Source organism: Cygnus atratus, chromosome 9 (assembly GCF_013377495.2).
Source record: "Cygnus atratus isolate AKBS03 ecotype Queensland, Australia chromosome 9, CAtr_DNAZoo_HiC_assembly, whole genome shotgun sequence".
In the NCBI taxonomy this organism is placed as follows: Eukaryota; Metazoa; Chordata; class Aves; order Anseriformes; family Anatidae; genus Cygnus; species Cygnus atratus.
In genome coordinates this window covers 18,687,424-18,759,512 of record NC_066370.1, presented here as the reverse complement: position 1 = coordinate 18,759,512, position 72,089 = coordinate 18,687,424, and the positions used below count along the sequence as shown (strand labels likewise).

The 72,089-nt window shown below is 38.1% G+C and overlaps 2 protein-coding genes across 2 annotated transcripts; one reads left to right on the top strand and one right to left on the bottom strand.

Moving 5' to 3' along the window:
• Window positions 1-16,609: 16,609 nt before the first annotated feature.
• On the top strand, window positions 16,610-25,950 carry TTC14 (tetratricopeptide repeat domain 14). Its single transcript, XM_035557351.2, is given in 13 exon segments — window positions 16,610-16,666; window positions 16,668-16,777; window positions 16,876-16,997; window positions 17,177-17,376; window positions 17,961-18,045; window positions 18,131-18,260; window positions 18,848-19,000; window positions 19,701-19,772; window positions 20,728-20,847; window positions 20,941-21,063; window positions 21,730-21,847; window positions 23,804-23,913; window positions 24,483-25,950. Coding segments are annotated over 13 exon segments (2,358 nt in total). The 3' UTR covers window positions 25,441-25,950.
• Window positions 25,951-26,133: 183 nt separating this feature from the next.
• On the bottom strand, window positions 26,134-47,037 carry CCDC39 (coiled-coil domain containing 39). Its single transcript, XM_050712604.1, is given in 21 exon segments — window positions 26,134-27,020; window positions 27,733-27,821; window positions 28,056-28,235; window positions 28,377-28,517; window positions 29,780-29,886; window positions 30,807-30,966; window positions 32,763-32,886; window positions 34,127-34,335; window positions 34,965-35,102; window positions 35,554-35,718; window positions 36,424-36,618; window positions 39,308-39,440; window positions 39,805-39,908; window positions 40,701-40,892; window positions 42,476-42,604; window positions 42,690-42,782; window positions 43,745-43,903; window positions 44,963-44,977; window positions 44,979-45,110; window positions 46,242-46,361; window positions 46,927-47,037. Coding segments are annotated over 21 exon segments (2,838 nt in total). The 3' UTR covers window positions 26,134-26,878.
• Window positions 47,038-72,089: the final 25,052 nt, after the last annotated feature.

Here is a 72,089-nt window from a genome sequence, read left to right as displayed (position 1 = left end):
CTATAGTTAGGGCTGCAAACTCCTATTTTGGGATACGTTGGTGACTACTGTGAGAGTTAAGTAAGACTGGGAAGGCAAATTCACATCTTCCCAAATTAGCAACCTCTATGCACCCATTTTTCTGCTCTTTGTCCCATTTTGTGCAAGACCAGCTGCCCTCGCAAGGTTATGAAGGAAGGTGCTATCCATATGTATGCAGTGTTATGGATTGTAGAATTTCAGCAAACACCAGAGTGTCAAATAGTATTAGGTTTACAGTTAGGCCTAGAATATATACATACATATACATATATACATACATACTTGCTTTTGCTAGTTTACTGTTTTTCTAATGTTTCTTTAAAACTAGCATAAATTCTCTAAAACCAGTCTATATGGCTAGAAAGCTTTTTGGGAGAACTTCATAATTCAAGAGGCAGTAAGAAAATGGCCAAAAATCTATCTTCATATATTCAAACACCAAGTATAGATTTTTAAACCACAGCGATTCAATTTCATTTTAATAAGATTCAGGGAAATTTTAAAAATTAGTAAGGATGTAGAGTTGGTTTCTTACTGAGATACCACATGTATAAATCTGACATGATCCAATACAAGATTTCCTAATTCAGAATACGCCAAATGCAAGTTAAGCTCAATTATACATGAAAATGACTCCAGGAATGTACAGTTTGAAAAATGTCAATAAATTATGTATGAAATCGAGTCATTTCACCGCTTTGTTGTCACAAATGCAACGTGTCAAGGATATTACTTTAAAAAAATTGTGGGTGAATAAAGAAAACACAAAATATAATTAACTCAGACGGTTTTTAGACTCTAATTTTTCTGCATGATTAAAATTTAACCCAAATACATTAAAAAAAATAATGTGAAAAAATCTGCCAGCAACCTGAACCTCTTTCTAAGCCTCACATACCCACTAAAGTTTTTTTCCTGTAGCTGTGTTGACTGCAAACAGTTCTGGCTGTATTTGCTCACTGTGCTGCTCCTGGGTACACGTGAGAGGAGAAGAAAAGAGGTTTGTGGCTGAAACAAAACCACCCACAGCTAGGACAAGCTGTAGCCTAATTAAACTTAACTGTCTCCAAGTGCTTTCTTGAGAATAGTTGCTTAAAACTACCCAAAGCAATCCACTTTCTTTACCCCTCCCCACCAAGGCTTTGCTTTCTTCCTGTTATTAGGATTTACCTTTTTCATCCCCCTGACTGTGATAATGTCACTTTTGATTTATGCGGGGGAATCCGCAAGCAGAATCTGGCCACTGGGCCTTAAGACAGACGTGCTCATCCTCATGGAGCTGAAGGGTTCTTCTCAGCCTGAAACTGGAGAACTGGCTTCATCCCTTCCACTAACATCCATCTGAGTGCTCTCTGTCTGCCAGCAAGTGAGTTGCAAGCTAAACTGTTTATTAAAAGTTTGGGGGGAAACACTAAAGATAGGCACTGAAAACAAAAGTTCACCCAGACAGGAAGAGTGGAATCAAGGCCTTGGAGAGAAAATTAAGAAACTTTCTCATTAATGAGAAAATATAATCTTCTATTTATATATATAAGTCCTTTTAGTTCTTGAGAACCTCATCTGCTTGGGTTTGACCTTATCTTTCCCCCATTTGTTCACCAGTTATGTATATTCTGTGCAGCATCTCACAATTAGGGGGAATGTAAAAGCAGAGCGAGGCCCTTTATAAGCGAGTAGCTATCTAACTATAAATGAATAATAATCTACCACTTAACAAAAGCACTTGAGAGGGCAAAAGAGCACTGCAGTGTTGTGTAACGACTGGCACAGCAGAGTTCAGGACAGGAAGAGGGTTCCCAAATGGAAAAGGGAGAATTTAGGCGCACAGATAAAATGAAGTTAGAAACATGCCATTTGGCCACACACGCATCTCAATCTGGGCACTTAATAGGAGCTTAGTGGAAATTTTCTGGAGGAATGTGCTTCTTTGGAAAATGCTGATAATGGCAAATTGTAAATGTTTGGATGGACTGCGTCCTACGGCAGCGCTCTCCCCAGAAATCAGGCAAGCCTGGGAGGGCAGCCTGCCTGGTCATGGGCACCCTGCCCGGGTGCAGCTGTTGGATCCCATGTCCAGAATTTTCCCAGCTGTTTTTTCCCTGATTTCTGTGGACAGGACAAATAACCATTCCACATGCCAGCTGACAGATTTATCCACGTCTCTCCTTTTCAAGCCACTGCCAAAAGAACAACAGAGATGCTCACAGCAGGACCCCAGCCCCACATCACCACTGCACCCCAGCGCATCGAGTGCGCCTCTGTTGTGTAACCCTAAGCAGAGGGACCATGTCCTGTGCCACATGCCGTGATGCTGGGCGTGTCCCACATGATTCCCCACCATGCCTCATCTTCTCAATGGACTTCTGTGCTTTTGGGAACAAACTGAGTTGGCCTGATACTGAGCAGCTCCTGAAGAGCTGCTGGCCTGGAGGAGTTCCTAGCCAAGGGCCAGACAGCTGCTTCTCAGGTAATAAAAAGTTGAAGAGAATTTCTGCCCATTTTTCTAAAATAAAGAAATTAGTTGCTCTTCACAGGAAATGTTGAAATTTATATTTATATTCTGAAGCTGGATTTTTTTTCAAAGACTAGGACTAGGACTAGGACTAGTACTTGGATTAATACCACAGAATTCTCTGTATTTTTCTAATAATGAAATCTTAAGATGTTCAGTCTTTACAAGCATGACAAGGACCTTCACCATGTGTGTCTTATCTTTAACTTTAGGAATAGATTAGTGCTATTATGAAGCCTTATAAATGCATATTCTGGCCCTTGACCAGGTTTTCCTTTTATTGTTATTCCATTCATTTTTCCATGTCTTTAATGAACATAGTTAAGTACAGCATTATCTCTACATCAGAATTGCAATGGTATAATTTAAAGTATGAGTTTAATCTAACATAGTTAAACTAGTGCAGAAAAATTTAGGCTTCTTTTAATTCAATTTGAGTGGTTTCTTTTTTTCATTTTATGTTGCACTGTTAGAAGCATCTTAATCTAGTTGGCAGCAAACTACTCCTCTCAATAAGATAATAAGATATGCAAAAACTTTTGTGTTGACGTAATTACGCTGGTCAGGAATCTGGTTTAAGTTATATGAATATTACTTTCTCATATAATTGACCTATGCGCACCAAATAATTTAAAGATATGTATAGATTTCCTTGCTTCTGTTGCTGGGTGTATTTGTGAACATTCAGCAGTAGAAATTTGCCTGGCAGCCAGTTTGCTGTTTAGGTGAATCTGGTTTTATCCATTTTAAACAATCTTCTGGGCCCGTTCCTAAACAAGACAAGACCCACCCGAAGCATTGCATTCTGCCTTCAAAGCTGTGGAGCCATGCATGGGGGCAATACTTCTGTTCAAACAAGCAAGGCCGGGGGCCACATGCATTAACAATTACTCTCCAATATTTGCTAAGGACCTTCGATGCAACTCGTTATTGTGCTGTTACAGCTGTGCTTTGTTGGCAGCAGAGTTTGGCAATCAAGAACACAATGGAAAAGGTAAAGTGAGAGCAGTTGTGTCTCTAATCGGTTTATGCACTAGACTCTTGTCTTGAACACCCTGAATCCATTCAGTTTGCACATATATAATGAACGCTTTGTAGGGAAAAATGAAGATGAGAGACAGAAAGAGGATAAACACAGACTTATGTATCCAATAAACCAGAAGAGATTATTTTTCTGTTTGTCAGCTGAATATACATGCATCCCACTAAAATCAGTCTCTGCTTAATGTGCTTCTCTGCATACTTTGATCAAAACCACAGGAATGTATTAAAGAGAATACAACCCCTTCCCTGCACCCCCTGTTAGTTTGATCAGCTTTGATCTCTGAGGCAGCTGTTTCTTGAAAACTTTGTGAAATAGATATGTAATTAATAGCAAGGGAGCCAAAATTTTGAAACCCTTAAGATGTAAGAAAGATTTTTTGGTAACCAAAAGGACTGTAATTTTAGCTCTTCAAGGCAGACACTAAATCTTACTAATTTTATATAACATACCTAGCACAGTAGGTTACTCTACCTAGTTAAGGAGGATAACATTCAGTGGGAACATCAGGTGCTCGTTTTGAGTATTTGGGTACTTCAAGAATCTGAATTTCACTTTTAGGTTATGAATGGACCTGAGTATACGGACTTTCCCTCTGGAATTCTTTGACACGTAAAGGTATTGCAAAGGCTTTGAAATCTGCTCTGTGCACTAAGACTTCAGAACCAGTGGAGGATTTTAGGCAAGTGATTTCACCTCTGTGTGCCTCGATTTCCCATCTAGAAATTAAGGATAATCATACTGTTCCCTTTTCTAAATTACTTTGAGACCTACTGATTGCAAGTTCTATAGGAGAATGATATTATTTTTATAGGAGTTTATTTTGTGCATTACACCCATCCTGACATTAAGAAAAAATTGGTTTTCATTCAAAGTGATATATGAGGAGATGTAAACAAAACATAGGACAGTTGGTGGATATACAAGATTCATTTTGTGTTGTATTTAGTTATTTTCCATGTGAACGTACACATTTCTTTGGGGATGTGTTGTACACAAGGTCTTCTTTAAAAGTTCGAAGTTCTCACCTCCCTTCATTGTAAATTATTGCGATGTACAAAAGGCCAGACTGTGTGCTACCCTAACTAATGATTTTCTTAGAAGCCTGTTGTTAGTCACTTCACAGCATTGATATTTTTAGTATTTTAAAAGATGTGGACTATCCAAAACAAAACAAGACAAAAACAAAACAAAACAAAAAAAAACAGAGGTTAAAGCATACTAGGAAAAAAATATATTTTGTGTCTTCAGCAGGCAGTAATTTCAGTCAAATTCTAACTCTGAGCCAGGTAAGATTTACTCCATCCCTCTTCACAGTCAGCAGAGGGAATTTTGGACTATAATTAGATCTGAGGAGCTGGGTTCCTGTTAAGCATTTGCTCATGAGCAAGAGAGAGGTGAGCTCTTGTTGTTCGCATCTTTGCCTGCTTTTCACAGCTGGGGAACCAGCATTAACAAGACTGTTCTGGAGATAAATAGTGCCCTGGTGACACTAGAGGGAATGAGAACAGCAGCAGTGGTGCTGCAGGTAACCCTTCTCAGCCTCAGGCTTCGCTGATCAATCAGCAGAACTGCGGAGGGCTGGCCCTTTATCCCTGTATGATGATTTCCCCTCCTCCTCCTCACCTTTGGCATGTTTTAGTTTGGGCCTCGTTAGATGTGCGCTTCAAAGCATTACGCGTTAGAGACCAGGCCGATAAGCACGTGCAATTAATAATACATTTCTAAAAGTCAATGGCCACTTTCTTCATTGCTGTGGCACACAAAAGGCTGTTCTGAACTTGACTCCTTAAGGTGCAAAATCAATGAGTAAAATTGTTTAAAAGATAAATGTCTGTAGGTTTTAGGTCCTCGTGCTTCTCTTTGCAGTGAAATGCATTAGTTCCCTGGGGAACTGCGGGAAATTACTACTGCTGTTCTAATTTGCTCAACAGAAAAAAATTTAAAAGCCCTCAACAAGCATGCAGGAAATGGCACTTTGTATTTGATGCTTAATCATGATAAAAATATTTAGTCAGTGGCAGAATAACTGCAAAAGAACATTTTAGGGGCTTTTATACAGGCTCTTCCCACCCAAACTTGTCAGATGTAGGCCTGTCAATCACCTGAAATGCACATTCCAAAACCTTTTCAAAAAGTACAATGAAACTATTCTTTGAGAAATAGGAAAGAGCTTGGAGTTGGATTTTTTTTTTCCTTTCTTTCGTTCTTTTTTTTTTTTTTTTAATGGTAGCTGTTTCCATTGTGGCATTACAAAGTTCACATATGACATTAATGGTTTGTGAAGATGAACTGGCCAGTGACTCACAAATGGCTCCCAAATCCGCTGTTCTGGGAAACAGCAGGCAGAGGAAAGCTGCAGAGTCTGTCAAGAGTTCAGCTGTTTGATCTGCTGTCTGGTAAAATCTCCAGGCACTGTGCCCTGCTCTAACCTGGTTCTTGTTATTTGTAGTTGTAGCTATCTTCGAGTCAGTCAGCAATTGTATATTGTGTTTTCTCTTTGCTACCAATCTAATTAAAATAACGCTGGTACAGGATCTATAGTTATGTATTTGTTTTTCTTGGAAAAATCAATGTTTGCCCTAACTGACACAGGGGTAAAACGGAGACCACAGTGTGATAGATTTCAGCCCTACTTTGCCATCTGAAACCTTACTTCTGAGATTACCTTACTCCAAATGTTTCTTTTGCTCTAAGCTACAGGTCTCAAATTCAGAGAAGAGATGAAATAACTGCTAGAAAAAAAAAATTAAATAAAAGCTACAGATGATAGAGATATCCACTGGAACTGGGTATTAGAGAGAACATTCATGGTCAGCAGAAAGAAGCACTGAATGATTTTCATTAGGCGTGGGAACATTTTCCTGTAAATGTTTTGAAAACTATAATTGTGGACTAATGCATTTGGGCTAAATTCAGTGTTGCTGTCAGTGTTGTGAACTGAGCAGTGTTTGCCATCATGGATCTCTGACCTTACATATCAATGGTACCAGAAAACCTGCGTAAAGGACCACAGGTTTCTGAATTCACTAAGCTTTCAGCATGTTTTGAGGAGGTCCCAGAACACTGCAAAATAAGTTCAGGGGATGGTCACAAGAGCCCTGTTCAAGATATCACTTAAATATACGTTTGTCCTAGAGGCTTGTGATTACATTGTCATGTATGCTGATCTCTCCTGATTCATTTTGTCTTGGACGTGGTGAAATCCGTGGGTTCTGTTGTTGCAGAGAGGCACAACAGCAGAAGAGGGCAGCCAGGAGAGAGCTTCCCATGCTCAGGCATCACGAAGGGCACATCTGCTCCGCACAAAGAAATTGAGAGCAGCCTCACTTCTTTAATGCAATGTTCCTGAACTAATGTGCCTCCCCGTGAAGCTGGTGTAATGACCTCAGCCTTGGCACCCCACCAAAGCGGCCACGTTGCTGTTGAGACTGCGGCGCTGTGTGCAGAGTCTGAATGCCCTAGAGCTGGCCAGCAGCACTGATGGGCTCTCCCCACGGGGTGCCTGCTGCCATGCCAAGCTGCCTGTGGGATTTATGTGTAAAAGGCATGTCAGAGTTGAGAGATGTATCATAGATCAGACTATGTATTGTTGCATAGATTCTGAATTATGTTGCAGCCCAGCGAGCTCACCAAACTTACGTTAAATCCCCCCTACCAAGCCAAAAGCAAAGGCAGGTGTTCCTGAGGGGACTGTGCAACGGGAACCTACTGCAGGGATCAGCCGGTGTGCTCACGTACCAGGAGCAGCTGCGCAGTCCCCCAGCATCGTTGCAGCTGCCTCCAGCCCTGGTTAAGCCATCAGGGCTCGCTGTGCCATGGGCTGGGATTTCTCTGCTGCATCACTCAGAGGCACAGCACAGGAGCTCCCCGTTCATTTTTCTCCCCTGTGGTTTGGCACAAATAAATAATAGCTGGAACTAAAATGGTTAGCATAGGTTTATTAACTTTGAGGGAAACAAGTCATAGAAGGATAAATTGAAATTAATTGGGTTGAACACTGGGTAAATCAAAAGGATTGTACAAGGGTCACAAAAAGAGGACTTTGTTCTATTCCATGACCTTTTGTGAGGACAAGCTTGAGGAAACACGAGACAGAAAAGAAAAGAATCTGAGCTCTGGTTAAATAGCAATAACCAGATGTTGTTAGCAGGTGCTGTAAGCCCCAAACAGTGGGATTTTGCTACATGATGTCTTATTTGTCAGAATCAAAGCAGCGACGCAGTCTGAGGCCAGGAAGATGCAGGTGGCTCTGCTTCCAAAAGCTCAGTGCTTTCTCATTTGCTCTGGCTGGCATGCAGAAGGAAAGAATTTCTTATCAACAGACAACTGATCTAAAAATAACTCCCTCAAACAGGCTTTCAAGCTTCTTCTGTAGATAGATATTAAGCAGAAGTAATTCTATGACTACTGAGACAAATTCTGTTATTAGGCATTTGCAGAAGGTTCTTGGCAATTGTGGATCACCATCCAGGGCGGTTTATATTATGGTTGCACAGTGTATTGTAATAATGTGCAAGGCTGAAAACTTGCATGAGCTATTGCTGCAGGCAGCGGTGGCTGCAGGATCTACTACATTACTCGAAACAGACTGAAATAATTTTGAGTATAAAATATAAAATTATAATCTGTGCACGAATTACAGTCATTTCTATATGTATATCTGTGCATATATAGGTGAAAATTACAGTCGTCTCCATTCCTGGAATATGATTCAATTGGTATGATACCTTTTAATGGAAGCCAAACGGTTATTTATTTCCTAAAGCTAGTGGAGAGTCAAGAAAAAAATCTAGGTCCAGCTTAACAAAAGGATGAATGCTGCGTTAGAATAATGTGACGAACTGAACAGCAGAGATCACTGGTAGCTCCTAAGAAAAGGCATTCACTAAGAGTCTAGGAAAAGAAGTAATTCGTTGTAATGAAACCTGATTATGCTATGGATGTGCTCTGGTTGAGTTGTGAAAAAAGGATGGAAAGCAACTGGGAAACAGCTCATCTGGTCTTAAAAAATTGATGAAATACAACAAAAAAATGGATCCAACTGGGATCTATCAGCTAATCTATCTAGAAAAAAAAAATCAAGATATACATATACATATTTACTGTGAGAGGCAAATCTGGAGAGCAGTAATATGAAAGACCAAGAAATTGTTGGATTGTGTTCATATGATGCCAAGACTAAGTTATGCCTTTATATTCACATTGTTATTAAATGTAAATAAAGTAAATAAAAACCTATGTAAGTATATCCCAAATTATATCCCAAATAATTTGAGGTGAGTACCAGGAGGTAGCACAAAACTATACCAATTTTCTGCTGGTTTTGTGTTCTAGGATAGGTGATGAGACCATTTTTATTGACAGGATCCTTTTAGTTTTCCATTGTGTTTTGCCCTGTAGAAGTGTCCTCTGTTTGTTGATTTATTTTATTTTTATTTTTTAATTTTTTGTGGTGTTTTTTTTTTTTGGTACGCCTGGGGGCGAAGAATGACTCTAAGATGATTAACATGTTATTATTAAACTATGGGATACTCACTATCCCATCAAGTGTCAGTGCATTTCATCAGCCCCCATCTGACTGCAGCTCCTGTGCTCAGCTCCCAGTAGCTTTCTGTGGTCTACGGAGAGCGTTTTTCACGGTCAGCTGCTGAATGTGACCCCTGTGACTTGCAAACAGTGTGAAGAAAACAAAGGTGGATAAACACTAGTAAGTCACCTCCCAAAATAATACTTTTTTTGTCCTGTTTGGAGTAAACCTAAGGTGAGTTTTCAAATGGCAACATATTGGTGGGACTGGTAATAGTGAACAAGCAAAGGCCTAAGTGGTAGCTGTCAAGGAATACAGCTGATTTACCTTTCAGACTGGCTGGTGAGTCTCATGGAAGGCACCCGTGCAGTGAAGGAGACCTGTATCATATGCTGTAATTGATTTTTCCAGCCATGGGCCCATGCCCTTCTGGAGTTTTGCTGGCTGAGGTGAGGGCTTAGAGGGATGAGCCTTTGCTGCCAAGAGCTGCTGTGAGGAAAGTTGGATGTGAGGCCTGCCCCTCCTTCCCTTCAGAGCTGCTTTAAGTTGGGCCTTTACCCCCTTTTCCTCGTGTTACCTCACAGCTGTGTCTGCGCCTAGCTCCGAACTCCAGACTCCTACCCAGACCCAGATCCTGGTTGTACTCCTTGGCTCAGAGCTGCCTTGCCACCGGGGGCTCACAGAGTGCTCCCTGGGCTGTGTCTGCCCCTGGTCGCAGTCCCCAGCCCTGCTCCCGACCCTGACTCGCTGCCCCTCGGTGGGACCCCCGCTCCCACTGGTCTCCTCGCCCAGCTCAACCCCCAGCTGCTGCTGGCGGCCCTCGCTGCCCCCCGACACCTTGTCACTGCAGACTTCATGCAGCTGGGCACTCAGCTAACTCAGCTTGCTTTGGGGCTTGCAAACAAACTACGTGGACTTCCATAATGATTGCTGTCCGAGGTCCAGCATCGCACACAGCCAACAACTGAAGTCAATTTCTTAGGTAATGGAGCACTTTTCCCAAATGGCTGAGTGAGACTGAAGGTAGATAGAGATAGACTGTGAAGTGGTTTGCTCAAACTACAGTTCACCTGCTGATAGAGTTTAATTCCTACCATCCTGCTGCTGTGTCTTTTCAGCTGTGAGAGCCAATGTACAAGATGAGAGAACAGTGGCTTTCTCCCCTGAAAATTTCATTTGTTTTGTGTTTTTTTTGGGGGGTTTTGCCATGGAGCTGGCATTTAATCACTTAGATGTGTCATGCTGCTAAGCTGCATGACAGCTTGATGTACCAAAGGATGCTCCCCTCTGAAAATGTAAACTATTTATGCTGTACATTTCTCTACCTAAGTATTTTCTCCAGTAATGTTTTTTTTTTTTTTTTTTTTCTCCCTCCAGCTCAATTACAAATAAGTGTCTGCATTGCACTTCTGGTATCAGTGAAGCTAAATAGCTCTTTTACTTTTATCTTACTCTATAATATAGTTTTCGTCTCTGTGATCATTATTTTAAAGCATGAAGGCAATAATATGCTTTCCCTGTGGGGAAAAAAAAAAGAAAAGATTTTTATATCACACTACCCAAGCTGTCACTTTCTCTTGCTCTTTGTGGCTTCTAACATAGCCCTTGAAGAGCCCAAACGGCTGCTTCATCTCCCAGCTGCGTGAGATGCAATTTCTGAAGTAGAATACAGAGGGTTATGGCCCAACAGGAACCTTCTGCTGCTCCGAGTCTGCAGTTACAATCTTAGACTTCTCATTATAGCCCTCCTATTATACTTTAATACCTTGTTATATTTTAATACCTCCATTTGGCCCTACTGTAGGCACTGTATATCTTAATCTCATTTTCCCTGTCCCATATCTTCCACTTACTTGTTTTTTTGCTCTTTTTTGTTGTTGTTGTTGTTTTGTTTTGTTTTGGACAGCACTTTATTACAAGAGATTTCTCAGACTCTAGGTAGTTTTTGACCACCTGACCCTGTAAATTGTTTCCCAGCTGCCCATCGCTTACAAGAGGGCATTGTTAGCCCTGGCTGGGGCAGGCTTTTCCTTTCTCTTGGCGCTCAATATCAAAAGGACATTTGGGGTATCAAGAGAAACCTGTCTCACATTTGGAAACTTCCAAACCTGCTCTGCATCGCAGGGCCCCCAAGGCTGTTTGGATGCAGTACTTTATTGGAATTCACTGCTTTTGAAGAAAAAATGTTCCTTGTATTTTTCAGAGCCGACAAGACAATTCAACCACGTTTGCTCGAAACGTTAGTTTTCAGGACCAACCTTCTCCTGGATTAGTGACCTTTTGTAAACTTGTGATTGTATATGTACTGTCTAGCATAAGCCAAGCCTCAGGACATTTTTGAAAGGACCACATTCTTTCCTTCTAAATATTCAAGTTAAGGAAACGTTGTGTTGGATCTCTGATAAACTCTCGCTGTCAGTGAAGATGCAAATTAGAACTTGACCAGACTGAATTGTGCTTATTGGGATTTTGTTGCTGGCTTTTTATAGAGAGTAGGTTGACATTTTGTACAGATGGAAAATTTGGTTTTCTTTCTCCCACTTACTGTTCTCCTACACATGTACACACAGTCCCTCCTGTATAGAGTTGTCAGTTTTAGGAGGATCATATCATCACAATTACAAGGGGAGAGTTTTAAACACCAGTGTTTTACATTTATATGTTTATTCTGCACTCACAATCAACCAGGCACAGAGCTACGTCTGTAATTCGTTGTGACAGCAAACAATCCGTTTGCGTATGTAGGAACTTCATTTGTGGTACTAATTATCATCCTTTCTTAGGGCAGAATTTTCAAAGGTATTTGCACACCTAACCTACTTATATGTTTTTGGAAGCCGTGTTTGGCACCATTGTGTGACTTTAGCTGCCAAATCCCTAAAAAATAAAGAATTTGATATCAAGATGAATGGCTCTGCATTAGATTTGGAATGCAATATTAGAAATTGTACTAGAAAAAAAAAAGAGAGACAGACAGAGAGAGAAATTCTGGCTCATGCTGTATTTCTGACGTGGGTCTGGGTCTCTTCATTTCTAGTCCAAGTCAGTGATTTTTACCTGCACATATACACACCTTTCTTTCACAGAAGTATTTTTTCACATTTCTTATTTCCTTGTTTCTGTGTTAGATTTTATTTGCTTCAGACCTTCTATTCCCTGTGATTATGTATTTCAGTTCAACTGCCTTATTAAGACAAGAAGCTGGAGAAAATCAACAGATGTTTTATTATTTACATTTCAACAGCTGCAGCCAAACAGTGTCTGGATGTTAACACTTGATTGCACTGATGTGTAGTGATTAATGCTGTCCTAATTGTAGACAGCAATGCAAGCACAGAGAACTTAATGACTGATTTCTGACTTTCATGCTTGACCTGAAACCTGAACCCTTAAAATCTTCATCCAAATTTCATCAGAGGCACAAAATTTCCCATTAAAATCAATGGCAGTTGTGGCTGTCTCAGCCGTTGTAACTTGTCCACAGAGCCAAAAGGCAACAGATTTTACTTTTGCCTGGTATTGAAGAAAAAAAAAAAAAAAAAAAAGGAAACATCTAATGATTAAAGTTATAAACCAAATAATTATAAATTTCAGTGCAGATATACTTTTTTTTATTTTTTTTTTTGTATGGCATGTTAATTTGTCTGCATATCAGTCCAGCTTTCTGGATTTAACACTGTGAGGAATTCACAGAAAATGAAAATGTTTAAAGAAATAGATATCATATTAATGCATCAGTTTGGTGTTTCACAATTCCATGCTGTGGTTTCAGTCTCTGCTTTTGCTTTTTGATTGGAAAGCCAAGCCTCTTCTGTCAGGAGACTAATGGGTGCCCTTATTACATGTGAAGGTCGCTATTCATGGCTGTTAGCTAGTAGAATTATACCATCCAGCTAATATGAGAATTAACTTCTTTTCTGTTTGCAAAAGTATTTGTTTAATCACTGTATTTCTAGACAGTTCTTACAGGAAAGGAAGACTAATTGGGCATTATATCAGACCATCTCAGCTTATCAACTTTAATAAAAGTTTCACCTATTTAGGACAAAACTCAATTTTTGATACATTTTATTTGTTTCAAATAAAGCTATGTTCTTATACCAAATAGGAGCAAACATGGAGATAGCAAACATGGAGATAATCTGTCATGAGAAGCTGCCAACTGTTTAACTCTTCATGGGTTAAGACAGCTTTTATTTTTTAAGAAAATAATTTCCAATATTTGTTAATTGCTCTTTAGTATTTATTGTGCATGCTGCACAAATGGAAGGTTAGAGAAACTGACTATGAGATACAGAAACAGATGAGGTTTTTTTTTTTAACCAGGAACAGGAGAACTCCAATGGATTTACATTTTCAAAACACTTTAGGGACTTCTTTAAACTCCTTAGGAAGTTTCATACATGTCATGTGACAGTTTTGAAAGATGAGAATTGTGGCGAAAGAACTTTACAATGAAAATGTGAACACTGCTCTACTGGTGATGAGAGAGTTAATAATTGAGAGCCATATGCTTGAAGTTAAAAATCTCGTAGCGCTTGCAGACTTGAGATCAAATATTGTTCTTGTATTTTGCTATGTGCTGGAACTCTAATTTGGGGTTGTAAGTAATGATCTATCTCCTGACTGAAAAGCTGCAGTGCTGACTGTAAGTTGTAATGGTTTACTCCAAAAACATGACGGCTCTCTCACTATAAAGCAGCAGATACCACCAGTCTGTGGAGTGAGAGGCTGGAAAGTTTGTAGAAAACACTGAAACCTGTCTGCACAGAGTACCTTCTGCCGAGTCCCTTGCATATCACAGGCATTTGCGCTGTAGGCAGTGTGTCTCGACATGTTGCATGCTGTACAGGTGGGTGTACGCATATTGTCTGTGTCATGATTATCACTCAATTGCCTGACTGGTGTTCCTGTCAAATAAGCAAACCTTCGCTCATGACAGCCTGTTTTTTCACATGCAAGTAAAAAAATGTCAATGTCAATGTTTCCTTCAGTAACAGTTTCAGTCCCACCTGAAACCTTCAAACCCTTGTCACTAATCTGCAGGCACAACATGCCACACCAAGCTCTCAAGCAGTAATCCCTGCAGCCACACAAAGGCTCAGCGGTGCCACTACCTGCAGAGTTTGACAGAAATTGCCGACAGTCACAGGGGGTTCTCAGCTGACATTTCTTAACTGTTATTTCTGTTGTATTCCAGCAGCGTCTAATTGTTCATTCAGAGCCTGGGCAGTTTCCACTGTCCGTCTTTGCATAATTGTTACACAGGACCAAGTATTCTTTGTATGCACATTGCAAGAAATGTGAGAAGTGGAAAGGTCCATGGCACCACAAACGGGTGCTCAGGTTATCTCCAAGCCTCCATGTCACTGAAACCTTATTCTCCCTCGCAGACCATGCCAAAGTTAGATTCGGGAGGAACATGTTAAAAAGGGAAATGCTTGAATGTGCACAGCCTGGGTAGTACAGCCACTCAGAGTTTGGTGTTGTGTTCACACCTCCTCCGTCATAATTCGGTGCTTGTGTCTGCAGACATAATGTGTTTCACAAAAGAGAGCTGCTAACTGGCTAGCAATTATTTTGCACCAAACTTCCCTTCACCACTCTTACACTAAAATAGTCTATCGGGTATTGCATCATATTTGAACAAACCCTTTGTTGCCTCATAGATTATCAGAAATGCTGGGCAGCAGGACTGCTTTTGGCAGAGTTGTCCAAAAGCCACTCTGACAAAACAACTGGAAGTACAGCTCCTCACATTAGTTCTCATTAGTACCGTTCATTTCATCTTTCTTAGCCCAAAGAACATATTTGGTTGCACATTTCACTCCTATTTGCAATAGGCTAAAATTTGCCTCAAATCTGTCCAACCTTTGCAGAAAAGAACATTTTGACAAGCGTGATCTTGGAGGATCTAATCTTTTTGTTAGCGATAAAATGTGGCTCTTGACATAAAATCCTTTCCTCCATGCAATTTTCTTGTAAGCTTTACCACTGATATTGTATACCTGGGAACGTTTGAAAAGCAGCTTGACCTTGTTGCATTCAAGCTGTGCTTACCAGAGTTTGATGAAAATCTGCTTAGTGTTTCACATATCCGCTTTAAAATTCTATCACACCGATCGGTTCTGGGGTTGTTCAGGGGCCCTGCCACTGTGAGCTGGAGCCTGGGTTCAGAGGTAGGTTCGTGTAAAGTCACAGCTTTGTATTGTGAAGCTACAGGGTGCGTGATGGATCTCGGGAGCTGCCTTTTATCATGCGCTGTGCTAAACTGTCAGAAAATTGACATCAAACTCATTTGGGCATTTCTGGTTTCAGAGTATCTGGAATGCTCCTCTTTGAGTAGGGCAATGTGTTGGCTTGTACCACTCGCTCCTGCAGGAGCAGGACACCTCCTGCACACCCTTTGTTTGTGTAGAAAAAAATTCACCACTGAGAACACGAAGAGAGATTTTTAAGAGCAGAGAGAATATCCACGCGGCAACCATGAGAGGAAAGGACAACAAAGGCTTTTGAGTGCCCTGGGTGAGGTGGGGCCATGCACAAAGGTTCTTATTTAGCAGCTGTCCTGCTCTGGCAAAGCTGTTTCTGAGGATGGAATGATCTGGCCTATGTTAGTGCATTTGATTAAAGTAACTGCAGAATTTGTTGGGCCCAGGTAAAATGTAGTATAGCTGACTATATATTTTTTGTTGTCGTTGTTGAAAAGAGCTTTCCAGAATCACTTTTTACAGCATTCTTTTGCTGACATGCTGTCTCCTTGTCAGATGTCCCTGTTGATAGCAGCGGTAGCAAACAGGGAGCAATGATCACTTTACGTATGAAATTAACCCTTATGTTCAGGGGTAACGAGCTACACTGTGCGTTAACTTGATTTAAACCACTGAACTTCCTCAAGTGCAACTGATTTCTACTTGCAGAAGAAAATGTCTGTAAGAAAAGTCTGTGATTATAGGCGGTTCAGCCTTAGCGGCCTGGCGGCATCCTGCCCCTTGTGCCCGGGGCAGAGGCGAAATTCCTGCACCGGGCTTCCCCTTACCCCTGTAACGCGGTGCCGAGGACGAGCCACCTGAACTGGGGACTAACTGCAGCCGGGAGAGGGCACCGCGTCCCCTCGGCCCCGGGGGGCGAGCACCCGAACACCTCCGGGCCCCGAGGGCTCTTCTCGGCCCCCGAGGTCTCCCCTGGCCCCGCCGCCTCCCCTCAGGCGGCTGCCGCGGGGCGCAGCGGCCCCTGGCGGCCCCGAGCAGCGCCGCGGCTGTGACCGCCCGGCCGGGCACGGTCCGGGACCGTCTCTGGCCTCCTCCGCCCGTTTTTTATTCCGTGTCGGGCCGGCGGCACGGCGGGGGGTCCCCGCGCAGGTCTCCCGACCGGGGGCACCTCCCCGGGGCCTCCAGCTCGTCAGGGGGCGCTGCGGCCTCCGCCCCCTCCCCCGGCGCCTCCCCGCTGCCCCCTGCGGCCGTTTCCGCTTCCGTGCGGGGCCGGGGCCGGGCCCGGGGCCGGGATGGAGCGGGATCTGCTCCGGCAGGCGCTGAGCTACCACGGCCCCGCGCTGCTGTCGCTTGCTCCGCGCCGAGCAGCACGACAACCCCGACTTCCGCGGCCTGCTGCCGCCGCCGGGGGCCTCCCCCGAGTCGCCCCGCGGGGGGGCGCCCCGCTCGCCGGCCGCATGGTGAGGGGGCCGGGGGGCTCCTGGGGGGGTCCCGGCGGGTCCCCAGGGGTTCCCCAGGGGGTCCCGAGTCGCCCTCAGCGCCTTCTCCTTCCCCGCAGGAGCGAGGTGACGGGCCTCGAGGCCGACATCCAGCGCTTCATCGCCCAGAAGGCCGACCTGCTCTTCGCGCAGTCCTGGCAGCCCAACGGCCCCATCGCCGAAAACATCGAGGAAGATGAAGGTGAGGGCCGGGGCTTAGGTGTTTGCTGGTGTGCTTTCTAGGCCAAGCTTAAACTTTTTGCTATAAACACACCGTATTTTAAAGTTGGTGTTTAGCTTTTTATTGTTATCATCAATTATTTGGTGTTCTCAGGTCGTGGCTCGGTCATTTTATGACTGTGAACGTCTCGTGTGTTGCAGAGTGTTACGCTGTCATGCCTCCCCTGGAGCAGTTCATGGAGGTTCCCGGGGAGCTCCGGAGAGAATTATTTTTTCGAGACATCGAACGTGGCGACGTTGTGATTGGGAGGATTACCTCCATTCGTGAATTTGGCTTTTTCATGGTGTTGATGTGTCTGGGAAGTGGTTTCATACGGCAGATCGCAGACTTAGAAATCACTGTAAGATATGGCTTCGATTACTCTTTTATGGGTATGGGGTTGTGTCTTGCATCTCATAACGGAGTGCTAGGAGTAAAGCAAGCTGAGCTTTAAGATAATGAATGCTAACAGAAGTTAAGGACAACTTGTGATGGTTTGCTCAGTCAGCAAGCGCTTTAATTATGTCCCATACTCAAAATGTATTTCATGTGAGTTGGAAAGTTCGTCATCTATGGATGCATAGATTTTGATTTGAACCAGGCCATACATTTAATTTAACATACGTTAAAGATTAAACTAATCTTCTTAATTTTGGGGAGGGAAAAAACTTTGATTTTGTTTAAATGCTTTTAACTAGTTATGTGTTAAGCATGAGGAAAACTGGGCTAGTCTGTTGGCTCCAATGTTGTTATTACATGCTTTACTTCAGAGGGGTAAGCGTTTCTGTATTTAAAAACATCTGTATGCGTGTATTACAAGATAACTTTACATGTTGAAAGGTTGTTCTGCAGGTGAGACTGTAGGTTGATGGCGAAAACATGGAAAGCTCAGTGATGCAGGCTGCTTGCTTCTATTCACACGATTCTTCCTTGGCTCTGTTGCAGGCTCTTTGTCCATTGCGAGATGTGCCTCCTCAAAGCAACCATGGAGATCCTTTATCTTATTATCAAGCTGGAGACATTATTCGAGGCAAGTAGCCACAAACAGTGTCAGGAATTTGTCTCATTTTTGAGACACTTCTGCCATTTTATGTTAACTTATATTGTTTCTGTAGCTGCAGTCAAGGATGTTGATCGATACCACGAGAAGATCACGGTATCACTCTACAGCTCAGCTCTTCCACCAAATCTCTCTAGTACAACACTAGGAGTAATCACCTCTGATGACTTGCCTCTACATTATAAGTAAGAACATGCTATTCAGTTGTACTAACTAGATATGTTCAGTGTGTCTGAAGTGTCTTTGATGGGCTGGCCTTTAAACTTGTCAGGGTTGTTTCTGATTTAATTAGATACCTATGTACGTTTTACTGTTATTTGCTATCACATACTTTTTTCTAGATGTGTTGGGTGTGGTTGGTTTTTCAAAATCTGTCCCAGAATTTAAGAAAAGTAAAAAGCACAATGAGTTTATGTTCTCTAAATGCAAAACTTCAGGTATCTGTCATTGTGGGACTGGGCTAACAACAATAAACAGTAAGTTTAAATAAATAAATAAATAAAAGGACTTGAGAGACTGACATATTAAACTCTTAAGATTTCCCTTAGTAAAAAGAAGGACACAACTGTCTCTGCAATTTTTGAAAGCTTTCGTATGTCCTAGAGATGCCTAGGTTGGTGCCAGAATAGGCTTTCAAAAGCTGTCTTAGGCTAAAGGAAATAAGCATTGCTTAAGTGGTGTGAAAATTTATGCTAATGAAAAGGACTAAATGTAAATATAGAATTGAGTGTAGTGTCCATGAGGTTTTATGTACACTGGTGCTTTTTTTAAGGCGAAGCATGGAAGTTGCTAATTCAGCAGAGACATTTGAAGAGGTTTTGCATCGATCCCGAGGATTTGATAATCCATCGTTAATTGAATATTTAACAGAAAAACTAGGAATAAGTGAATCAAATCCACCGTCATTGATGAGAAGTCTTCAAATGTAAGTCATTTTTACATTATTCCTTTCCTATGGCTTTGTGAAGGTTATTCTAATCCATTGAAATAGGCTTGTGAGTGAAAGTCCTGAACCACTTGATGCTTTTCTGAAATTTCAACTTGCATGATTGCAGCTATTGTGTCCCTAAATGTTTTTAAGAGCATACTCCTCTGGAGTAATAAATTTACATTCTGTTTGTTCAAATAAATAAGACACCTTATCAAACATCATGTCTAATGCCAAGGTTTTATGAAGTTATTATTTAGATCTTGTCAACAACTTTGGATTGAAATGCAGGATGCTTAAGCTTTAATATGGCAGAAAACATAAGTTTATTCACAATGTTTATTGGAGTAATAGATCTGTCCTTTAAGTTAAATGCTTATGCAATATATATATATATATTTAGTGCTCATATATATGCAATGATTATTGTGGTCCTCCATATATTGTGCCCCGAGGCAGGTGTGAATATGCTATATTTTTGTTAAATGTGCTGCAGCCATGCTGGTTCAATTCAGCTCTTTAGAACAGGCTGGGAAAATCAGGTGTCAGAAATATGAAAGAACATGCCCAGTTGTGGGAGAGTGGTAACGCATCCATAATAAATAATGTTTCAGCTTAATTCAAACGCATTACATATTGTAAGATTAATTTTGTACGTTTATAAGTCAACTTGAGGGGTTTTTTCTTTGTTTTAAAGGAAAAATATCGATGAAGAAGATTTTGCCCCAGCATTGAGGAAAAAGCAGTCTGCAGCTTGGGCCCTGAAATGGTATGTAGAACGCTATTTTCCTGTAAAGAGTTTATTGTAAGGTTAGATTAGGCTATGGCTTATATTTCTTGAAAGAAAATACACCTTGAACCATATGTTCCACAGCGCACACATGCTGCGATGTAACCAAGAAGGCCTGCTTGAAAGTAACCCTGACCGCCAAGTGGGTACACGATAAATGTATTTTGGGAGTGAATCTTCAAACTTTGTCACATTTAAGGGAGAATGTTTTTGAAAATAGTTGTGACATGCTCACCTATTGATGAGATCAGAGCAAGACTTGTGACCATACTGAGTACACAACTTGAATTTTTTTCAGTTAGCTGTTGAATGACTAAATACAGCTTGTCTTGCCATTTCATCTCAAGCTGTATGCTTTAGCAAACGCTCTTGCTGCCTTTGAAAAATCAAATGCATTTCTCTGGCTGCATTTGGAACAGCAGCTGGGAATGGGTGCTATTGCTTTTATGATATGCGTTGTATTTGTGATACAGAGTGGAGGATACAGAGGTAAGAGACTTTTTATCCTAAGAGAGACGTATTTTTCCCAAGAGTGTCATTTTTTTGTGGAAAAACGTCTCTTGAATCTACCAGTTATGAAAAAATGGGAATTTCTGGTTTCTATGTCAGCAAAGGCAGTGTTTCTTAAAAACAATAGGGTTTTGCAACTTTAATTAATTACAGAAAAGGCTAATCATAATGGTAAATCTAATCTTTAATGAGAAGAGTGTCTAATGGAAGTTCTGAAATTCAATTTATATAATTTACCTTCCAATAACTTAATCTTTTTGGCAAATGCAGAATGCCCGTATCACGTTAATTTGAAATGTTAGCCTTAAGTACGTTATAACAAGATAAAGTTTTGTTATTGCTTGTTTGGAACCCTAATTTGTGAGTTACTGAGAGTACACAATCTGTAGGCTAACCATACATAGTATTTTTCTATTTTTTCCAGTGTGAAGGCTGGGGTTGATTATTTTAAAGTTGGGCGCCATGTGGAAGCAATGAATGAGTACAACAAGGCTTTGGAAATAGATCCACAGAATGTTGAAGCTTTGGTAGCCCGTGGAGCTCTGTAAGTCTGCTTGTTTCATTGTAAGTCTGCGGGTTTCTCACTTTGTGAAAGACGAGCATCATTAAAATCCGTGCAACTTTTGTGTCATTCTAGGTATGCAACAAAAGGAAGTCTGAACAAAGCCATAAGTGATTTTGAAATTGCATTAGAAAACTGTCCTACCCACAGGAATGCAAGAAAATACCTTTGTCAGACACTTGTGGAAAGAGGCGGGCAGTAAGTGTTGGGGTTGTGTTTTTGTTTGGCTGTTAACGGTTTTTCTTACAACATTCTTTAATATGATCCGACTTAGGGCACAGATTGCCATCTGGCCTTCCTGGTGTGTGTGTGTTGGAAATGCTCCTGCTTGTGCAGATGGTTTACACTTTCTACTCTGTCCTAGTTAAAATCCTTGCAAGATAGTTAGGATTTGATATCCTTTCCCTTGGTGAGTTACCAGGTTTGTGTAAAGTTTTGTGAAATGTCTGAAGATATTCCTATAAGAATATATATATATCACTAGATAGATATATATACTGCAAGAAAGTGTTTGTAACAAAATCATGTTCTATCACTCGTGTTCTGTTAAATATTTGTTAGCCACTGTAACACAGAATTTAGCTTCTGAATTTTCAGGGAATAGATTTCTTAAGAAATGTGTTAAGAAGATACATAGTATATTTGAAACTGGAATTTAAATTCTACCGAATATTATTTCTAATGATGACTAGGAGACAAAAATGCATCAAATACTGTTTTATTTCTGTACTGAGATGGGTTAGGATGATAGGGTCTTGGAGGGATGCAGTGGCAGCGTTCTAGTGCAACTAAGAAAGACTGTCCTAAAAAGTGACAGAACTTGACAGTTTCTTAACTTTATATAAATTGTCATTTGAATGTTAGGTTGGAAGAGGAAGACAAACTACTGAATGCTGAGAGTTACTATAAAAAAGCCTTAAGCTTGGATGAGACTTTTCAGGAAGCAGAAGAGGCCTTAACGAAACTCCATGAGCATATGCAGGTGATTCTTTACTTTCTCTTCATAATTCTGTTACAATAAATAACAAAAATCACATTAAATCATTTGAACAGAGGGGCTTGAAGTCGATCGTTTGTCTTACTCTCTGCTTCCCTTCTCCACAATAATAAATCTTTTATAGTGAGCATTATGGCTGTACCTACCGGAAGAAAGGTACCTCTTGATGACTGCTGTTTTGAACAGGACAGTAAAGAAATGCCTAACAGTGGAGATGAGGAAAGAGGATAAAACCATTAGCCTTAGCTAAAGCATGGAGGAGAATATTCCATCACAAGAAGCATGATTATTAGTGTTAAATATTCTGTGAGTAGAAACATGCAAAGTACAAAACCCTTAGGCAAGTCAAAAAGCATTGCGTGCCCTCATACCAGCAGGATGCTTCGCGTTTGGAAAAAGATAGAGTAACACCTGCCAAAGCTAACTCACAGGAAGATCGCAAGAGGGGAAACTAGTAGGTGATTTAAAGGAATACAGCAGGGCTGGAGGGCAGACAGTTTTGAATATCTTAGCTTTCTTTTCTGGTGTCTTTTTTCTTTCTTCCCTTGCACACAGCATGTTTCCCAGGTGAGCCCTAGTGAGTCTCTGTGCTAATCTGTGTTGTCCTTTTTTTCCTTTTTCCTTTTATTTACCTCCTTTACTTGTATTGTCTTCCAGAGAGGATCAGCTTAAGATATAGCAATGAGGAACAGGCTTGTTGTGTTCTGTGCTTCTGCATATAAGGAAGTAAAGAGACTGAGGTAGATGCCTTACCTGATGCTTCTTCAGTTGGTGGAGCCATAATGCTGACAGATCATGTTGAAAGAAGGGAAAGAGGAGCTATGACAAGCTTTTTGATAAAAATGACTGAACTATAGATAAACTGTTGTGTGGTATTTGAGCACTATCCGCATTTGGTTGCTTTAGAAAGATCCTGAAGTCTTTTCTAAAATAATGAAGAACATTTTCAGCAAGTAGTGATACTTTACCCTCCTTCAGAATTTTTCTGATATTCTCATTGATGCAGCAGATAAACACGATGCTAGCTTTTGTTCATTGGTTTGCATAGCCTTTTGTTCAATTAAGGATTTCCTTTAATCTGTCTGTTATGGCAACTGCTAAGTTTTGAAAACTATCATCTGGCTTTCAGCTTATTCTGAATAGAGCTACTATTTAGGACCATAGATTGCAGAAGTCTGATCTTTAAGAGACCTTAATAGTGTGTCTTTGAGGATTGTTCAGCCGATAATCAGGCACTGTTGCATTTGTATGTATTTTAATATGTACGTCTGATAATATCATGGTTGTGCGAGAATGGCTGAAACAACACAAAAGTGAGTTTTCCTGTAATACTGATTATGTGTTTTTCTTCGATGCATTTTCTTCTGAATTGGACCGTTGCTGCTGTATCTGACATCTGGTGCTGCTCATCACCAACAAACCCTTGGAACATGATTTCTTACGTAAACTATGCGTCAAACTGGTTTGTGAAATTGTTACAAAATGGTTTGTATGCAAACATGGCCAACTTGAACACATTTTACAATGGGCTCTGCCATATTTTACTTGTAAACTACAATAACAATACTTTCCCTCAAATCTTTTTTCCTTCCCTCCCCTCTTTTCCCCATATTGCTAACATTGTGGTTTTCCTGCATACACTATCTATACCTTTTGGGGTATATGCTTCACGGTGTGCTGGATCACGGGTACCACTGCAATGGCTGGCCAAATATATTTTTAATGGATAAAAACTGCAATATGGTCATTAACATAAACCTGATTATCACAACGGCCAATGCCAAACTTCTGAACAATATTAATTCTTGATCTGGGAATCCTGGTAAAACATCCTTGCTGTAATTATACATTTGAATGGGGCTGGGGACATGGGAAAAATACCTGCGTTAACACTTTCAATATAATTTTTTTTTTTTTTTATGATGTTTGGGTTCAAAAAAGAAATCTTTGGAAATGAGGGAGAAGCAAGCTGCAAAAGAAGAGAGACAGAAAGAAAAGAGAATAGAAACAAGTGCAGAAAAATTGCGTAAGCTTTTAAAAGAAGAAAAAAGGTAACCTTGTTGTATTCAGTATACTGATTCTTGAGCCTATTAAGCCAGCATGTGAGCTTTTTTTATTAAAAAAAAAAAAGCACTGCAAACCAGTAAGTTATGAGCTGTTAAGGGGCCCATTTTAAGTACTAGAATTTGTGATAGTTAAAGCACAAGTCAGGTAGCAGGTACAGACAAAGGATTATGCATAAAGATAAAGCAACACAATTCCATGGTTGTATCCCAGTCACTTTCTTTTAACCTGGGCTGATGGTAAAATAAGCTCTAACATTAGCAGTTACTAAATTTTGCTATTAAGTCCTTATCTGCAATCCGAACTGTGTTACTGTCCCTGCATTAACCACTGAGAAGGCCTTAAGATGCCTTTCATAATACATTGTTCAGTGGATTCAATCTTAATTCTCTTGGTTAAGAAATGACACTTGAAATTGTCTTGCCAGGTCAGGCCCAATTTCCATTCATACTCTGCGGTCCAATCTCAGCCATACTATGGGAAGTACAGATTTACTTTCTACTTACAATTTTTGCCTGATGCTAAAGATTATCTCACAGGTTAATTACATTTTCAGGTTGAAGAAGAAAAGGAAAAGATCAACTTCCTCCTCTTCCTCCTCCTCTTCGTCCTCAAGTGACTCTTCGTCAGACGTATCAATTTCTTCTTCCTCCTCTTCCTCTGATCACAAGAAACGCAAGAAAAAGCATCGGCATAGATCAGAGTCTTCCCGTAGTTCCAAAAAACGCTCTTCTAGAGCTTCTTCACATTACAAATATCAGGTTAGGAAAGAGGAGTGGTATTCACCTCCGGCTGATACCTCTGCCTCTTTCCTGAACCAAAGTTTTGAAATGGAAAAACTGCTGGAAAGGCAGGACAGCTTAGCGTGTCCAAAACCAGAGGTAAGAGAGAAAGACAGACACTGTTCTCTGTCGAGGACTTCAGGTGATGATGAAGACACTTTTGGAGGTAGGTCTGAAGATTCAAGAGATTCTTACAGTAGTTCCAGAACTCAGGCAAGTAGTAGCAAAAGTGAAAAATATCATAAAACGGACAGATTTTTCTCCAGTAGGAGGGGATATTCAGGTTCCTATTATAAGTCAGATGATAAAACCAGGACGCATTACTTTAGGAAATCAGAAAGAGACATAGAGGGGAGAAGAGAACAGTTTAAAAAGCATGGCTCAGATCAGGACAGGTATTACATGTCTCCATCAGGGTCCGACTATTCTGGCAAGTCAATGGGGAAGTACAGATCATATTCTAGCACTTACTTTCACGAAGGTGATAAAAGTTATGGTAGTGATAGGCATGCATTAAGTCAGCATAGAAGTGAAAGTGGGTATAAGAATAGGGAAAGGAGTCACGAAGAGTCTAATAAAACAGAGGAACCCAACGAGGAAACTTTAAATGGTACAGAACAAACAGAAAGTGGCGTTAAAAGAAACCTGCCCCAGAACTTAGTTAACATATTCAATCAAATTGCTGAATTTGAGAGGGAAAAAGGAAGTAAGCAGAAGAAACAAAGTACATAAAATGATTTTCTGCTGGATGTAGTTAAATTAATTTTTATCTGTTTTTCTCTTGAGGAAAAACAAATGCTCTTAAAATGCATATGAAAAGCAACAAGCAGAATTTGTTTCATCTTGCAGAATGTCAGGCTTCTTAAGGTAAAGATTGTGTGGTGGAAAGATATGCAAGGATATCTTACGTAAAATATCAGTTATTATTTAAAATCAAGGTTTCCTGTGCTCTTAACTTAGGATGTTCCTGTACAATATTCTTTGTGTAATGGGGTGAAATTGTTTGATTCTCTTGGACTATAGTTAGTTGTGTAACTTACATCAAATATGCACTTTAAAGCAGGCATTTTTCTTTTTTTGTTGTTTTATTTTTTTCCCCCCTTCTTCCCCTGGGGTACAATTGACTGTTAACTATTTTTGTATCAAACTTTAGCTTCCAGGTATTGAAGGGGAATAAGTAAATGACACTCATATTCCATCAATGTATATAGCTCATTTCATCATTAAATTTTCTTAATTTTGTGTCTTGGTTTTGTTTATGTTGCTGGGATGTTTGATGCTGGTGCACTGGTTATATATGCTGCGTAAGTGAATTGAACCCCCGTCATCTGTGAGAAAGCACATGTATTATATTATTTAAGCACATCAAACACATTCTCTGTTGTTAAAAAAACAAAAAAACCCTGAAGTAACAGCTAACATCTGGCTGACTATACAATACCCATCTCCAAGTTTTCAGAATAATTCCTTATATGTCAGTTGCCAAAAAGGTACTGTGTAATTTTGCAAAGTAGTACAGTTTTACTGACTTTAATTTTATATTGTCATTATCTTTTGATTAAGATATGATCTGAAATGACCATTTGTTTAAAAGTCAAGGCTGACATGGAACCAAAGTGTAAATACTACTACCCAGGTTTTTGCAAGTGTTCCATATTGCTGTTAAGGAGGGAAAATACTTAAAAACTAAGATCTTTGTTATGAGGGTTAATCTTGTTGCTTCTTTTACATCATTACTGCCCCTACTCTAGCTTTTGCCAAGTACAGAATAAGCATACTGTGGTCAGCTGACTACTTGGGAGTACCTTACCTGTTTAAGCTTTGAGGCAGCAGTAATTTTACTAAAATTAAGGGTAGTTAACTATGTCAAAGCCATTTTCATTAAGAATGTGAATGAAGGGTTTCTGAAGGGTTTTGTAGATCTTTTGTTATCCAACAGCAAAAGAATAAAGTAATTTAAAGATTAATTTATTATGTAAAACATATGTTTAAACTAAATAATATATTGCATACTTTAGATGGAAGTTAAAAACGCGTTTCAGATAGAAGTGCTACGATTGCTAGTAGACCTGTATCAATTAAGCTGCGACTTAACCAATTTAGAAGCCTTAAATAGTGTAAAGCCTTCACTGTCACCTTCATAAGATTACTTAGGATTTCTTTCTTGGTTTTAACTGTCAGAGTTGCTAGTTCTACTGGATGGCTGTGAACTGGAAGCAGCTACTTCTGCAGGAATGTCGACAGATAGGCTCAGGTCTATGACTTTGATTAATGAAGTCTGACTAGAGCCTGAACTTGTGCTTCTGGAGGATCTGAAAGACAAAAATTTACTCATCAGTATACAGAAACATTATTTTAAAACTGGGCGTGGAGCTTCTAAATGGTGGCTTAAAATAAAGCCACCCAGCACCAGTGTTTGTTCTAGGCAAATCCACTACAAAAATCTTTGTAGTCCTTGCCATGGTTTAAGTAACCTGGGGGAATGTTGTTAGATCACAGCTAATTCAGTATGTTTCAAGTAGTACTGTTAGTCAAATGTATGATGAACAGAGGAAAAAGGTATCAATAAAGTAGTGTGTATATATATCTTCCCTAATTAAATAGGAAAGGGTGTTCACAAAATTAAGTGCAAAGTTTGGCTGGAAGTCAAACTTGTGCGTTCATAATGTAAAACCCTTTTTAAATGAGAGGACAACATAATTCTTTTGCAGTTACTGTTTTATTTTAAACTGTGATGGATACTGAAGAAAACTTAATTGTGTGCTAAACAAACAAACAACTAGTAGACTTAAAGGAGGGAGAGTATAGGTAGAAACATTTTAATAGAGTGTTCAGTAAGCAGAGACAAGATTGAGAAAACCTGCGAGAGTGAGGAATGCCATCATGTAAGGAATAGTTTTGTTCGTCTAAGCTTTAAATTAAAACCAAAACCAAATGACTATTCGTGTCGTGTCCATCCCCACCCCCCCCAAAAAAAAACCAACCAACCAACCAAAACAACAACAAAACACTGCTAGCACTTACCTGCTAGAAGCTAGTGAGCTTTGTGTGGATGGCGATCGGGAACTTTGACTACCACCAACAGAAGCAATTGCAGGCAGCTCTAGATTGAACTAGAAAAATTGAGGGGAAAAAAGTTAAAAATGGTTGTATGATGGAATAGGCATATCAGGAGAGTTTATAATCCTTTGTATCTGAAGGTACATTGAAAGCAGATGAACACTTTTTTGCTCTTTTCCCATAAGTATACTTTATCACTGAATTAAGGATTTGCCCTTGAAAGACACTTTATCAGTAGACTTCAGTTATCAGTCAAAATTTTGGTGGCAGTTAACCAGAAAGCTCACCTGGTGAAAGTACTTCTGAAAGGATGTAGTTAAATCAGGGTTTGCTTCTAGAACATCGACTAACACTTTGTTGATGGTTTTGTTGAAGTTTTTCAAGGCACGAAGATTGATGTCTCTTTCTTCCTGTGTTTCTGTTTTAGTTTTCTTTAGAGATTGAATTTCTCTGGATAGCCTGGAACACTTTTAACATAAATAAGTTTAAAACATGCTATGAAAATGTAGCACTCTTAAAGAAACCTGCTGAGTTTAAATTCTGTGGTTTTAACCATACTGCTGTTTATCACTATAAAGTTAGAAATCATCATTAATCAACATACAGACCTGTTTTATAACCCTTTCTAGTTTTGGCTTCTGTTCTTCTATGTCTTTGTTCAGCTGTAATATAACAGCTTGTTTTTCCTTCTTTTGCTCTTGGAATAAGGCCTCCTGCTTCAGTAGTATATCCAAATTTTTTTCCATGCTCTGCAAATTCATTTGAATAATTGTTTTTAATTTATAAAATAGTTCTGATATCATTCAATTTTTATATTACTTAGGAGCAATAACAGATCCTCTTGACAATTTGTTTATAAATGTAGCTCAAGCAATTAGTACTAATGATAACACAACTATGCCTGTCAGACTGTTCAATGGATAAATACCTGGATAAAGAGCACTAAGCTATTTCAATACATTAACACTGACTTTAAAGGTACTAATAATGAAATTACAGGTACGCGTTTTCAGATGTAGCTGTGAGCTGTGTCTACAAAGGATTTATGTGGCATAGTACTGAACATTGCAGTGCCTAACTTTCCAGTGGGACCTATCCTAAGAAAAATGTTATTCATTTGTTTCTTGTGAGAAGATTGGATACTTTTGACTACTGTGAATAAAATCAGCTCTATAAGGGTGGCTCTGTTTTTTTAAATAAGTAAAAAGGTAGGAAAGGGGATGCTTTAACACCTCATAATACCCTAGGGCTTATTCCCTGCTGAGGATAGGTGTCCCTCCTCTTCAATCTCAGGGATGTTATTTCTTAAGTAAGGTCTATGTCCTGTGGTAGAATGATCAAAAAGAATGTTTGCTGACCTGTACGTAGCAATCCAGGGCCTAGAATAATCATGTGGGGTATATATTAAAGTTAAGTGTTGTTATTTCATAAGGGCCAAGTGTGCTTTTTGATTACAAGGGGAGCCAAGAATGAGTCCCTGATGTGGAGACTGAACGCAGGTTATCCCTTTTCTGCATTTAGTACTCAACCTGCTGAGAGTCACCTTGCTTTCTCTTTTTTGGTAAACCATAATACTGTGTACACAAACTGGAACATCCTTAATACTAAATTTAAAAAAATGCTAGGGAAGACCATATGTGTAGATTTTAAATAATGCAGTACTGGACGGGATGATACAGTACACTACACAAAAATACAACTGCTTTCTTGGATGCCACATGGAACATCTGCCATTGTGAACATGGGATTTCAAAACTTCTAGGTGTACCTGACTAAACAGCCTGGAGTTTCATTGTGACTTGAGGAAATTCAGATAAACACTTAAATGATTTTTGAAAGGAGATGTAGAGCCTTCTAAACAAACAAACAAATGTATCCATTGATACAAACTATACAATGTAAAAGAGAATGCGGAAAATACTGTTCCAGAATGTTCTATGCTTTCAATGAGACGGCTTGTGTGGCAACATCCTGCAGCCTTGTCTAACTGGGACTTTCGCTTGTATTTTACCTGGAGGTTGTCCTGAAGTTCCTTGATCTGTCTTCGTTTATATCTGTATTTTTCATCAGCAGCCCTTTTCTCCTCTTCTAGTTTCAATTTTTCTTCATACTCCTCACCTGTGATCCCAAACAAAGAGGCAGAGTTGACACTAAGCAAGTACTGTATACAACTCAATTTTCATTTTAAAATAAGTTGCACATTAAAGTAATGGCATCACAGAGTGTTACTGTATTATTGTTACAGTATGTTCCAAATCACTGCGGAAAAAGTAACTGGCTTCATGAAAGATAATGACTTTAAAGCCAGTGTTTCCAGGAGCCAAAAAAAAGCATGGAAGTTGCCTTTGGCGCTGTTTTCTAGCCTCTTACATTTATGTAGTTGCTCATGGTGATGCTTTTTATAAGCTAAATAACGTTCCAGTGAAGGAGAGCAAGCAACAGATGAAGATATTTTGCGGAATTTTGAGAGAATTCCATCATCCAAACATTTGTAGCTAGGTAGTCTGTCTAATTTTAAATTGCTGACACTATCCGAAAACAGTACAGTTTCTCTTGTTCTTCCTCATCACCTCCCCAGGTTACTACTTTTTCCCTCCTCTTCCATGCAAAAATCAGGTATAACTTTGGCTAGTGTGTCAGCATCACTGGAGTGCACATAACGCTGGCTGTTAACGCTGTTACTGGCTGTAACAGCTGCCACTGGAAGCAGCCTGCTTGCCTTGTGTTGTGATCAAGCTAGCTCAGTCTACACCAAAAGCTGACCAGTGGCACAGCTTGTTCTGCTTCCAGAATTTGAATTAGTAGTGTAAGATGCAGTACTGCAGAGAAAGTAGTGCTTTTTGTACTGTGCAGTATTATACACCAGTCCTGTATATTTCAGTGCACCTTCTTTTCTCCCAGTAATGACTTTTCCTAGTAATTTGTTTAGTCTCTGGCTGTGATTCATTATTTTGTGCCACTGAATTTCCCCACTGTATACCAGAGCTATACCATCATCCATAACTCATACAGCAAATAGCAATTTACATTTTACATACTTGTCTCAGTGACTTCTTTGAAAGAGTTTCGGTAATTGCTGTTGCAGTTATTAAGTATGCGCAGAGTGTTTTCCAGAGCTACAATTTCATTTTCAGCTTTGCAGATCTTTGCATCTAAATCATCACCTTCACGTTGAAGGGCCTCCTTTTCCTGTGCAGCCTGAAAATAAAACTGATACTTGAGGTGACTGAATACATACTGAAAACATTAGGACAATTATACATTAAAAATACATTCAACATTTAGTGTTTAAAATCTGTGGTAGATGTTATTGATGTCATCAGGATTGGACTGAGATTTGTGTTACAAGGTAACTGGCAAGAGTAGTTGTTTACAATACTGGAATTTGGATGCACATAATGGGACCCAATGTGATTCATCCCAGGGTACTGAAAGAGCCAGCTGATGTCATTGCGAGACGTCTTCTCAATTATTTTTCGACAGTCTTGGGAATCTGGAGAAGTCCCAGTCAACTAGAAGCTGGCAAATGTTGTCCTCATTTTCAAGAAGGGTAAGATAGAAGACCCTGTTAATTACAGGCTTATTGGTCTTGCTTTGGTGGCTGGTAATGTTATGGAGAGTATTCTGGGAGTTACTGAAAAAAGACCTGTTTATATAACCAACTAATGGGTGACAAAGTAACCCATTAAGTTCATCAAGGGAAGCCAGCAGATGTAGTCTTTTTGGATTTCAGCAAAGCTTTTGATACTGTTTCTCACAGTATCCTTATGGTCAAAGTGTCCAGCAAACAGCTATAGACAAGTACCTAATGGAATAGATAAACAACTGGCTGACAGGTTGAGCTCAAAGGGTTATAATAAAAGGGGTTACATCAGCCTGGTGGCCAGTCACCAGTGGGGTTCCATTACAGGTATCTGTCTCTGTACCTAAGCTCAGTATCTAACAATGCCCATAGTGGGTACAAAGCACTTTCCATGCACTTTGCACTGTGTGTATCAGCTTCACATGTGTTTACCAACAAAATCCAAGAAACAGTTGAGACTGTACATGATATAAAGCCACCAAGTGAGTGTTAAAAGTCATCTTGCTTGCCTACTAATTATCCACTTGAAAGTCTTTGTTCATCTGCTTAGTGAGACTTAACAGAAACAACCAGCTGGCAAAAGGACATACTTTCTATAGTCCCTCAGAAAAATCTGATAAGGTGAAAATCTCTCTCCAAAGTTGTGGAGGGTATACCCCGAGTGACCATGAGGTATTTACTGAAAGCTTTTTGCTGTGCTGCATATCGCACAGTTACAGAAATAGCATCATTTAAAACCTTAACATTTAATCAGAAAACAGAAAATCAGAAAACACAAAAATCAGAAAAGGATGGACTGCAGAGCCAATATAGCAGCTAGAGGCATTTTGCTTCAAGAGCAGAACAGAATTTCTGGAGATCAAAAATAATAAATAAATAAATATATAAAAAAATAAAATTATTTAAATTAAAATTAATTAATAATAATAATAATTAATAATAAAAATAATAAAAAATAATAATTCTTTCCATAATCAGAATCATTACGGAGGAAGAGAGATTTTTTTTTTCAATGAAAAACTGAAGTATGCATATTTGATTGAGATGTAAAAAGGGGGAAGTTGGCATTCCTTAAAGTTTAAATGCCATATAATGAAATAAATTCTGAATGCTACATACGACAAAGACTGATAAACTTGTTTTCAGTTGTTGGATTACCAGGACATGACCAGTACTTCTTGTGTCTTTAAAATTCATGAGCACTGAAGTGAAAATTTTTGAACTATTCAAAATTAAGTCTGCTGACATTAGGACTGACCACAGATTCATCCGAAACTGCTGTGTTACTTAAAACAGACAAAGTTAAGCAGTAGGCAAGGAGGTTGTCTTAGTTATTTGAATGGAGTCCAGGGAAATCTGTAACTTAAATACTTGAATTATAATGAATTATAACATAATGTTAATAAAATACCTTAATTACATAGTAGGTCTGGGTTTTCTCCTCTTCTCCTTCAGGTGGCATCATGACAACAGTAAGAACTTCATATCTGCATCTCAGTTTATCGATTTTATTTAGACGATCTTGAAATTCGGCACTGATGTATTTTGTGGAAAAATAAATGGGTTGAGAAAATGTTTGTCTAGTAGTGTTTTTTGGGCAGTTCTTGCTATAGCAGTCTAAATTACTGGTGTTACTCCAGCAGTCTGTCCGTCTACTAGGATGCAGGCGAGGCAGCAGTTGTGCTGCTCCTAATTTTTGACGCTTTCTGTGTTCTAGCCACAGGTTTTCTGGTTACCTACAGTTCTATTACAGTTCTACAATGAGACAAATTTATTTTCATATTCCAGATCAGCACATCATGAGAGGCTGCCCCATAGAACTCCCTGAATATATTTAAAGGTTTGGCATTTAAATCCTACAGCTGTACAAGCTGCCCCCTGCTGATGCTTTCTTAATATTGCCACTACTAGATGAGCATAAGCAACAGCAGGCAATAACCCCAAATCAAATTACATGGAAATATCAAGTAGCTGTGCAATTATCAAAGGAAAAAAAAAAAATCCAGTCTGCACTCTCAGTGAGCAGTTATCTTTAGTCACACTAAATCACCCTAATTTCCTATTGTGTGGGGTGTGGTTAGCAGAGGAGTGAAAAAAAGCCTGCCAGACTTCACCAGTTCGGTTGTTGAGCATTGATTTGGGGCTAGATATAGGTATTGGTATTTCAGAGCTAAAGCCTGTCCCAAATGCTTCATAATGATTATTACAGAAGGGAAAAGTGATCTTTATGTGGTTGCTTTATAAGAGGGTGTCTCCAATATCATAATACATGGGCAAGAAATAAGACACACACACTTCAGCAGGTTTTTAATTAATCTTCACTAACAGAATAAACAGTAATCTCTTGTTCACCGGTAATAATGGACAGTAAAGACTGAGAAATTGCCTAGTGATTAAAGCTGCAAGCTGGTTTTCAGAGAAAAGATTGCTTGGTAGTCTCAACTGTCTTACTATATGACTTAGAAGAAGATGTAATTCACCATCAATTCCTCTAAATGGTAAAACTGGGTAAAATGCTTCTCTTTTTAAACAAGTTCCCATGTAAAGGTACTTGACAATTTTAATTTTTTTTTTTAAGCAACTGTTAATTTAAAAACAACAAAAAAACAACCTACAAGCTGTGTTTTGTTTGTTTGTTTTTAAATTACGTTGAAGATGAAAGAACTGGAGGATGATTTTTTAGGATTTTTAAAACATACTGTAAGATATTTCCCTAAGTTGTATTGCTGGTTTTGAGTTGCTGCAACAGAGATTTTTAAAATAAAGAATAATTACCTTATGCGTTGCCGTTCCTGATCCACAACTCTGATCTGGGAATCCAGCATTGCCTTATGAACCTTAATTTCCTCAGTTCTTTCTGCTATGGCTTTGTTTATCTCCAATTTTTGTTTTTCCAGTGTTAGAACTTTCTCTGTCTTATTACACAGGGTATCTTGAAGACGTTTCAATTCTAGTTTTAGGAGGTTATCTTCAATCATCATCTCCTAACAAATGCCAAAAAGGTCTCAAAATTAGAAAGCATCATTTTTAATTAAGGTATAAGAGTTAATAAGATTTTTTATTTTTTTTTTAAATATATAAAGCTTCTATTGTGTTATCCTTTATATATACAACTGTAAGGGTCATTTCGCTCTGTATTTAAGAGGTTCTTAGTTTCTCATTTGCTAACAGTTTGCATGGTTAGTGCATATGGGTAGATAGCTTCCCGAATGGTTTTATTCAAATTCAGACTGAGTTGTGGGTTGTTAGACTTTTCAATCTACAACTTTCAGTTTAGCATTATGAATGGTAAGAATGTAACAGATGGTTTCAAAGAAATTAAGCTGACCTTACCAGGAACTTACTGAAGTAGTTAATATCTGACTTGAGTTATTGCAATCATCCTAGAATATGTTCTAGATTCTGTAGGTCTACAGGTCATATTGTTATATGAGCAAACCTATATATATCAAAGCTCATTTAAAGCAGTAAGTAATACATTCATTAGCATGCAAACACTTTTAATCATAAAAAAAAATCGGTTAAGGATTCCAAACTCTGTAACCTTCCCCCCCCACACACAACAAATACAACAAAAAAACAGCCCGTGTTAGAAAAATTGCTAATACTGTACCTGCTTAATGGCTTTAGCTTTTTTTAACTCTTGGTCTGATTTCTCATTGAAAAGATTTAGTTCATTTATCTTGCTCATCAGACCATTTGCTTCTTCTCCACTCTTTTCCATTGCTCTCTTGATGAGCTGGACATCACTCTGTTTCCAAGTAAGTTATATTTAATTTATTTCATTAAATGCAGATTACAACAAAACCCACCAGTTAATTTTTGAATTAATATATATATATAAATATATTTTTAAGTGCTAGGCCCAGGAATCATCATCTTTTGTCCGTATTCTGTTGTGCAAGCGGTGCCAAGAGCACTGCAGTCCTGGCGTAGAGTGCTGTTGCAATGTTAATGTCATTGCTTGTTTTATTCGGAGTCCAGTCATTGTTATTTGTGCAATATAGATCTTTCAGACAGCAAAGCAATACTAATATACTCATGTATTTTGGTCTATGTAAAAAAATCACTTGGCATGTCTGACCAGGACTTTGATATTCTTAGTTCATCTTGATAAAACCACCTGACTTTGATAATACTCCAGCCTTGGGAACATCATTTCTAGCTATTACACAGTCAACCTGAAGTTCTAAGGAAGTTACCTGAAGTTTCTTATGCTGTGCATGTAAAACATCACATGTGTTTTTCTTTTCTTCTACGGTTTTCTTAAGTTCAGCAATTTTTGCTTCCAAAACTTGTTTTTCTTCTGCATTAACCTCCCCTTCTAACCGTGACAGCCGTCTCTGCACTTGCTGAATATAAAAATCCTGTTAAAATAATTTTAGGAGAATTAATAGTCTGAGATAAGCAATTACAGCCTTCCTATAAAGCTAGAATTCTGGATCTAAATGTTGCTTTAGGATAGTCACCTAATTAAGCCATTGTTTTATAATCATTTATAGCTTATAGGCCTCAAAAATGTGAAACATTAGCAAAATATTCTTAGATGACTGATGTGCAAAGATGGTTCAGAAGTAATCTTCTAGAATAACAAAGCACACTCAGCACAGTCTGCTCTAAGGGAGGCTTACAGTAAAGTTGCCATCTTACTGTTACCAGTGGATGCCAATATAAAAGAACAAATTTTCAAAGTGGTGCATAAGAAATTTGCACAAAATCCAATTAGTAAATAAAAGGATTTTGGCATGTACCTCTTGTATTGCTTTAAAAATTTACCCTGAGGTGTCTGCGGTTCACAGGGATCAAAGTAAAGAATTGATTTGAGAAATTAGTGGGTAAAGCAACAGATCCAAAAAATAATGAAACACACATGCACGTAATATAGGTGAAACATAGCAAGTATCAGTTATTTCAATTTTATTAATACAACTAGAGACAAAAACGCAGACTTCAGATTAATGCTGCCTAGCATTTTGGAAACTAAGATACTGGCAAAGATTACAAAACTTGAGCAATTTACTCTCATTAAACCCAAGGAAAAATCATAATATTAAAAGATGTTAATATTTTACCTGGTTATACATTAACTCCTGTTGTTTTAATGCATCTGCATCAAGTCTGTGTAGACGACTATTAAGATGTTTAAGTGATGTTCGACATCCCTCAATTTCTGCCAGAACACACTTCTCCTTGTCCTTCTGCACCTTTAACTCCTGAGTTTTCTTGAAAAGTTGTTCTTTTAACTTGTTCAGTTCCATTTCCTTTTCCTGATGACAAATTAATCATTAAGTAAATAAGAAGTAAGTTGTGATGATTTATTAATCACATACAGGAAGATAAAAAAAATCAATACTATATCCATTAATAGGAATATGGAATTTCATAGGTCTTTAAAATGGCTGTCAAGAAAAATCTTTGACTTCAAGAGAAGGGTTTTTTTGTTTTAACTTGGATTCTACTCTACTATTACAAGATCTTTTCTTTCCATGATGGGAATGGTATTCTTTTCAAACTTTCAGAAAATCGAATTCCTGTCATCCTTTCAAAAAAAAGGATGCTTATTGCTTCTAGTATATGTCAGTATTTGTAGAAATATAATTCAATAAACAGTTGAAAAGATTTGTAACTTGTAACTCAGCTTGTGTGTGTACATATGTGTTTATATTATATTTAGTTATTCTATTTGGAATAATTTTGTTTGAAAAAGTAATTACACGTTTTAAAATCAGTTCCTTTTTCACAGAGGCAAGTTATCTTTAGCATCTTAATCAGTACAGGAAATAAGGTTTTAGTAGGGTCTGGTACAGACTGAATATACATTGTGAATTTTGCTTGTGAACCATTTTGCTGGTTTTAGTAACAGTGTAAAGTTAGTTAACTCCTTTAAGAATTCATAATCAAATTCTCCCACCAGAATTTTTTGTATTCGAATTTGCTGTCAAGTGCAATTCCAAATCCAGAACTCAGAAGTGAAAAGCAGGTGTACATTTAATACTAAATCTGTTAATGCCTACAGAATTTTGCACTGATTTCAGTGGGCTCTGGATCATGCCCACGCATATCTAAATTTATTTCTTTAATAGAAATTGTTTTTCTCGTTGAGTGCGGTTGTCAATAGTGATAGGATATTCAATAAGCTTCACTCCACAACAGTGCATTGCCACAGACAGAAGAGGGAGAAGTATCAGAGAACTAAAGCATAAAATGGTGAGATTTCATCCACATTGTTCCTGTAAGTATCTCTTCACAGTAAATTAATAGATGCCGCAAATAGTATGTGTGTCTAATGTTGATGGAAAGCATCCTTCTGACTAATACATTACAGATATTGTTCAAGAATAGTGCATCCAAGTTAAAATACTACCCTGAAGCACTGGAGCTGCCAAGCTCAGTGTCATCTTAGGTTATCCGCCACAGATGCAAGTGGAAAAGCCCTGCTAATGGCTTAGCCACCCTGCTAACAGTCTTAAGGAGAAGCAAGTACGGTTTTCATTTTAATGGAGCATTATTTCATTCCAACTTGTTTTAAAATTCTCTGGAAAACCAAAACATTAATAAGTCTGTAATTTGAGAAACTTTATAAAGCAAAGACATCGCCTCTATAGTTTGTGCATGTAAATTTAAAATGTACAGCTAATGCCCATGTAGTTAGAAAGTTTGAAAAATAAAGCTCCATCTACTAAATGAATTATTTCACATACATGACGCAGGAAACAAAACAGAAAAGAAAAAGAAGTATATACAGTGGCTTGCACAGATGGAGCGAACACCTGCTCTGTCATTCTCATGTAACCTGGTCATTTTACAGTAGAGAGAGCGTTAGCATATGCAATACTCAGTTGTCCAGCAAAATCCAAAAGGGATTTGTATCAAGTTCAGTCAGAAGCTAACTAGTAAAATAAAAGAATTAGGAGCAAAATGCAAAACACTACAAACTTTTTCTGAAATACAGGAAAGTTCAGATGATTGCATTACAACATTGCATTTATTCAAAAGCCACTGCAGTTCATCAGATGATAATGAATTTGGATATTTTTATTTCTGTACTTAGTCTACAATACGAAAAGTTATTATTAAAGTGCTATTAAACATGCTAAAAAAGAAATAGACAAATTTTACAGCTTGTATATGCTAATTCCCAAATCACAATTTTTATTTCTCATTAAAATGAATTCTAATGTGAGCCAGTAATTTTTTAAGAGCCAACAACATCAGAAAACAGATGTATAAAAGTATCATGCAGTAGAATTAAAATAGCAAGAGGAGACTAGGCCAACCAAATATGACTTAAACCATTTCAAGATATTTTTTTTAATCCCAACTTGCCAAAATCCTAACTCTTCACAGTTTGGTAAGTTTTGGTTGTGTTTTACTAAAACCAAGAAGTTTTCAGTGGAAATGTTACTGAAAATAATCTGACAACACTTAACCTTATTGATGGGAAAACGATGGCCTAGAATTTCAAGGACACTTGCTGCCCATAAAACTGAATGAATCCCAAAAGAACTAAGCACAATATGAAGTTTTTGAAATTTTTCAATAGTGTTACAAACCAGAAGCAAAACATTAACAAAATTTGCCATCTTCCTGTGAATAGCTTTCATTTGAATCTAGCCAAGAAGCTGTAGGTAACATTTAGCTGGTATCAGAAGTAAATGCACTATTCAGTATACAGTCCGACTACCGGTTTTATATCTGATCTGTATAATGACAATTCCAGTATCCAGTATCCTATGTGATATCCACCATCTGCTGGATTAGGACCACTTACTTTCCTCCAAAGTTTTCCTGGCACAGATACTGACCCATCATCTACTTGCTGGTTACTGCTTCATTTGATGAAGTAGCTGCACGTCACATTATGTTAAAATGCATTGTAAATGTTAAAATTGTTCTAGATAGAGCTTGCAAATTCAAATGAAGCCTCATTTGCAGAAGCTATCAAAAACATTTTACCTTGACAGTTTTCTCTTCTTCCTTTAGCATTTCTTCCATCCTCCAGGCATTGTCTTCTAAACTGAGCGTCTTCTCAGTCACAAGCTTCAGCTTATTGGAAAGACCTGCATTTCTTTCTTTAAGAAAGCTTAATCTAAACAAAATTAGATGATTTAACAAGTTATATGTACGTTGCACATACAACACTGCTAAAACCTACTAGCATATCATACTGAGCAGCTGCCTAAGAAAGCAGGCTGAACTCAAATCTATAAAAACTAAGGCCCTAGCTGACCTTTTCATCCCCTCTAAAAACAAGAGTTACCAGAAATATTTTCTAAGTTTCCCAGTGTCAGAAAACTACAATACATAGTAGTAAAATAGACATGAAATAGACATGAAGTAAACAGAAAGTTGCAGGCTTTAATAATCAACATTATTTAAGGTTCTTTGCTAGATCAAGGATCTGATTATATCCGTAATTCTTACAAACTGTATTTTAAAGGTCTGTTTCTTACCTGGCGCTTTTTTTCTGTATTTCCTTCTTGAGACTGGTTACCTGTATTCTTAAAGACTCCAAATCAGAAGCAGTTCTGTCCACATTGGATTTCAAAACGCCCAGCTAATAAATTAATTAGGATATCAGTTCATGAAGCACCAATTAAGGAAAAGCTATCCAACATTAATGCAACTGAAGCTGTACTTTTTTTAATTGCCAAGCTTGCTGAGTAGCCCAGTGTTACCATTTCCTTGTTAAGAGAAAACTTACTCAGATAATACAAGCGTATCCCTTCTTAACAGATTCATGAGACTTGAACTACTTCGTAGAACTACTTCTACAGACATTTAAATAATGAAGCAACACAGCTCATTCCATGGCTACAAATGCAGATTAAATATAAGTAACGAAGTATGAAAAAAGCATGGCTTGTTCACAGGATGGCCCTATCCTACTGCCTCGTGATTAGAAAGTTACGTGAAAATATTTGTCTATCAACACTCATTTGTGAAAGCACAGGATACCAATTATTCAGAAGAGATTTCTCTCATCTTTATACAGTACTATAGTCTATATATGCTAAAGGCAAGATACACCTTCTTCTGAAGCCTGTAATAGCGTTACACCATTTAAGAGAAAATTAATTCATTTTATTCCTATACAGAGAACAGAGAATACAAGGTCATCTCAGTGGCTGTATGTTTGCTTCTCTTCAGCGCTGTCAATGAAAGGATTAAGTTCAGGGTTAAGATCACAATAATCAAGAGTAAACTAAGAAGCCCAGAAATTTTGTTGAATTACTGAAGTCTAGTTTGAGAACAGAAAAGCAAATGCTATTCCTGTATTTCTTCCATCTAGTAAAAAGTTAAAAGTTATAGTTTCAGTCTGGTTTTCTGAACTCTTGGTCATCCTTACCTCAACCTCCAGCTGAACTCTGTAAGTATCCTGAGCCTGATATTCTTTCCGGAGGCTAGTAGCTTCCTGCTTAGCAGAAGAAATTTTCTTTTCATATTCCTTGTTATTATTAGTTTCATTCATTAAAAAGGAAGTCTTCTCTTTCAGCACACTTCTTTTCTTTCGCATCTCTTGTTTTATCTCTGTTATTAGCTATCAGGATAAAAAACATTTCTTGCATTAGTTAAGATGTGTTAGATTAATAAAGGGCGAAACTAGAAGATAGATTGCTGTTAAGGCTCCTTTGCTTAAGATAGCCTAGGTTTCACATCATTTGTCAATTACTTTATTCCACTAATACATCACAACTCCTGCAATTGTTTTGGATTGGCAACTTCCACAATATTGCAGTAATTTAAATATTACCCTATAAACTTGCATGAAATAAAAATAATTTGTATTGATTGAATAGGGGAAAGAAAACACTGGGTGAACAAATCTTCAGATAGATTTGAAATGAAGGAAACAGCAGAGGTATATTACAACAGTACTGATGCTTACCTTAGCTGACACATTTACATCTATTCAGGGAAAATTGTATTTTGTAAGGTTAAGTAAAAGATTAGCTACTGTGAAAATTGTACTGTAATTCTAATGGTTAAAAAAAAAAAAAGTTTACAGAAGCATCAGTAGAACTAATAACATATGGAAGGGTGGCCAGAAATGTTTTTTGGTTTTCTTTGGTCAGTGTTGGTGGGAGTTGTTTTGTTTTTTAATATATGCATTTGTTTGTTGTTTGTTCTTTTTTATGAATCTTACACTCTGCAATACCACGAAATCCATAATATTTCAGCCAAATCAAACTATTATGTTTTCTGTTTGGTAGTATTTCTCTTGGCTTAAAATTTTCTATTATATTTTTAGTGTTACATCTTAAGCTTGTTTAAGCTATGAAGGGTAAACCATGTTTTACCCTAAACTACTTGGGTACTAAACTTCTTTATATAGGCAATATAAAAGTTGAATTCTTTCAGCAAGAACATGCAATACTAGCAGAACTAAGGATTTAGGTAGAGTCTTCTTGTCATGCTCTTCTGCCCCTTCAGAAAAGCCATTGCTACTTTGGAGTCCACATTTACAAAATTTCTTTATACAGTGATCCTTCAAGCTTTTTTTTCTGGTGCATCTGTTCTTATTGCTCTTCACAACTTTCTAAGGAGCTGATACCTCTCCTGACAAAAGGATAAAACTTTCTTTTTGTGCCTCCTATTAAACCATGAAGACTGTTAGAAAGTAATACTAACTCACAATGTTCAACAGGATCTTTTTTTATCTGTTGTTCTCCCCAGTTGCAGAATGTACTTCTGCAAAGGAGCAATTTTTAATCTTAATGTGATTGTTTATCATAATTCTGACCAAATAAATGCTAGTCATACATTTGTTCACGGAAGTAGAAACGCTAATTCCTTCCAATTCTAAATGCTCACTATTTTATTTCCATCGCAGCTGACTGTCCTTGCACTAAGAAACTACACTCCATCTTGTTGATTCTTAGATCAGGCAAAAGAACAGTATTGAAACTGGCATGGTTTGCATATTCCAACAAATTTCAGATTGAAAATTAAACCTTATATAGCTTCAAACAGAGCACTATTACACTAAGAGAGACTGTTTTCAAAACAAATTCTGAGTACATTTCAGTAATATATGAAAATCTATTTCTCAAAATTCCTATCAATTTTATAGATACAGAAGTAGGCTGATATACTGATAAAAACAGTTAACAGCAGTCTTACCAGAGCACAGTGATTAATCTGTTGATCTCTTTTTTGCATCTGTTGTATTGCGTTCTCCCACTGCCTGATGACTTCTTGCCTTTCCTGGTGAACTCGGCGAAAATCTTCAGCTGTCTTGTCAAGCTCTATCTGTTTAAAAGAAAGCATCCCGATGATTTCTGATTTTAAAGATTTCATATATAAAAAGATATCTTCAAGAACCTTATGTACAAACCTGAGCAGTTGTGGTTTCTGTACGCTCATTATCAAGAGCTCTGCGTTTCTGATTTGCTTGCATGGTTAACTTTTCTACTTGAAGGGTTAGTGCCTGAAATGAAATGATATGAAAATGTAACGTACTTGAAAACAAATATACAATATCTTAAATTTTTAAAGCTCTGCTAGAACTAAGGATGGAATTATTGAGGCATTGATTTTGTTGTATTTTAGAGAACAAATAACTGAGAACTTAGCCTTTTAAAATTTTTCTTCATGCAAGAGGCCATAATCTCTCATCAGCCCTTAGGTACAGACTGCAGCTAGGCCAAAATAACCCTTTCACCATGTATTTAATGTGTATATGGAGTCCTCAGCACCAACTATTTAATTCAACTCTTCCTAGCATGCTGTGTGACTTGCTAACATAGAAGCTAGCAGTGAGACTATTTGTGTAAGCTAAAGTTTTTGTGTTGAGTATTTAATGAGTAAAAATCAATTTTCTCCCCACTGTATTTAAAGGCTAAAAAGAAGGGATACTTACCTCTAAACTAATATTATATTTGAGAACTAACCCTTAAGAAGTCTGAACTTGTGATTGCAGTGTCTATTTATACGATCTTTCATTACTCTAGGCAGCTTTAGTGAAATAGCCGTATTTTCTTCTCAGTAATATTAACATTTCTGTTCTAATGGGAAAATCTACATTACTTGTCCATATTTGGCATGCATTTTTGAACAAACGCCCCACTTAATTCACTGTAATTCAGCTTTCTAATCACTACGAGGCTTTATTAGCTATTTGTGCACTCAGAAAACTTCAAGCTTAATTTTTACCCAGATGAAGAAATAAATTAGTCTTCAATTACACCTTTTGTCAAACCTATTTTCTTTGACCTTTGAAATGAGCCTTATATGGAGTTCTTAGCACTCTTGTGTGATGTGGAAATTATCAGAGTTTAAAATGCTGTTGTGCAGAATTTATGTCAGTCTTACCTGACTTGATAACAAAGTCTTCAGATGCTAAAAAATAGTTCTGTTTTGTTTCTGAAAATTACTGTCATTTCTACTTACGCCTATTTTCCCTTCATCTTTTTCTGCATACTTCTGGATTGCGTCAGCATCATCATATTTACGATTCAATTCCTTTATCCATCTCTCCAGAAGTTCCTCGTCGTAGTTCATCTGTTGTTTTAAGCTTTCCAACTTCTTAGTGGTTTTATTTATAGTATTCTAATAAAATTTTGAATAAATTTAAAGGTTAATATTACATGGCTAACATTTTCTTTGATTAGTAATTGAAACAACTGACTCAAGCTACCGTACGTAACAAGTTTACACACATCTGGTTGCCAACAGAACTGATAAATAGGTTTGGTTTTTTGTTGCGTCCTATACTTGAGAAATGCTAACACACATCCTAAAGAATAAACAAGACAATAAATTACCACAAACCTAAAATGCAAATAATTTCAAACAGAAAAGTCGACCCCTGGCAAGCCGTATTTATATGCAGGATATTAGGCCCACATAATAAACTGATCTGAGGCATCACAGGGTAAAGTTTCTCCCTCACACACTAAGGCCCAGTTCTTAGATCCTGCATACAAATTTACATATGGTCCCATATGACTGTGAAGAGACTTCCTAACATAAATATGATGGAATCTGGATGCAGTTGAATAGCAAGGATATCTTCATTCTGCTACACCTTCTGAGAAACTGGAGATTACAAACAGATTTAATGAGAATAAAAAATTAAAAAAAATTAAATGAAAAAAAATACATGAAAAAAATTAAACAATTTAAATGATTCATAGAGAAAAAGAGTCCATGAAACAGAAAAATATTATAGTTAGACAGCATTAGATTACCTTAAAAAAAAGAAAAAGTAAAGCAACTTTTCATTTTGAAATCATACCCTGAATTTATTTTGTGGGAGAAAGAGACTTTGCCACCAACAATTTAATTTGTAAAACATAAAGAAAATACCTGCAAGAATTAACAAGACAGTGATATAGATGTGTGGCTGTGTATCTGGCATTAAGAATGGAAGTCTTTCAATACCTAGTTATTATTTGCTAAGTCTTGACCAGTCTAGGCGAGGAGATCCTCAGTGTCATTCTACTTACCTACACATTACAAAACACATCCAGATCACTTATGGTTTATAATTTTCAATTATAAATAGCTATTCTTGACTTATACTATTAAGTCTGTAAATGTGAAGAAAAAAGCAATAAAATTTAACTGCAATACAGAAGTTCTTTTGAAAAAAAAATTGAACCTTACTTCTTGACTGTTTTTTCTTTTCTCTTAAGGCAACTATCTCATCTTCCATTTGTTTAATCTCATTTTTAAGATGTCCGTATTCTCTTTCAGCAAGGGCTTTAAAGTGTTGTTCAGTTCCAATTTCATTCTCTCTGGCTTTGTAAAGAGACTAGAGAATAATACAGTTCATTACTTTACCATAAACAATAGGTCTTTAATACCAAAAAAAAAAAATTTTTTTAAATAAAATACAACCAAAACTGAAGTCAGAGATGGCATGATTTTCTTATGTAAATATACAAATTTTCCAAATAACATTATTGTTTGGAGTTTTGTATCTCAAATACATATATATTTATACACATGCACACATACAAATACACACTATTATATCAGATATCCACAGATCAACCATTTATAGCACTAAAATGCCAATATAAAAGTTATTTCACCTTAAATTCATAATCTTTCAAAAGTCAGCATCTTAGTCTCTTGACCACCAGCAGCTTAAAGGTAAGATTCAGGAGACACAGCAAAATAAATGTTTTTATTGTTTTGTGCTAAGACAAAAACACCACCAGGCTGGCCTATAGCAGTATATTGTCTAATCTTTCCGAAAAAGTGATTTAAGAGTTTTTTTTCCTGTATAATACAGATCTATCGCTTATTAGAAGCTTCTCTGGAATGGTATGTGCTGCCTCTTTCTTCATGTGCAAATTAAAACTCAAATCTAGCGCAGTGACATGAAAGTTGTTCAGCTGCAGGAAAGTTTCCTAAGACTTTTTCACCTTGCATATTTTACCTGAAAGGTATGCAGCTTTGACTTGGGACTCTTTAGAAATTTAAACCACCTATTTTAGCCAATTACCTCATAGTGAAAGTGCAGGCTTGCACCTTAACCATCTCATTTCATTCTTCATATCCATGAATTAACTCTTCATTGGAATTTCACAATTAACTCTTGACCATTATAAAGATTAGCATCTGTTCTTCCCTTACACTGATTTTTTTCTTTTTCTTCTTCTTTTTTTTTTTTTTAAATCTACCAAAGTGCCCATTCACCAAGAATTCTAAAATGCATTCTTCTTTTTTTTTTTTCTAGGTACCACTATTTCATATTTACTGACCATCAAGTAGTACCCCTGAGATATATGGCTTAACTTTTTTTCTTGTGAAAGTCTGGAAGAAAGGCCAGACAAATCTCTAACAAACCTGTCAAATAGATAGGGATACCAACCACAGAAAGATAATTGGATTAAATATGTCTCATAAAATGGATCTACCAGATGTATCAGTTTACCTGAGTGAAGGTGAACTCTTGTTTTACATTTTTCAAATGAGACGCCATTGCTTCTATACGCTCTTCACAGTCAGTCAACTGATTTTGCAGGTTCATTTTTTCTTTTTGCATCTTCTGCAGCTATTTAAAAGTCAGAATTGTCAGTTAACCACTTTGAGTGCTTTGTACCTGCAACTACTTAGAAATATGTAGTAATTGCAATTACTGATCAAAGAAAGTGTAATACCTGCCCTACATTTCTCCAGAGAAATGGCATGAGAGATTTCAAAAGAAAAGGTAGCGACAAAAACACTGGAGCCGTTAGGTACTTTTCTTTACCGAGATAACCAAACCTGTCACAGGATTACACCGCTGAACCACAAATACATCCCAAAGTGCTCCCGCTGGCCGAGGGCCCGGACCCTGCTCGCCGTTGTTGAGGGTGGTGACACCCAACCACCCAGCCAAAGACCTCGCTTCCCATTTTTCCTTGCAGCTTTTTTTTTTTATTTCATTATTCTTTCCCGACTTGGTGCATTTCACACCCTCTCTACCCGCAGCTAAGGCGCTGTGAGGGAGCTCCGGCTGCCGCCCCCCCAGCCCCTGAGGGCCGCCCCGCTTGCAGGGAGCCCCTCGGGAGCCGCTGGGGGAGCCGGATCGGGGGGGGGTACAGTCAGCCGGCTCCTTCCCTTCACTCCCAGCTTACTTCGTCCTCCAGCGCTTTGTTCTCCGCGCTGGCCATAGGCACGGCGTAGCCATCGTCCCACTGCAGCTCGGCCAGCACCGAGGCGGCGGAGCAGCTGCCGGCGCTATCCATGGCCGCGGGCAGCGGCCGCCGAAGGGAAAGCGGCGCTGACGGGCCCCTTGGCAACGGCGGGGCCCCGATGACCGACCTGAGGGGAGGTGGCCGAGCCGGGAGCCGCCTCCCGCCCCGCCCCGCCCCGGCCCGGCCCGCCTTGCCCCGGCGGTTCGCGGCGTCCCTCCAGCGGGCATCCTGCCCTTCGGACGGCCCCACAGGGGGCCACAGCTGGTGGCGGGGCGGCCGAGGAGCTTAGACAGTGTGCTGGTGGCTGCGGGGTCCCTCCGGAGCCGGGAAGGGGACAGCGTGGGACCCGCAGCGCCACCTAGCCGGCACCTGCCGCCTCAGCCAGGTCGTTCAGTCAGCACTTCACGCCTCAGAGCTCAGATACCACAGACACCGTCAGTCTGCCAGACCCCCAAACTTGCCTTCTCTGTAGTGAGACTAAAAGCACAGCCCTTCCATTCCCTTTTTTAATTCTCTCTACCTTCTTGTCTTCAGAAATCTGAAAATTTGTAAGTGCTTATATCAACTCATAAGTAGGTCTGTTTGTAGCAGCTACCAGAATTGTCTGAAGACAACCTTGTCCGTAATCGCTTGTAACCTTACTGAACTCGAACTCTTACTCTTCAGACAAATGCCTTTGGCTGACACACTGCTAGCAGCACTCCAGAATTCCCCCTAGTTCAGTGCTTCATGCCAGAACCTGAATTTGTCACAGCTGTGTAAAATCTGGGGTCAAACCATGTAGCACAGCTCACCTGTTGTTGATAATGCCTAACACTTTCACACATGTGCATGGTACATATCCTGCTTTTGAACAGATCTCTAGCATTATCTCTTAACAGGTAGGTTTCCTGAGCCAGAGATGAACACTAATGCTATATTCTTCATAATACTGGGCTAGTATCTTGTTGAACCTGAACCCATTTAAACTTCTGGGTTACAAAATCATCCTGTACTACCGAATTCTGTGATTCCTAGATGAAGAAAGGCATGCCGGTCTTTGAAGGAAATGTAGTCTTGCTGCAGAAACCCTCTGTTGGTAACTGTCTGCCCCATTGTCTGCTTGAAATGTCCGATTAGCCAAGCTTCTTCTACATCAGCATAATCTTCTCTCAAAAGGGAGAATGCAGAATAAACAGCAAGTAGCTAAGACTACAGCATGAGGAAGGATAGTTTTGTACTCTCAGGAAAAGTTGTCTTGAAAAGCTTGGGTGAATATTGCCAGGCCTTTGAAGGGATGATAGATGAAAAGACATTAAAGGGCTCAGTCAAAGCATGACTGAAATGTGCCTGAGCAAGAAGAATAGACAAATTGTTGCAGAAAGTTTGGCAGAGTGAGGGGTTTGCAGTGAGGTTTAACACACAACATGGACCTATAACATAGTAGCAACACTGACAGGAAATATTGACTAAAATTTCTGTATATGCTATGGAATAATGTTTTTGGAGATGAAAAAGTCACTAAAAAACAGTGGAAATCGGGCCTTATGAGAATATATCAAAATGGCGACCTGTCATGTTTTGCAGATTATTGTTGATCTTGTATTATTGGTCACTTCACTGATCATACCCCATCCTGGTAAACAGCAGGAAAATGTAGTTGATTGAGGCAGTAAATAGGGGGCAAGCAGCCTCCTGTCACATTTCTGTTTGCCCTCTGAGAAGGATGAAGTTGTGATTGCCAATGTGCTGTGTTTTGAGCTCCTTGCCATACACTTCTACAGTCTGCAGCTCAGCAATGACATCAGTCTGATGCTGGAAATGATTTGCTGAGTGCAGTTAGTGTCTTTTAGAGGAACGTGGAGTGATTTGACCTATGTAACTGGTGTAAACAGGACAAAGATGATCATCTGCAGAAGGATAAAATATAGCTAAGATACATAGATACGTGACCATTAAAAAGAAGATGGAAAATTTCTATAGGCACAAAAATCAGGCTTCTTAAGATACAACTATTCTTGATTCTAGTGTATGCAGAGGAGACTTCTAGAAACTTGACACGTGAAGGTGGATGGCTTTTCAAAATTTTTGAATTTTCTTAGGACCGGCAACTCCCGGTAGTGTATCAGAAATGGGAATAGTCAGAAAACAGATCAGTGCAGAGGTGATTCACTGCTGTGATAACAAGGCATAAGCTCCAGCTGTTTGGAAGGTGTTAGGTGAAAGGGCTGCCTGCTGAGTACTGTGCTTTTTGACCTGCTGGAAGGCGTGTGCTAAGAGCTAGAGTGTGGCTAGGTGACCCGAGAGAATGGAAAGGTTGAATTTCAAAGATGCCAGAAACTACTGGAGGTACAGCAGACTGCAATGACACATCACCCTCTACATGTTAGGGGATCCTTCTTCCTGCACCCAGAACAAGAACTTTTTCTTACTCATTATGTGAAAAATAAATGCAAATCATCTTGCAGGGATTTTAAATCTGTAATGAAAAGTATTGTTGCAGCGATGAGCACACGATAATTTTGTATTACCCAAGCAGAGCTTGTGTGCTAAATAACACATGAGGCCACATAGTGCCTGATAATAAAAAAGCAAATTTTGGTATAGTTGGTTATTATTAGGTGAACAGTCAGTTCTGTTCACAAACACACAGTAAAAAAATGGTCATTTATAATCATGTACCATAATGCATACAATCAATTTAATGCAGTTATTTAAAACGTATGCCATACTTTTGAATAGTTGTAATCATAAATGTTCCACTTTTTTTTTTGAGTACAGTATTTATATATAGTGTCTGAAAAGTATAAAGTGTTATATGCATAAAGAGTATTATTCTACAATTTTCATGAAAATTCCATGCTCATTAATTTCTCTTGCCTGCTATTGGCTAAATAAATCTCCATGGTATGCTTTTGTTTGTATGGCTTTTTCCTTCCTTTGTGTATAGTAGTATATTTGGTAAGTGCAGAAATATTTGACAGACATGCTAATCCAGCAGATGGTGCTGCATGTCTGTGTATTTCAGTTTTTTTGTGTTTTTTTTTTTTTTTTTTTTTTTTATAACAGTTATCAAACTCCTTATTTAAAAGGGAAAATACAATTTCTATTCTAAAAAAAATACACTGAGTTTTTTCTTTCCTTGTAAAATGTATCAGTGCTATTTTTAAATTTAATGGGAAAAACAAAAGTAACTGTAACGTGGCAAACTATTTTTCTGTGTTAATATTCCTTCTGCACTGTGTTTTTAGTTATGTAGACCACTATGCCTATTCAATGTACATAAATGTAAAATGACCATTTATTGCCTTTAAAACTTATGGCTCCTCTTGTACTTGTTATATAAAAATAAATATATATATATATATATTATTTCGTTTGTTCCCAAGTTCTTTAAATAGTTATCTATGAGAAAATAAAAATTTTAATTATGATTTGCTTTCTAACAAGTAGTACTTTTTTTAAAAAAAAATCTAAAATACAAGAAAACATTTTTTCCTGCCTGTAGATCTAAGGTGTCTACTGAAAAAAAGACTGATCTAAAGGGCTTTGGGATTATTTATAACTAAAACAATGCAACCAGTTACTGTAATGTAATCAATGTTTATAATAAATTTTATATGTAAATCTTTTCATCTAAGTCTCAAGGTGTTTTATAATGTGATGTATTGTATTTTTTCTTTCAGATGGGTATACTAAGACTGGTAATGCAGTGGAATAAGCAAAAATGAGAAGAGAGACTGAAGGGACAGCACTAGTGACTATGAGATCAGAACAAGTCAGAAGTTTGAAGGATGGAGGATCTGGTCTGACAATGATTTACATATTGACCAAAATGTCGGTATAGAAACCAGGATCTTCCAACTTGGATAGGAGAGATACAGTCGCATAAAAGGGTAAATTGCTCATAATCCAAGACTGAGGTGTTATCAGTTACATATAACAATTGTTAACCATTGAATGTTATAAACTGACAGCAGTTTTAATTTATTGGTCTTAGGAAAATAAGACAAATGTAAGGCAAATTCCAATGAAAATTTAAATAAGTTTAAATTTGCCTCCAATCGATTCTCTTTGCACAGTCGTTCTGCTAAAGGATGTGACTTGTGTTGATACATTGCTGTGGATGCAGGATTTTGTGTGATAGATATTTGAGCAACGGAGAAAAATGTCCTTTTGCTGGAATATTGATTTGAGTAATTACTATAAGCCATACTGACATAGGGTGATTTCACTGTTACAACTTGAGTTTTCAATTGGGAGACTCTGCTAGGGTAACTGTGACAACAAATCGTTTTAAGCAAAAAGCTTTTTTTTTTTTTTTTTAAAAAAAAAAAAGCTTTTTTTAAAAGACAAAAGCTTTTTTTTTTTTTTTTTTTTTTTTTCCTGACGGTATCTGTACAGCCCCTTTGAGCATCAGCCAACAGAGGGCACTGCAGCCAACAATCTGATTGGTGCCCAGTGGGTTAGGACGTACGTTTTCAAAACACTGTTCAGAAAATGTTCATGTAAAACCATTACTAGGTTTTATTTAATAACCTCCTAACCCCCTCTCTCTCTCCTCCTCCTCCCCTGTGTTCCTCTAATGCCTTTTACAGCTCTTGCTGCACAGCGTGAAGCCTTAGAGCTGTATTCATCAATGACTCACACCCTTGCTTAGGGGCCAATTTTCATGGAAGCTATACAGGAAATTCTTGAAATGCACCTATCTCATGCAGGGCACAAGATGATTTCTCTATTCATTACTATTCCAAAAGGACTTGTTGCCCTTTCGAAATGTTCAGATATTACTTACATTTGTGTGTGCATGCATACATGTGCAGTGCTAACTTGCCTTTAGATTTGAGTGTTCTAAAAATAAAAATGTATTGTTACTATCATTGACACTAGTCAGCTGAAAGGCAACTGAAGATCTGCTTACACCGGGTGGAAGCAGGCAAATGCAAAAGAATAAGCAGCACTCTGCTTTAGATGAGCAAACCCTACAGACTCAAGCACAAAACTTATTAAAAATCACCCTTTTGTTTCATGCTGTGATTAGATTAGCCTTCTCAGGAATTTGGCAGTAAAGCCAAGGACTTACTCTAGGAGAACAAATTTTGACTTTTTTCCTCCGGAAGTTATTTCTACGATGGAGGTTAGAGTATATTTATAAAAGAGTAGAAGACATGCTCCTTTCCTTTGAAGACATCATGTGTTAACTCAAGCTTTTAACTTTGTGAAGGACGGGTAGAGAAGGTCACAAAAATTATTAGCCAAAACAACCTTTCTGAATAAAACCCATCTGACAGGAAGGGAGTCTCTACAGCAAAGTTGTCGGTCAGAATAATTATGTTCTGAGGGACTCCTAATTAAATTACTTTTCAACAGTTTGGGGGAAGAGACTGAGGCTTGCTGCTTAGATAAAGCAGATTTATTTACACGTTCACAGAGTAGCTTACATCACTATAGGATTAGACAAATCGTAATATTTCACTGTATATTACTGTAGAAATATTGTCATGCAATGGTGAATCAGAACTATGAAGAAAAAAGGGTATAATATACTTTTGCTTTTCATAATATTTCTAACTCAGGCATTTCAAATCGTAATTCTAAAAATAGGATTTCTTTTTCAACAGAATGGAAAAATCAACTGCAGATGAGGACTGTCCAGTGACATTCATTTCTACCTTCAGTCTGCTTGAGTGAGTTTCTCAAGAACATCTGAAAGATCAGGTTTGGTTGTTCCTTGTTCATAGATACTGATTTGCCTAAGTGAGTTTTGGTAACGTAACTTTTTGTTGGCAGAGCAGTTTTGTCCATGTTAAGATGGCCTAGCAAGAGAGCGTTGTTTTACAAGAGTGCACAGAATTCCCAAACTCCATTGTATATGTATGTTACATGTAACAGGACAGTTCGTAATTCTATCAGATCCAAAAATAGTCAGTGAGTCCCATAAAGGCAGTAGTATGATCATTGTTTTAAAGACGGATAAACAGAGGCACAAAGAGGTTGACTAAGTTGCCTCAGATTGCCTGGAACACAAAGTAAGAGGTAAGAATTTTTTACTTGCATTTTATTTTCAGACAAAAATTTAACATCCTATATGAAAGTAATTGGTATTCTATTTACAAGGAATAGCCTGTATCCAGTTATTCCGTTCTAAAGTCCATTTGTGCTGTAGAGAATATGTAGGGATTGTGAATGTACCCATAAGTAGCATTCCACAGTTGAACTAATTGCCAGACCAAGCAAGGGACCACAGTAAATGGGTGAATAATTTGATCCAAGATGGATTTGTACTCTACCAACACAGCCTGAAATTTTCTAATGCTTTTGGATTTGACTGTGAGCTGTTCATTGTTGTTTGAGCCTGTTCTTTTCTATTACTGTATTTTTTCTGGATATCGTTTCTGTACCTTATCTTTGTATAAAAGGCCACATCTTTACCATATTTCCAGGGAGTAGTCTGTAGAAGCATATGAAATTTACTGCTGTAGACCAAAATATGACAGATAAAGGTAGTGCATTATGAAGTTCTTGCCCTCAATCATGCAGAAGGCTGTCTACGCTCCTCTGAGCAGTGGTACATATATGACTACACTGTAATGGGAGAAGGGTTAATGGCAAACCAAGACATTTGCTGCAGCAAAAGTAGAGAGAATATCCTCTAAGCAATTACCTTTTATGTAATAAACAATGTCATGTTTTCATTGGTCAATAAAGGGCGTTTTCTTATCCTAATCCTCTTCCATTTAATATAAAATAGAAATGCTATTAGTTTGACTAGCAGGCTGGTATACCATGAAGCCTGGCCTTAGATAGCCAGAGATGGTTGCATGTTGATTTTGCAGTGCTAGAAGAGGTGTTATTACAGCAGCCTTTGTCTTTCCTTTCCTTGAATAAAATACAATAAAAAATGTATGGTAGGACTTCAATGATGTTAGGTGCTTTTGCCAGACATGTCTATTTATGTACTGCAGTTTCTTTGCAATACAGAGTACATTGCTGTTTATTGCAGAGTCTTTAAGCCTCTTTTGACTGAAAATCAAGCTCTAATTAATAATAGATACTTCCCCAAATAAATCAATTTCAGTAAAGGATGCACATAATGTAATCATTAGGTAAGCCATCTATATTGCCAGTAGTTGTGGTTTAACTAGGTGAAGGTTTGATAACTTGGCATAAGAAATGGCATAAAACATGATATATTGTTAAAGTAGTGAAAAATTTAAAGATTATGACAGCATATCTACATTTCTTTGTACAAGCTTTGGCTTTGAGGAATGTGATTTTCCTTGTGGATGTGTTCAGATTTTTGGTACAGAACAGCCACACAAATGAATATTCCATAGCTGAAAAGTCTCCAGGTCAGTTATAGGATACAGAAAAGACCAGAGCTTCAAGGCAGCACACTCATAGTTTCCTCTATGTTACAAATAAACAGCATCTGTCTCCTGTTCTTTCCAGTGAAATGCAGACACTTTGATCAATTTCCTGACCTTCAATTTTCCTATCCTCTTTTTTACTTTGGAGGTGCATTTCCTTGAAGAAGACTTGCTCTCAAAAAAGAAAAATGGGACACAAAATTCAACAAAAAGAATGTTAACCATACCTAGTATTGTCAAAAGTTGTATGCAAAAGTAGCAGAAATTACAAATGGATCCTTTTTATATTGTGGTGTTTTTTGTTTTATAACCACTTCCTTTAAAAACCATAATGGTAAAGCAAGGGCTATGCCATGGAAGGTAGTGGCATTACAGTTACAGGAAGCTGGTCAAAGAGAAGAACTGAACTGGGCCCTGACCTTAGCAACAGCCATTCCCAATGTTGGTGAAGTCTCAAGACACTGCAATTTCTTCTGTTCCCGACTTCTGTCTATAAATCCCCAGTGCTTGAATCGTTCTGCTTCTGGCTCATAAAATCCTGCATCTGTAATAAGATTCCTTGTTTTCTTCCTTATTTTGCTAGTACTGAGGGAATTGGAGCAGTTATTACTTGTTTATTTCTTACCAGTTCTGTTTTTTTGTGGAAAGAAATTGGCCTTCTTCCCACCAGAATACATAGAGCCAGAAAATGCCCCATTGTTGTCAAGGCAACAGCTTTTGTTGGGGAGCAGCAGAAGAAAAAGTGACAGGAACGTCCTCCAGAGAACCAAGGTCTTTTGTTGTTCATCATACAAACGTGTGTGTGGTCCCTTTACTGCAAACAGTATCTATTTGAGGGCTAGTGAAAGTAAGTTATACACAGTGCAACATAATGAGATGGAGCTTATGCTTCAGACAAAAACATTCTAATATATGTTCAGGTGTATAATTGCAGGTCCAAAGTAGGCCTCTTTTCCATGTATTTGTTCTGTTGTGCAAGGTCATTACAAGGCTGTAAGAAAATACTGCCATAAATCAAATGTTTTTAGTCTTTTGCAGTGGAGAGGGAGCTTGGTTTTCTTCAGTACATAGAACTTTTAGCAAGCAGAACTTTCTAATTAATATTTTTAGTACTATTCAGAGGCCCAGAAGAAGGGTCTCTATTGGTCTAAACTACCAATTGGATTCTTACGGTGAAATTCTTCACTGGAAGATTTGTTACTCATTCTGGACAAGCTTAATAAAAGCAGTGAAACAGATTCTTAGATACTATCTCATCTAAACCAACAGAACTATGCTAAATTGTATCTGGTGTGGACGGTGGTCTGCATGAATTCAATGTGGAAAATGCCAGTTCAAGGGTGCTAGAAATGCATATAACCAAGCAAAAGTGCCTCCATTCTACCACAAGGGCAGGATCCAAGAAATTTTTCAACATACTATTTCTGGAATTGCTACTGCCTCAACAGGCAACAGTTAGAGTATCTTACACCCATATATTATAGTTGGGAATGCTCAAAGCATATTCTCAAAGGGACATAAAAAATGATACATTTCCCATGAGACATACAATGAGGCTATCACGAATTTAATAATGTTTTGTATGGGGAGATCAGATGGTCCTAAGACCTGTTACTGCACTTAATATTTGTCACACAACGTTACAGTTAGTTAATTTATATTTCTAAAGTGCATATTTGCTGTCATGTTACTGCTATATGTACAGTAAAATACTATATAGGATATAGTATAATCTTATTATGGTATTATGATCCTGTAATTTTCTTTTAACCTTTTAAATACTATTAAGTTTTATTGGTAGTTGCAGTAAGCTGTTTATTTTTAAGATTTATGTGTGGCAGCATTATTTATATTTATAGACAGTGATAGCTATCTTGCACTTACAGTTAACGTAAAATATTTTTCCCCTACTTTGTTTCTTTATTTCTTGTCCCTCTCTTGGCTAAACAAAAAGAAAAGCAACAACAAAAATCCTAATGTTCAATTTACAAAACAACTTCCAAACTATTACGAACTGCGATACACCTAGATTTTGGAGCTTTTTAAATACTTGTTCCCATTTCATGTGGCCATTTATGTCACAGGGGAGTAAGGTACACCTACAAATTTAAAAGACTGCCTATGAATTAGATCCTTTGAGGTACATTTTATTGCACCATCAGTCATATGCATAAGGTTCTGAGCCTAGGAGTACAGACGAAAATATATGTGATCGCTTTAAAAGGCAGACTATGTGAATTTAAGTTGCAACACAGACAGTTGCATGAAATGATCTCTCCTGACATGTTGGCTGAAATATCAGAAATCCTATTTCTAATCCCTTCCGTGTAATAAGGCATGGGGACATAGATACATATCAGTTATAAAGAAAAACAGCACAGCCTTTCAGACACACTCTGCAGGCTGCCTATAATTCAGTTCCCCTTCTCCAGCCTCTCCACCCACTGGTTGAGTCTCTCATTGCCCTTCCAACACCTAATGTACTCCTGACACAATGGAGGGAGGGCAGGAGCAGTGTGGTGAAAAATTAGATGCTGCAGACAAAAACTTGACAGACTGTCTTTCTCCCAGTGTCACAATATGAACTGGCCAAGTGAAAAATAATGGCCATTATCCCGTCTCATTGAGTAACTTAAATGACTTACAACCACATGCAGAGAAAGTTCTTTGGACTATTTTTCCATGTGTTGTTGGTTTTTTGTTTGTTTGTTTTGTTTGTTTGATTGATTTAATTTGCATAATAAGATGTACAAGGTAGGTTTTTATGGTTTAAGCAGCTTCAGCTTTCTCTGACCCCTGTGTAAAATGTGGATAATTTCACTGAACTCACTGGAGCAACTTCATTGGTAAATGGATGTTGCGAGAGTACTTTCACACTCCTTAGGCAACTTTCCCATTGTTTCTTCTCTAGACTTGTGATAAGCTCCTATTTACATCTCCCCTACTCCTGAGGTTTCTAGGCATCCTGTGCATTCAACCAGCACTGTACTTCTTACTTTCTCAGGATGGCTCTTTATGCATGGCTTCAATATTGTAAGGTCGTAACTCGAGTCAACATCCAGGACTGGGATATACAGGACTCTCATGCATCCAAGTAATTTCTATTTTGGTAACAATGTGGAAAAAATTAGGTATTAAATAAATGGAGTGTTACATTTACAACTTTACAAACACTTCCTCAGGGTCACTTGAATGTGAACTTGAATGCTTTTCTTTGACATTCTAGGCTATACCCCAAGGTGCTGGTCAGGCCTCTTTTTCTTTGTCAGAAATCCTGTCTTTGACTTGAGATACTTTTCCCTCTAAAAGCTTTGCTAAAATTGGTAAATTCCTGTGAAAAGTTTCAGTTCTGAGAAGAGTTTTCTTTAAAAATCCCTAGCAAATTCTTTGCAAGACCTGTATAAAAGCAACTATTCCCTGTCTCCATGTCTGGTTACTTCTGTTAATTCAAAAGCATAGCCGCAGACTTGAGGAGACTGGCTTTATGAACAGAAGCAGCCAGAGTCTAAATGTAAGAGGAGAAGGACTGTGAGCTATGTAGTACTGTAACTGTTATATCACATGGGAATTTGAACCACAAAAAAACAAGCTATCCCCCTGTTGTGTGCTACAGCTACCGTATCCTGACCTGACCAACAAACCCTTTAATGACTTACAATCGGGGCCATACCTTTATACGTTGACAAAAGCCAGAAGAAGGCTGCTTGTACCTATTCACCAGTTGCCGTTAGTGTATGCAGCTCTTAAAAGGCACACTTGGAGCAGCCATGAGCATGATGTGCTTCCTGAACTTTTCATCTCCCGTCGGCGTTGACTGCCTGTAGGTAGCTCATGCACGCCATGTTTGGAAGGCCTTGCAGCACACCGAGTCACTGCATGGAATCGATCAGAAGGCTTCCTCTGGCTGTGCCTGAAGCCACGCTTCTAGCAATAGCACGTCTGGTCTTGAGGGCATGTTGAGGTATCACTCGAGAGGCAATAGAAGACAGTTTGTCTTTTATTTATTACTAGTAGAGATAAGATACTGTAAATCATGGCAAGCCCAAAAAGTTCAAATTCCTGTAAGTGCAAGGTACTAGAAATTCCTTTCTTCCCTTTGCAGTAGAAATGTGTTTAGTGATCCCTTCCCATTTATTATTTCTGATGGAATCAAAATCTTATCACAGAATTAGACAATATTTCATATACCGGAATGCATGTTCATTCTTCCAGCAGCACCTTTCATCTTTTCTTTCTTTTCTTTCTTTCTTTCTTTCTTTCTTTTCTCACTCTGCATTAGAGTCTTGTATCTTCCTGGTTTTTATTCTTCTATTCTTCCCTAGAAATGCATAGTGTATTTTGTCTGCTGGCACAGAAATAATATAAAACCAAACGAAAAACCCACTGCAATTAATATAAGACTATGAAAGTTAAGAACTTCAAGTGAAGAAGTTCTGTTTCGACAGTTAGCATGCATTAGAAACATCAGTTTAGTTTATAGTAAAATCATAAATATCTATGAGTTAATATTTGCAGAAAATCAAATAATATTCTGTGCTATTTTTCCTTCTTTCACCTTTGTTCCAATGTGCTAAAATCATATTTTTTCACAGTGTAGCACTCCTGTTGATGAAGCCTGAAGTACATGGCAATATAACTGAAATTCATTATCAAGCAAATAGTGTAGTGAACTTTGCAGCAAATCATCATAAAGTAATCTTGCTTTTCTGTCTGGTCTTACTCTAAATGTGATTTGCACTCTTATGGAAAGAGGACCTTGTGCTGTTTTTGATGCTATGTAAAAATGATTTCACTTTGTAAAATTTCCATTATGCCTGTTTACAGTTAGTAGCAGTTGTTATTGATTCAATCTGTACTGATTTGAAAGTAGGAGTCTTTAACGTTAAGCCCCTTCAAAGTTTCTCATCAATTTGTGGCATTTTGCCAGCTTTGCTCACAAAACAACATAGAGCTGTTGGAAGGAAATGCTCCAGCTGCAAGAATAAGTGGAGCCAAAAAGCAAAGTCCAAATAGAAATTATCCAGTTCGTGCTTTCACTTTGATCACCAGATGTTTGCCATGTGACTTCAGCATTATAGAGAGGAGAAAGAGGATGGTGTGATGCTCAGCTTGAATCTAACACAAGAGCTCATAGCTCAGCAATGGATATACACATATAGTTACTAGGTTTATCACTTTGGGTTGACATATTCCTTATTTTAGCATGACATTGATTACAGCAAACTATATCCCTATGCAAAGTTTTGTTTTGGTTTCTTAATTCCTTAAACTCTGAAGGGTCATGGAAGTAGGACAAGATACACTCCAAATTAATAATACTGATTATCCTGTTTTTATTGGTAACTTGTCTCTATCAAAAGCCTCACTGTTCTTTGTGTACTGGTTTATAGTGGTGTTGGCAGATTATAAACAGTACATTCTCAGCTCATAAGGGCTGCAGAACTAGGCATATCTTTTTCATGGTTTTAACATTGGGATTCATTTGATTTAACTGCCTTCAACACTACACTTGAAGAAGCTTTTTTTCAGCTTTGCCTAATTCTGAAATTGTTGAGACATTTCAAAATGCACAGAATGGAAAGGACACTTCCCAGTTTTCAAACCATGACTCTTTACCATCTCTGTCAATGATTTCATATAATGCAAAGCTCCATCTAAAGTCTCTTTATGATTTTACTCTTGTTAACCTTGTAGGATGGCTGATGCAAACTTTTGATCTTTAAGGAGTTAAAAAGTCTCCTGAAATGTCCATCCTAAATTTATTCAGGATCTGTTTTTAACTACTTATTCTGATAATAGAAAATTATGTGATGCATGTTGTAATAATTCCTAATTTAACTTGGATAAATGACTTAATCTCTACATCTGACTGTTGTCCCAAAACAGGAGTCCTTCCCCTCCATCCTCTTGCACCTAGCCACCCATTTGTGTCCCCTGCTGCCTCAAGTACTTGCCAGCTCCTTTACTGTGCTATGTCCGTACTTTAGACTCACAACAGTACACTCAGTTTAGAAGGCACACTTTTATGCTGGAATAGTGAACAAAACCAGCTCAACAAAAGGCCTCTCAGCACAGGGAGAGGGGAGGACAAAGGCAGGGCTGAGCAGTTGCATTTCTACTTTAGGTTGCTCTGGAACCGTAGCCTCAATTCTAGATTGATAAAGGTGTGGCAATACTTTCTTCTCCAGCATTCTGCCAATATTATCTGTTTAGTTGTTAAGCTCTCCAGATCAAAGGCTGTGTCTTTTAGTGAATTGCGCAGTGACAAACACAATAGATCCCCAAATTTCGATAGAATTTTCACAGTAGAAACCACATGCTTTTTTTGACTGCACACCTTCTATCACACTTTTTGTGACAGAAATGCACAGAAAGTGCTGCAAATATATCTAGCTTTAATAAAAACAGATTATATTCTCTGTTGTTGCTTCCAGCTTATTATTTATGACACAATACACATTTTTATTCAGGTGGACTTTGTTCTTGGTAGTGATTCTTCCTGAGATGGTAGAGGTTCCATTATATTTCAAATACCAACCTTTCTTTATGACATGGAGTTTTTCACTTGTGAACTTCCTTGACCTATTTAACAGTCCTAACAGCAAATAGTTTTGAAACTTTTATTCTCTGTTGACCATTGAAGTATGTGATATAGTGTAGGATATTTACACTACAACACAGTATTTTAATGTAAGAGAAAATGACGCCAGCTATTCATTTGAAATCTGGACAAAAATGTTTATTTTATAATAGGTGCTTTTATGCGAAACAAAATATTCTTAATATTTTTAACAATTCATGAATGTACTGTCTCCACCCTTTACTGAAATATTTTGCATATGCCTGATATTTCTGGGTCTGTTTCTCACAGCAGTGTTAAGAAAATTTCATGCTTTCACATTTTTGAGCTGTAATACTGTTTACTTCTAAGAGAGCTGAATATCATCTAGTATTCTGCCAGGTCCTTCTCTAGACTTCCATGCGAAGGTAGTTTTATATGATCTTTTTATGCCAAAGATTAAATTTCTTTGTGTTGTATGGTGAAATACCAGCCCTTATTTTCAGGAAATAGTCTTATGGAAAGTTCTCTGTTCCAAACTATTTGCACTCAAATCCAAAATGCCCGTAGCTTTTGTTTCAGTAACAGAACATTGGATTTGCTGTCACACTTCCAGGGAAAGCACATTTCCCAGTACTTATATAGATTCTACATCTTCCATTATGGGATGAATCCCTTCATTCTCACTTAGGAAAAATTAGCAGTGATTAAGAATACAAATATTTTGAAAATAAATGCATAAGCTTACACTGAGTTGATTAGTGTCCCTGCCCGTGGCAGCAGGGGTGGAATTAGATGATCTTTAAGGTCCCTTGCAAACCAAACTGTGCTATGGTTCTATGATGAGACAGATTTGACTGATGAATTCTGAACGTTCGTGGGTTTTAGGGTTTATGAGTTTGAACTACGCTTAACACATTGACTCTCAGGGCCTGAATTTTCTTCCGTAACTCTATGCAATTCAGTAATTCCCGACTTTCTGAAATGTTCTTCTAACTTACCATACAAATGCTATAGGCATTTCAGAGCCCGATCACACTGTTTATGCTCATACAAATATCCACTGTCTCCAAGAAGGAATTTTACATTCAAAGAGGTTTCCCCTGTGATGGGAGTTTTGCCTGAGGAGGGAAAGTTGGATCAGTCCCACATGTTGTAGAGACTTAAAATCATGAATTAATATGCAGTAGAGCTATGACAGTGGCTTTAATTCCACTCACATTAATTTTCACTGTTATTATTAATTAAACCCTGAAAATCAGGGATTTAATGGAAAGTCTGACAGACCTTTAATTACAGCATTTCAACAGTCTTATAGTATAGGATGTCCTCTACTAGTGCACAGGACATTCTGTACTTGAGAGGATACAGAAAGAAGTCATAGTTTTTGGTGTTCTTCATGTTTGGAACATTTTTTAATTCATGACAGGCTTTTACTCATTTTTCTCTGTTGCATCTGGGTAAGTTATGTAAAGTGAATACTTTTAACTTCTGTTCAAGAACAATCTGCAAATGGAGACTGATTTTTTCTTTTAAACATGATCACTCATTATTGTTCAAAATTATCTGTAGTTGTTTTAGGACAATGTATTTCAGTCTATGGACTTCTTATAAGCTGTTTATGTAGCATATTGTTTTATACTCAAAGATACATCTACAACTGATATTTAATTGCACACTTTTTGCAGGAAAGATGACCTTTTCTATTCTGTTCAACTAACATCTGTCTGAGTGGTGTTCTGACCAGGATCCCTGTGTGCTCCCTTAATATAAACACTACATTATTGTAATTCATCACAGCCGATTTGTATCACTATGTCTAAAGCCTTGGCATTATGCATGTTCCATTAAGGCCTCAATATGAAGTTTAACTGCTTAGAGGACTGTATAGAGGAAGAGTTGTGTCAAAATGTACGGTGTGATTCACAGATACTGAATATCGGGAAGGATAGGAAACTGCAGGGAAAAATCTGATATTGTGGAGAGCAGTAGGTCTCTACAGTGTTCTGTAATGTCTAGTAGATTGCATTAGTTTTATTCAAGCATACTAACATATAATATGCCTGAAACTCAGTATTGCACTCTATCTGCTAATTCTTCCAATTCTATCAAAGATTTTGCATTGTATACATTCTTTTAAACAATATTCCTGGACTCGTTAATTATGATCTTTTCAGTGACAACTGAGGGAGGGAGAGGGATACAAAGTTTTAATTCTGGAGGCTGTGATGGAAGCGCATTCTAAAAGCCTCAGAACCAGAGGCAAATTTAACAATATTTATAGCTAAAACAAGGAATTACTTTGGAGGAGCTGAAGAGTTTTTTCAATGATTTAGATACGGGTAAAAACTGGTGTCTAATCAGCTAGCCACCTGTCCTCTTGATTAGATAACAGAAGTGTAAGAAATGACAGAAAACGTATGATCTGAAATTAGTAGAGAAAGGAATTTGAGCATATTTCATGTTAGAAAGGCTTTCAACTTTTATATGAATCATTCTAAGATTATTATTTTTTTTATAGGATACAATGTTTGCATGTGTACATTTGAACCAATTCTACAAACATCAGACAGTTAAAAACTCCTTTTTGCTAGGAATCCAGTGAAGACTGGAAGGGCAAGCTTGCCAAGTCCAGAAAACCACCAAAGCCGTGGCACTATGCTCCGTACCTCCTGGCCATACAAAGAATTCAATGCTGAGCACCCCTTGCTTGCTCTGTGTTCACAAAAATTAAGACCCATAAAGCAAATTTGTATAAACAAGCTTTGTTCTACACTTTCTTACTTTACTTAACTTCATAAAGCATCCAGATTTCTAGCTCCAGTTCCAGCAGTTTTTCAGAGCTCTGTACTTTCTTTGCAATCTATGTCTAGTTTTACACCTGGTAATTTTTCATTCTCCTGTCTCTCAAGAGCCTTCTTTCATGGATGGACATTTAAAATGAGAAAACATTGAGAAAACATTTGTTCTTCACTGGAATTTAAATCAGCTGAGAAAAGGCAGGGAAACTGGTTTTACGTCACTCCTAAGCCCATTTACTAGCCATCTGCTGCCTAACAGAGCTGCCTACTTCGCTTCCCTTCCCAGCCATATGCTCCTTCTGCTTTTGTTACCCTGTTGTGGCATTTATTCAGTCCTCTGCTAAGCCAGCAATGGAAGCTCAACTATCCGAAAACTAACCTTACCAAAAAAGTGGATAGCTGTCTGCTGGTGTACTTCTGGGAACTGCCTTGCTGTGGGAGCTGGTCCAACAGAGGCAGAGGAGGAGCAGGACAGACCCCTGGGTGGCAGGAGGCTGTTAGAACTGCACAGCTCACATCTGGAACAACAGCCTGAGAGCTGGTCACACTTGTGTGTCTCTAGTCGTCTCTGAGAATGTGATATGAAATAAAAGATGGCAGATAACAAACAAATATGCACTTAATGTAAATTTAGTCAAAAGCTCCTCAGAAATTATTGCTTCAACATTAGGAAAGCTGATTTAGTTTAGGAACTGCAGAGACTTCTCAGCAGTACCAGCATTGATTGGCTGGGTTTAGCAAAGTGCTGTGGATGTCAGCTATGGACAAAATTGTTGTTAGCATTAAAAAACTGCCTGCTGTGTGGATGGGCTTAACGCGCTATTATATGGGGTGGATGCAAATGTAATGGGCTTGAAAATGGAGAGATTGAGCCTGAAACCTGTAGGGCATATCCTTGGCCCAAACTAACCCACACCATCGCTAATCAGGAGTCAGGACTGAAGTGGAAGGAAACTAGTGGCTGATTAGAATCAGGACCTGATTACTTAAAAGGGAGCCTTGACGGGGCAGGTGACCGCAATGGCATTGTGATTTATTTATTTTATTTTTTATATTTGTATTTTTTTCAAGGAGCAGAATACCTAGCAGCTTAAATGCACATACATTACAAAGCTAAAATGTTAAAATAATGTTTAGAATAGATTATCAATATAGACAATACTAAAAGGAAGCAGTTTGAGGTGTCCTTCCTCATGCAGTAATGGGATTGCCGCTGCTGCTCAGCACATCACAAGAAAGTTTTATCCTAAGAGAGCAAAATAATATCATTAACAGAAAATTAAAGTTAAAGTCACCATGAACTATGGACTTAAAAGACCCTCAAGAAATGAAAACCAATTGTCTGTTGGAAAACCAGGAGGTCAAGTAGTCATTGACCAACCAAAAGCTGCACCGATTGCTGAAACATACAGTACTTTCAAATCCAATTAACTGTTTCAAGCAGACAGTCCTCATTTTCTCTTTCATCAGGAAGGGAAATTTGCAATCATATATTCCAATGAAAGTTAAGTTGTTTTGATCTGATAATTGTCAGATGTATTTATCTTAATTTGTAAGTTTCTAATGCTAAAGCTCCAAGCTGTTCAGATATAACAGAAGTACTGGGAAATGAGGTACAAAATGCTGGAATTCAAATTAACCAATAAATATATTTTAATATATATCAGCAGGACTCTAGAGGATTCCATTAATGTTGAAAAATAGAAAGGATTTAGGTTAATTTGGTAAGAAGGCAGGTCAGAACGTTTACAACAGTGGCATAGAATTGTATAGAGATGCAAAATTTTTCAAGAGAGCAGAATTTTTTCAAAAACGCTGACTCTAGCTGTCACAGCCCTGCCTTGGTTAAATCCAGTGGAGAGATATGAGGACTTTCTAATTTGCTTTCCCTCTATTTTAATAATAGCTGTGCATAAGTAATTTATGAAAGGCCAACCAGGCAGTGGGCAACAGAAAATTAAACTCATTTTATCTGAAAGCAGGTGGATTTCTATATATCATTAGCATGCATAGAATTCTCACAATGTTATTTCTCATACTGATGGAATGTAACCAAATAATATATGAGTTTTTTGCTTATGCACGAGTGAAATTTTTAGATAAAAGTGCCAGCCCCAATGGCAATTTTCTGCAAAACGAAAACTAATTCTGCGAAGCTTCTTATTACTGGGAAGACTCATTTGGCTTGCATTAGAGACTGACATAAGTGACTTTAGGATTTTACTAACAGATTAGATGAGATGTGCTATATGCAGTAATATCATTAGAGAATGTAGCAGCAGGAGCAGAAGAGTTTGTGGCACTTAAGGACACTGGCACAAGTAAATTGTTTTCATTTATTACATGCTTTTAAATGATTTTTTTTTTCTCCTCATGAGAATATGTTTTAGTTTTAGGTTTCCCTCACCCTTCCTCAATATTTAAAAAAGCTTTTACCAAAATTATTTCCTATGTTGTCACCCACTGACATCTATTGTAAATCTCTGCTTTATCACCTTTATCAACTAGAGGCTAGAGCTTTGTGAAGAAAACAACGCTAAAACTAAATAAAGGTATTGTCCATGTTGTTTAATGTAAATGAGGGCAGAGTAGCAAACCACATACATCTCTACTTGCTGGATTGTCACTTTTCATTAACAAATATATTTGTGATCTATACACTTATTGTTCAAATGTATTTTAAAATAGCAACAAATGTGCTACAGCCATTTGACTTCACCAGCCGGAGCCTTCCTTTTCTTTATTCATAAAGCTATTGTGAGTTTTTCTTTTAATTATGATACCCAAAGGTGTATCCTGCATAAGGCTTCTTTCCACTATTATATCTTGTTTAACAATAAATGGCATTACACAGAATTTTTCTCTGAGGCAAGGAAAGACTATGCTAAATGCATATCTTGCATAATACTGGATAATATTTTACAGTGAGTATGAGGGAACACTCAGGTAGTTTGTCTCAAAGTGAAACTTTCTATTATGATTTTTTTTTTTTTTTAATTCAAGAAGCAATAGTGACAGCTGCCAGGAGTTACCAGTAACTGCCCCTTTGATGGGTTGTGTTAGTTTGTACTGATTCTTTGTAGTTGGCAATATATTTTGTTCACATTTGAATTTCAAAAAAGAGGGAAGATATGACTGTGTTGTTGGCAGCAATAATACTGACCCAAGTCATATGACAGAGATAGTACTCCTTTGTAACCCTAAGCCAGGTCAGGTGATTGCATCCAGCTGTTCTTCAGCTGTTTATTCAGTTTCTTGTATCAGCACTCATGTTATGTCACACTTACATGACTTTTTTATATTACATGACTTTCTTCACGGTTTACTTTGATAGCAAAGTTTATATTGTCCTCCATATTTGGCTATCTTTACCACAAATGCCCTAAGAAATACGAAAATAACATCCTCAGGTAAACTGCATGGGGATAAACATAGTGTGACTATGTTTACTTCAGTGAAGCTAATCTGGGTGTATAATGCTCTACTTAAAAAGCAGGGTTTGGACCAATAAAAGCAACATTGAAAACAGACTTCATATTAAAGAGAACGCTTAAGTTCTCTTCTCAGTTGTAAATGCTGTTTTCAGCCATGCGGAGGCATATGCAGAATGGTTCTGCTGAAGTCAATACATTTCCTTCAGACTTTGCTCAGCATAAAGTGACAGAGTTTGGCTCTGTTGTGACCAGAACTCAGCTAGCATGTTACATGGCAATGCTTAGAGTTCAGATGGAGCCATCCAAGCAAATACATTGCAGGGCTCTGTCTGCACTCTGTTTCGTAAAGTCCTTCCCTGTTGCAATCACTTGCCACTATCAGTGAAAGCATAAAAGAGGGAGAAGAAATAACTGAGATGTATGTGAAAAATCTGAAACTCCAGTACCTCGATGCACAGACATTTTGCAGCTGCAGCTGCTGAAGTCCAGCTCCTTCTTTCATGGAAGAGCTCAGAAGTAATAAGGACAGTGTGTCATCTTGTACCTAACTCTGCATCAAATATTCTGACTAGTGCATGTCTATATGATGTTAACAGCTCGCATAGAAACTTAGGACAAGACTGTGTGGACCCTCTTAGACCACAGTCACAGTAGTGCCATATAATTCTGATCATAAGTGTTTCAAATTCTACCCTACAGCCAGTTAGCTTCTGTGCTCCCACCTTCTCTACTGGAAAGTTGATCCAAGACCTCTTTACATGAAAATTTTTCATAACATGCCAAATGTGATAGCAAGTTTGTTCCTGTGCTGTTTTCTGTATCTTAATTAGGTGATGCCCTTCTTTTGTTCTCTTTGTTTTAAATCCAATATTAGTTATGGAAGACCTGCATGGAAGACCTGGAGCTCTGTCCTGCTATTCCACAGTCTGCCCAGAGAATTCCTGAGTCTTCTGTCATCATCCCATTGTACATTCAAACAAGCAACTCTTAGAAAAAGCCAGTTCATCTCCTCCAGTGCTAGGAAACACTTTCTCCTATGCAATATTCCAATTTACAGTGATGATTAACAGATCCGTATACCAAATGCTCTAGCACTTATGATATTAACCATAAGACTTCTGTAGGATAGTGCAAAGTATCTGAATTGATTATACCAGTGATTAAAGCATAGACAAAGGACAGAAGTGAGAACAGAGAAAGTAGATAAAAGGATGGAAGATCATCAGAATAATTTTTCATTGCAAATGAACTAAAAGGAGGTGTACTTTTTTCTAAGTTTGCATATTGTTTTTTTTTTTGTTATATTTTATTTCCTACTTAGAACATTAAAGTCAAAACAGACACATGGATATATCTTTATTTTCCCTCCTTTTCATTTAAATTTGCAACATTTCAGGGCATTTTACCATCTTCTTTTTATTTGCAGCCAGCAATCAAAAAGTATTTTCACTGTATTCTTAAAAACTGAAAAGTAAATACTATATTTTTAATCTTAAGCATTTTAAAAATCGAGGGATATACTTTCCAGTAAGTGCCAGTAAGTCTAACTCTAAGTTGCTTGTGTTGACATACTGCTGAAGGCTAAAAACAGCTTATACAGATTTTATTTGTTTATAGGGCAAATTATAAAATGTTCCACTGAAATAAGTAATGACAATTTTTGTCTACATAAATGTGCATGCAAATGTAATGATGTTTGTTGTCATTTCAACATGACTACCATTATTGAAATAGAAGAGCCAGTACTAATTCTTGCTGTCATATTTCTTAAAAGATGAAAATAAGGCATTTAAAGAAGCGTCAAGGTTTTCAGTGTTGATCATTCATCTCCTGCATGCTCTTAGAATAACACCCTCAGCAAAACAGACAGACAAAAGCTAACTAGAGTTCTGCTTTCTAATCTCTTTAAGAGACATACATTTGAAGATATTTTTCAACTTCAGAGTGTTCTGAAACTCAGTGAGGCCTTCATGAGTAAGATGTAAGAATTTGTCATTGTCTTAAAGGTTGTATAACCTGAGCACAGTGTAGAAAGCTGAAAAAGTCTGCCTTTGTTCTCGTCAGCCAAAGGAAACCCTTCTCTTTTTTTTAATTGAATACTTAGAGGTTGCAAACTGTGCCTTGATGAGCTTTCCTGGTGCCAGTCCTCCAGTGAGTCTATCCGCAGGACATTAACTGATAACAGCATTCAGGTCAAAACCCCCTCACAACTGAACTAGTATGTTATTTCAACATAGCAGTGTTTTGTCAAGCTTCTTGGAAGTATGAGTTGCTCTCCTCCCCCTTCCCTCCCCTGGGTTTGCATGCCACCCCGAGCCGGCTGTGGTTCAGGAGGGGTAGGGGAGGGGAGCACTGCATGCTCTAGAGGAATGTAGTGCTGCTCGCTTCAGAAAAGCTGAGCAAGTGTTAACTGATGCTGTTCAGAACTTTTCAGAAGTCTAATTTCTCAATTTTGTCATGATGCCTACAGCTGTCTCCAGCCACTCAGCTTGAGCTGATAAAACCTTGCACTGGCCACTGTGCAGAGATGATGTTCTCTTTGTGGATGTGTCCTGCAGTGGCCTTTGTGGTTTCGTCTGCTTGGGTAAGTTATTTGGGTAAGCTATTGCCCGATCAGGAATGAAACTGAAGAGTGTCATTATTATCTAATAATGACTATTTTAAGTAGGTTTAATGGCTGAATAAATTTAAGGGTTGAGAAGTCCTGAATTCCAGTCTTTCCTGTTCCACAAAAGTGCCACATGACACCAAGTGGGGGGCCATCTGCTTTTTGAGGGAATCTCTAATTTTCTGTCCCCAACTAGCTATTCCTCTAAAAGGCCTGAGCATTCACACGCCTTGAATATAACTTCACCTGAATGTTGCAGACTTACAAAGTCTTTGAAACTGGATGCCTTGTGTTCCAGAAAGCAAAAGTTGGGTTTGAAACATTTTAATTTCTCCATGCCTCAGTTTCCCCCAGGTGCAAGGAAGATGATGTGAGCATAAGAGGAGTACTGATTGTTGAGGTACTTTGAATATGTGAATGATAATAATTATCACCGTGTGTGTTTCCATTCTGAGGGCTCACAAAGCATTGGGCAGTGGGACAGGCAGAAGTCCCTGTGACACACTGTGACACAATTGCAGTGACCATAGTCTACAAGGTAAGGGGCTGCCTCTTTGCAGTGACTTTCCAGAGCAGCAGAGAGGGGTCAGAGACACAAGGCTGTCTCACTCACAGAGTGAAAAATGAAAATGAAAAGGCTGAAACTATAGACTGACCTGAATCCATGTGCTCTGTGCAGAATTCTGCCTAGCTTAATCCAGCAGATGTTCTGCTAACTATAAGACACTTCTCTGTGAGAGAAGCGAACACAGGAACAGCAAACCACACAATATTATGAGACTATTTTTGGGAAATAACTCTGATATGGGTCCTGGACAGCTCTGTTTATAAAAGCCAGGAAAATACAAGAAAACTTTCCTTCTTCCTTTTTAAATTGATTGAATCCCCAGATACTGCTTTAATTATTCATGCTCATGATGCGGTACTTTGTTCAGCCGTTTCTGAGAAGCCAGAACCACAGTATGCTCACCGATTGTTACTATCATCATAAACTTTCCACCATCTTTCATCTTATGTAAATTTAATTCCAAGCACACCACTTCATGCTTTATTATCTCACAACAGCAATTGCATTTGGCCCTTTGATTCATCTGTGGAGAATGCATTATGAAGCAAAGCATAAATATCATAAAGTGGTTAGTCCATGGGGCTTCTAATTTCAGGAACATCACCATATGCTAATTCATAGTTTTCATACTAGCACAAAAAATATATTTCAGTGCATGTCGTGAGGGTAAATCCCTGCTTTCGTCCTTCACTTTGGAAGATGCTACAGCTTAAAGAAACTTAAAAGCTCTAATAAAACTTACAGGAAACCCACTCACTGGAGTTTTCATCTACACTTCTAAGTATTCGGAATAAAAAAGTGTGTAAAGAACCTCCAAAATAGCCTGGAGTGGGGATGAAAGTAATGAAAGAAGAGGTGGCATTTGCTTCTCTTTTACCTACCATGTATCATGGTGAGTAGCTATTGTCCATTGGTGTAGTTCATCTTTAGCAATGCTAAAGCTGCACCTTCAAGGTCATTCGCTAGTACTGAACCACAGAGGAATCAATATGATTTAACTATATGGATCTACAAGGCGAAAACCAGCCCATCCGGGCAGAACCCATAGGCACCCGTGCATGGTTTCCTGTGGCGAGTGTAGAGCACAGGTGGGCAGTCTTGGCTGGGAGAGAGCACACTGAATAGACTCTGTTTATTCTTATTAGGGATGAACCAGGCACACCGTGCTCTTTCACTTTATGATACATATGTGTGAAAATGTCATCCACAGATGTTGCTGTGTCAATTTGTCCTTATTTTCAGCTTTAATTCATCTTCAAGATTCATGGACTATGCAGACATACAAATTTATTTTGTGTTAACAAAAAAATAACAAAAAAAAATAAATCAGATAAAATTTCACAATTGTTAGAGGCAAGTGTGGGATGCACATGTGTGAAAGAAAGAGAGGGGAACTGAGACAGACTGAAACGCTGGCTGGGCTATCTCTGCGCAGCTGTAACTTGCATGACCAGCACTTACACAGCAGATCAATAGGTCCTACAGCCTTGTTAGAATTTGTGAAGCGATCTTTGCAGAAGATAATTTCCTTTTCAGCAATTACCAATCCAAAACATTGAATGGTACTTTTAACCTTTCCAACATATTTGCCCTTAATTCCCATTTTTCCATACTTTTACAAACGTGTTGTGTTGTTTGGTGTTCTTTGAATCTTTCCAGAAGCAAGATAAGATCATAGCTGAGATCATAAAAAGCCCTGGGCATATTGAACAGAACCAGTGTGAGATAAGAGAATGTGCTTACTTGTAGAAGGACCGAATCACCAAGAATCCTGGCTGCTGCCC